Source organism: Solanum dulcamara, chromosome 7 (assembly GCF_947179165.1).
Source record: "Solanum dulcamara chromosome 7, daSolDulc1.2, whole genome shotgun sequence".
NCBI lineage: Eukaryota > Viridiplantae > Streptophyta > Magnoliopsida > Solanales > Solanaceae > Solanum > Solanum dulcamara.
The window spans coordinates 20,328,252-20,400,340 of NC_077243.1; the positions used below are offsets into that span (position 1 = coordinate 20,328,252).

The window sequence follows — 72,089 nt, forward strand, 5'->3', positions numbered from 1 at the left end:
AAGATTTGAGTTCTCCATTGAAGACCCAACATTAAGGTTTTCTTCAAGTCTTCACTAAGGTATGTAAGTCTATCCAAAACATGGGTTGAGTCCACCCATGTGCCCTACTCTTGTCTTGAGGTTAGATGTTCATGAAAATAGAGTTTCTTAGTATGGTTTATGTTTGTATGAACTATGTCTCCTATTTATTTGATGCTATATGTGTTGATGTTGTTGAGTTAAGAAGTCCCTAAAATCCTTCATGTTAGTATTAGTTGATGGAGATGACTTGTTGTTACGTCTTGTTGACCTTTTTAGCCATGTGATTATGTTGCTTAAGTCAATTTCCTTAAATGTGCTATTCTACTTGTATTGTTGAGCGGAAGTCATAGAGTTGTGCTGAAGCTTGAGGAGATGTCAAAAATATTTAGCTAAATGAGGCTTGATTGAGTTGATTTGAGGGTGGAATTGACGAGTGGACAAGGTCCTAAATGAGACTTGCCATTATGACTTAATTGAGTTGAAATGAGAACCGAGTTGATGAGGTGGCAATGTACCATATGAAACTAGCCGTGAGGGCTTTCTTGAGATAATTAGAGGTGTTTTATGAGCAGGGAGTCATGGGAGGAGTATCGAGCACCGAGGCGGGTGAGAGTACAGTCCATACTCGAACCCCAGAAACTACGCCGCCAACGTAGGTAGGGATAGAACCGTTAAAGTCAGATGCTTCCCTTGGGATCAAACCGTTAAAGTCGGATGTTTCCTATTTTTATTGTCCTAAAATAATAGGACTTGACTAATTGATGGTATCCATGATTAGGGAGGCGTTCATGCCCTGGCAAGGTATGGACGAATGTGGCAACAACGTCTGATTGTTGTACTATCACCGGCTCATAGGTGATGGTTATCGATTAAGAGAAACTCCCATTTAGGTCTTGATAGTGCTCTGAGTCGGTTGAGTTGAGTGGTTTATGAGTTAGTCCCGTCTAAACTATTCTTGTTAGACTTAGGACATTTGAGTGAGTTGTTATATACTTATATATATATGTATGAGATGAGGTGCTGAGTTGATGTTGATGTCTTCTTGATGTTTATTTCATCCGGCCATTTTACATACTCATACATTCCATGTACTGACATCATTTGGCTTGCATCATTTCATGATGTAGAGACAGATACTAAAGATCATCAACTGACGCTCCGTTGAAGATCCACATACACTTCTAGCTAATTGGTAAGTCCTCCTAGTTCCCGGAGGATATTGAGCCTTCTTGTACAGTTTTGTTGTCATTTCTTTTATTTTGAGTGTTGGTAGCCATGGACTTATCATCGGCACCTTCTAGACTTTGATAGAGGCTTCATAGACTAGAGTGTGGGAAGATTGGACTATTATTTTGAGGAGTCCTATTTTACTTGTTTTGTTGGAGTTGAATATGTTTGCCTTCGGCCCTGCAATGTGAATACTATACTATGATTGACCACTCCTTTGGGTGAGTGTGATTGAATAATGAGGTGACTGAATCAGGTGATTCGCTTGAAGGTCAGAAATGTCTTTCAAGTGCCGGTCACGTCTAGGGTACCCTCCCGGGGCATGACATTGGGAGTCGCATTTTATGACCAAGGTAGGTGAGTTGGTCAGATTTATACTTGAGGAGGCCCATTGCACTCAATATTTTATTCATCCGAGGATAGAAAAGATGTACAATGACTTACGTCAACACTATTGATGGTGTGGTATGAAAAAGGACATCGATGAGTTTATGTCTAAGTTTTTGACATGCCAGCAGTTAAGTATGAGCACCAGAGTCCTGGGGGTGAATTTCAAAGATACCCATTCCTACCTCGAAATAGGAGAGGATCACTATGGATTTTGTAGTAGGATTACCTACTACCGTAGGAGGATATGATTCCATTTGGGTTATCTCAACCAATTGACCAAGGCTGATTATTTCATTCCGGTTAAGATTAATTTCACGGCGGAAAAGTTGGCTCAGCTCTATATCAGTCAGATTGTTAGACTCTATGGAGTTCTTATTTCCATCATATTAGATTAGGGCTCATTGTTCACATCTAACTTCTGGGAGGCCGTGCAGCTTGGGTTAGGTACCATATTGGATCTGAGTATTGCATTCCACCCTCAGATGGATGAACAGTCTGAGGGGACTATTCAGGTACTTGAGGATATACTACAAGCATGTGAGATTGATTTTAGCACTCGGTGGGATCAGCACTTGCCCCCTACGGAGTTCTCTTACAATGACAGTTACCATTCTAACACCCATATAATTTATTTTGAGGCCTTGTATGGCCAGAAATATAGGTCACCCATTGGATAGTTTGATTCTGTGGGAGTGGATAGCCTAAACACTGATTTGCTTTGAGATGCCATGAAGTGGGTTCGATTGATTCAAGGTAGGTTATTGACAGTTCAGAGTCTCCAAAAGAGCTATTCTAATAGACGAGTTTGACCTTTGGTATTCATGGTTGGTGAACAGGTATGGATGAGGGTCTCACCCTTGAAGGATATCATGAGGTTCAGGAAGAAGGGCAAACTCAACACTGGGTTCATTGGTCCTTTTGAGATCCTAGATCGAGTGGGGGGAAGTGGCCTATATACTTGTCATGCCACCTAGTCTATCCTCTGTACATCCTATATTTTATGTCTCGATGCTACGACTCTACATTCTAGATGAGTCTCATATGATTTCCCATGATTTGGTTGGAGTTAAGTCCAGATTTGTCATATGGGGAGGAGCCGATGGCTATTTTAGACAAGTAGATCACGAAATTGAGGACTTAGGATACAACTTTAGTGAAGGTCCAGTGACGGCATCGGGCCTTGGAGAAGGCAACATGGGAGTTGGAGTCAGACATGCAGGCCGTTACCCCATTTTTTTTTAGACTTCGGGTATGTCTCTTCCTTTATGTTCGAGGACGAACATGATTTTTAGTAGTGGAAGATGTAATGACGTTGTTAGTCATTTTCAATAGTTTTAATAAAATTACTATTTTACCCCTTCTATTAGCTTCTCCAAGTCACTTTTGGGTAGGTTAGCTTTTTCGAGTCACTTTTGGTTGGGTCTAAAAGTTAGTTTTTTGAATTCTTGTGGAAAGTTGAGGTTTAGCTTGAGAAATGAGTTTTAAAGGCCTGGTTATCAAATTTTGTGTTTCTGAGTAATTTGGAGTTGTAAATCTCAAAATGGAATTTTGTTTGATTTCATCAATTCTGAAATGTGGAAATTTTTCTAGGAGAGTCGTCGGAATCAGATTTAGAGTTAAAACATGGAATTTAAGTATGAAGTTAGAAATTGAGTTAAAATTTGATCAGAGATTTACTTTGATCAATATTTGGGGTTTGAGTGCTCAAATTAGATTTGTGAAGTTTCCAATGGTTTTGAGAGATGATTCTAACACTACAAAAAGCTTTGTTATAATTTTTAAAGATCCCGAGGGTATTTTGGGTATTTTAAGTGTCAAAACTAGCTTAGTTGCGACTTATCAAATTTCAAGTCAAGGAGACTTCGAATTCAAATTTCAACTATTCCATTGAGTCCACAACGTTGAATTTAGTAGGGCTGCATATCTAATTTGTGTTCATGGAGTTCCGATCAAATCCCGATGGTTCATTCGAAGACTTATCCTTCTGAAATTGTTGTTGTCTACTGGTGCCTACAGTTGTCCTTCGCATTCGCAGAGGATCCCTGCCGCAATCGCAATGCACCTTTCTTTTGACCTCCGGGATCGCGAGGTCTTGGCCGTGATCGCGATGAAGCGAGGGCATGACCTTTGCCTTCGCGACATAAGTGAGTCGCGATCGCGAAGGGCTAAGCTGACTTGAATAGTGTCTTTCCCAAAAGATGGGAATAGGGTCAATTTCCTCTATTTTTAACATTCTAACCTCGGTATAGGCAATTTTTAAAGAGAATTTTTGTGGAAAACTATTGGGCAATTCATTTTCAACTTATATCTTTGATTCCCATTGAATAATTCTTGATTTTAACTTCAAAAATTAGATTTCAAATAGGAGACTTTTGAGGGTTTTGCCTAATCCAAAATTCTATCAAAAGTTGGGTTTGTGAACCCATTTTAACCCCATTTTTAAAATAGTTTTCATTGTTAGATTTCTGATTTTTTGAAGAATATTTTCATCTAAAACTAATCAGATTCCGAATTCGATTTCTGATATGAAATTTTTGACCATTTTACCATTTTCACCTGAATTGCTTGATTATAGTATCAATAGATTCAAAATGTAATTGTGAGTCTATATTTGATTAGATTATGATGACTTAAGTATCATCGGAGAGGAAAAGCGATGACTTCAAATTATTCGTGACTTTTGGCTAAGGCAAATAGAATTCTAACATTTGTTAAATATGTTGGACCTTGTATTTTCCTATGAGGGTATTAGGATTTGAGCCCGGCACCTCCTGCTCTTAGTACTTCTACTGATTAGGCCGAGCTTCTGGATGCGTAAGAGATAACAACTTGTCTTCTTCGGCAGACTCTCGCCGCCTATTTATTTTATGCTTTGTTCTGCTTAAGGACCGACACATATAGACTTGTATCTTTTTTATTTCTGTTGAAATAGTGGCTTGTACATATGACACCAAGACTTGCCTTGGTGGGTTAGGCAAGTGTCATCATACCTGATTTCAGGTCGTGACATGGCAGAAAAAGGTGATGGGATAGTGTAGGGTGGTGTAGTGGCAGCCATTTTAGTGGTGAGAAGAGAAGAGGAAGGAGATAAAGGAGGCCAGGTTTAGAGTTTTTTTGAGAAATTGGAATTAATGAAAAAAGTTATCTGATTCATTTTGGGTCATCCTTTTGTTTGATCAGATGGTTAACAGTATATATATATATACACACACATACATATAGGAAATAAAATTGCCGAATGGAATGAGAAAGTTTATACAAAAAATATTTTCATATTTTTATAAAAGCTTTATTATTATTATTATTATTATTATTATTATTATTATTATTATTATTTACGGAAGTTTAATTAATTAAATATGGAGATTCAAAATTGGGTGTCCACAATATGTATTTCAGCTTTTGTAGTTAGCAGCTCCTATATAGGTGATACCAGATTCGAGGATTGGTCTAATGTCAGTTCGTTATTTTTAATCAGTTTCAGGCCTTGTGTATATTTTGTATCGTATTTACGCATCTATATCATGGATTGATCTTTTTTGTTATATATTCCTATTTCCGCCTTCATATGTTATAACTTAATTAATTAATTAAATGTTTGGCTTCTACAAATTTTGGGTTTGGTCTGGCTTGCCTACTCGGGGGTTATAGTAAGCGTCATCATGGCCAGGGTTCGGGTAATGACAATCACAATATTCCAGAAATAATACAAATAAGTATGTCCACACAAATAATGAGAATATAATAGTGTTCATAACCAAAACTCAATTCATATTAAGATCATTCACGTTACGACATCAATAGTACATCAACACTAACATTTACATCATTCACGTCATTATAGTCATCAAAGTCTCCATTTCATTACTCCTTTATCATATAATTAGGATCAATTGGTAAGCAAGTATTTCAAGTGAATTTCCATAATCAACAATGAGTAAATGACAACTCCATCAAGTTCACAATCACGCTAAGGCTATCATAGCATTTCATCGAATTCACATAAAGTTTAAATAAGAAGTACACGTTTCTGATCACAATTATAGTACATATTATCTTTTTATTATTCCCGATCTTTATTAAGCATAATTCACATGATTAAAGGCCCAAAACAAATTTTCATTACTCCCCAACACGCAAATGGAAAAAAGTTCAAGGATTCTACAAAATTTATGGCATTTTATAACTTCACCTGCCTTTAATCGATACTTGATCAATCCAACTCTTGAGACTTCCCCTTCAGAATAGAGTCCAAATTACCATAATTTAACCAAATAATGATTCACAATTAAATTCCAAAATTAAATATACCAAAATCATAAAATTCAGAAAAAAGGTCAAAATAGATCAAAAATCTGATTCCAAAAATGAGACTCAAATTTGGAAATCTTTTTATGAAAATGTTTTTTAAGTATTTGGAACTCATTGGCAAAATCTGTTTTGAAAATGGAGTTGTATTCAACTCATAATCATAATTTTATCAAAACTCAAGTTCTTGAACAAAATCCCCAATTTCTTGAAATCAAAACACTAATTTGAGGTTAGAACTTAAGATATAATCGATGGGTAATGAAGATTATAACTTAAATTAGTTTACCCAATAATTTCCACGCAAAAAACTCTTTGAATTCGCCTTCCCTTGAGCACCCGAAGTCCAAAACTGATGAAAATGACCTATTTCCCATCTTTGGGAAATGTATGTTAAGGAGAAATTTACTCTATGAGAACATGGACAAGTCCCTCTGCGAATGCGGCACAAGCTCTGCGAACATGGAGAAGGGACAGTGGGCCTTTTGCGAATGTGCCTTGTCTCTACGAATGTGGAAAAGTAATTCCACTATCCTCCATTGTCACGGCCAAGGCTCGGTAAATGCGGAGAAAAAACCTCAGGCACCATATATCAACAACCATACATAAGTAATAAAGTCACAAAAGAGACCCTCGGAATTCATTCAAAATATCGTGCACACAAATCAAACATGCTACTCTACTATATTCGACGTTCCAAACTCAATGGAACCATCAAAATTTAAATTTGAGATCTTCTTGACCCAGTATTTATTTAGTCACAATCAAACTAGTTTAGAACTCAAAAAGATCAAAATTCCCTCGGAGCTTTCAAAAAAATATGCTGAAACTCATCGTAGGCCTAAAATCATTCCCTAAATGCAACGAAGTCATCAGAATTTTAATTCGAGCATCCGAACTCTAAATGTTGACCAAAGTCAACTCTAGAATTAAAAACTCAACAAATTCTAACTTAGGACCTCAAATACACGATACCACTCCAAATTTGATTTTGTCAACTTTTCTCGACCAAATTCATATTTCAGAGCTGATGGAATCTATGAAATTCTATTTCAAAACTCGAAACTTTAAATCACACCGAATACCACTATTTGACAACTTAAGCCTTCAAAACTTAAAACTTTTTAAAAATCTTAACTTTTCAAGGGATTTCAAAAAATCAACTTTGAATACTGATCAAACATAACTCAGGGCAACTACTAAGAGGGGTAAAACGGTTATTTTGTGAAAATTTCCAAAATTAACCTTTAGGGTCATTACAAGGCATGTCACGAGATCATAGGGCCCTGGTGCTTTCAGCTAAGGGTAGGAACTCTTATGATAGACCCTACCAAAGTTACTAGTAGCTTAGTCTAGCTGGCCTATTCAAGTAGTATTGCATCCTTCTGGGGGTAGCCAGCACCGCCCTAACACGGGTTAAAGTTCGAAGGGTTTATCTTCGAGTAGCCAACTGTGGTGGCCATCTTCTTATAGTCCATTTTTCTCAAGGCTGTTGTAATTATAGAGAGCTCGATCACTAGTCCAGGGAGTACCCCTAGTGGAAGTTGATCATTCAGTTATTGTTGACATCTATCACTTCCAAACTAGAGTTGTAGGGCTTTGCTATACCTGTGGAGAGCTTGGCTATCGATCCAGAAGGTGTCCCCGACATGGGACCAGTGCGCAGTTTGCTTAGTTAGGACAGTATCATGGGTTTACAATAACTCCAATTAGAGGTAGTGCTCAAGGTGTGGCTGGTGGTATTTCAAGTTTTTAGTCTAAGGTCGGTCGGGATCCGTTATATGCTCTTATAGGCTGGAAAGAGGTCGAGGGTCCAGGTATCAATTATATATGGGTGATTTTTTTGTTTTTTATTCATTACCTATATTATGTAGTCTTGGGGTTTTCATACCCATGTGTGCCTATTTGAATTGTTATTTGTCCCATGATTGTGAAAGTAGCCTTACTTGGACTTATGTGTACATGTTTTAGTGTTGTAGTTGATTTATTTTAATGATGGATCGACTAGGTCGAATTTCTATGTTGAGAAGTGATGGTTGATCAACTCTATGTGCCTTTACCTTGGTGGTTTGATATAGGTTACGGCCGGGCAATTAGATGTTCCCTTTTATCTCCCTTGTCAGTTGTTGTTGTTGTGTTGATCTTTGTTAGATAGGTGGCTAGATCAGCTTTGTTAGTGTTGGGAATTTTGGTGCTGGTAGATATAGTTGACTTAGAAAGTTTCCTTGGTTGTGTGTCTTCCCATTGGGATTAACGGTTGAATGGCTTTTCTTACCATTGTGCATAGGTAGCCTTGCTTGATTAGTATTTTTTTCTGCTATTTTGGTTTTCTTGCCTTAGATGGCTATCTTCGTTGTTTGGCATTATTTGGTTCGTAGTTGATAGGTTTGTTGTCGAGGCAGTTTGTGGATGGAGATGTAGCCTTTTAGAGTTAGATAGCTCCCACTAGTCGATTTTTCCTATGCCTTATCAATATTTTCAGCCCAAAGGTTGCGAAGTTGGGGTTTGCTCCTTTTCTTACCTACCTAGTTAGTTTTCTTGTGGTTGTTGGAATTGTGAGAAAGATGAAACAACAATATGTAGTATTGTCGTAAATCCTAGTTGCCTGTCTCTTCCCGTTTGCCTTAGTCTTGTTCTCAGATACAACATTGTGGTCTGTTTGTACGATCTTTTAGAAGATGTATCTTTTGAGGGGCGCTTAGCTTTGGTTAGTTGGGAATTTGGGAAATGTGCTCTCTCATTGTGCCTTGTTACCATTGTAGTGGGTTCTCTGCGGTTGTGCTGGTAGCTCTCGAAGTTTTGTTGTCATTTAGATTGGAGAAATGGTGTTAATTGTTGCCTTCGGATATAGCCTAACATGGAGGATGGGAAGTTGGTTAGAAATTTCATCTATAGTATAGAGATAAAGTAATTCACGATACCTGTAATTTTAAATTTGTGTAGGATACGAGGTTCGCTTTTGGCATATTCGATAGCTTGCAGTGTTGTGAGTGGAAGTTGGTTCCCTTGGACAATTATCGATCGGTTGTCCATGTTTGTGCGTCTCCTACTGATTTGGTTTCCTCAGGGACTAGGATGGTTGGCTCAGATTTAAGGTGCCATAGTGGTTTGTGGGCACATAGTGCTAGTTTTTCGAAAGTTCCTATAGTAAGAGTTAGTCACTAGAGCTGGAGCTGGACCCAATACGACCTCATAATTCATGAGACAATTATCTTTTAGAGTGGAGTGTTCAATTTTAGAAGGTGAGTTCAGCTTGGATTATTGGTTTTTGAAGTTAGAGTTGGAATTTTGGGCCTTGATTCAAGCTACTTTCCTTGTTTTTTATCTTACCTAAAGGTTCAATTGAAGTATATGACTCTTTCGAGGTTTGTGTGGTGTGTTCCTTTAAACAAATTTCAGATGGTGTTAGAGGTATTCGGGATATCTAAGAATAGACAGAACGCCTTGGTGTCTAGAAGAAGATGGATTTGGAGAATCAGAAAAATATTTTGAATTATGGTTTAAGTTACATCTGCCATGGTCCTCTGTGTCTCTTTTTAGTGTTTTTGATATATTTTTGGTCTTCTTCAGATGAATTTGATGTTTTCAGTCAAGTTTGGGTTTTTTGAGCGAGAGTTGGAGCCCAAAAAGGAATTAGAGGAGGGTTTTGGTGCTTAAACTGAATTTGAGGATTTTCCTCTTAGCTTGTATTCTGTGAGGGAGTTGTTCTACCCGAGAGGGTATTCGAGGGTCTGACGGAGTATGCAGTCCTAATACCCTCATCTTTTTGTACTTTCAGGCTGTAACTATCCTTTTACTTTCGCGAATGAAAGTTCATTTAGTAATGGATATTGTAATGACCCTCCAGATCATTTCCTCTGTATTCCGATCTTTTCAGAATTTTGAGCTTTCCTATAGCGACCTAATTCATTAATAACTTGTTGGAACTAACAGTTTGGTTGGATAGTCGTTCGTTTGGGTTTTATGCCCGTTTTTCTATTTTGGAACTTATGAAGTTAGAAAAGTTGACTTCGGTCAAAACTCCAGGAAAATGACCTTTGATGGGAATTCTGATAGTTCCATTAGCTCCGAAATTGTCATTTTAGACTAGTAGCATGTTCGGTTTGAGTCCCGAGGCTTTCGTTATTTGAGCCATTAGGTGTTTTAGCCTATAAGCTTAAGCCTTTGATTTTGGTCAATATTTTTGGTAAACGTGCTTGGATTAAAATCCCGCCAGCATGGTTAGCTCCATAATGTTGAGTTTGGTCTAGAACAGCCTTATGTATGGTTTTTGATACTTTCGATCGAATTTTGAGATCCCTTATGGATTTTGACTTAAAATGGCACTTGGGTGTGGGACCTATTTGGGTCAAGATAACCTCGAATAGGAATTTTGACTGCGTCTTGAGTCTAAAACATCGAATTTGGTAGGGTATTATAATTCATTCGCGCACACGAGATTTTAAACGAATCTCGGGTACCCCATCGGAGCTTTTGAACTTGGCCAAAACAAGCTGATGGGCTGGTGCAGAACCAATTATCCTTTGCGAACCTGAGGTCTTGTCCGCGATCATGAGAGTCAAGTTAATTGCCCTTCGCATTTGCGGGGATACCTTCCCCGATCGCAAAGGTCTAAGCTTTAGTGGGCCGAGATTGCGAGCCTTAAACTTCGCGATCGCTATGGCTTATGGGGAGAGGTTGGGGAGAAGTATTTTAAATAATGACGAGTCATTCACCAGCCCAGCCCCATATCTTGTTTTTGTGATTTGTAAAGCTTTAGAGCTTCGTTTGAGGCAATTTCAAGTGCTATGTGTTCGTATTAATGGTGGCTATGTAGTGGAGTGCTCGAGGGACATTGGAGGCTTATTGTTGGAGGTAATTTTCATCCTAATAGGACTTTTGTCTCTCTTCTTAAAGCTTTAATGATTTTTCATGGGTTGTTTTCTTGGTTTCGAGCATCGAATTGTGTTGTATTTTGAAACCCAAGTTCATTAAGATCAAATAAACTTTTTCACTTAGTTGATTTTGGGATTTCCGGTGTGGGTGCCAATATCTTATTAGACCTAATTTTGGATCTGTCTCCAATAAATGTGATTTTGGTGTCAAAATATTAGTGTTGACGTCGTGATCACTATTTGTTAGCATGGCGGTAATTGGAGGTGATCCAAAAGTGGAAAGCTTTAATTTGGTAGATTTGGAGTGCGCGTGATCAACTTTGAGGTAGGTTACGTTCTCCCACTTTGACTGGAGTTTATTAGATATTGTTTAGTATTATTGCATGTGTTTTAGGTTGGTATTTGTGGAGATTAGAGTTCTCCTCCTCCTATTTTGTTTTCTTGGTTCTCGATTGAGACTTAGACTAGAATAGTCTTCTGAAATCCTTAGTTTAGGCTATGAGCCCCATTTGTGGTATTGACTTAGCAATATTATCCTTGTTAGGATTGATATTGATGGCCTTAGACTAGGTTTGAGCCTTAGGTGCTTTAGCAGGTGTTTGTTTGCCCTCATAGCTAGGCGTAGCTTTCGATAGGGCTTGTTTCGGATGATGTACCTTTATGTTAGTGCCTGATACCTCAGTGGCTCTTCGTAGCCATAGGTTTGGCTTAGTTGTGATCATTGGGAGCTGAAGTGGCATATTTTGGGGTAAGACATCGATCCTAGAGATATTTTCTCTCCCTATCTGGTTCTTAGCCATTTTTCGATTACTTCGCTTTATGTCTAGTGGTAGACTTATGATGCCTTTATGTCTATTATCTATTGTTGGGCCCGCAGCCATATTTGAGGAGTGATTGGATCTCAGGTTAGTTCTTTTGCCGTGATAGGATGGTATGACTCGATGTTACTATTTGGATTGTATGTGTCTTATTTGGATGCTGATGATGGCATGTTTGCTTTGTTTGAGCTTTTTCGCATGTTTTGTGGTACCATCCCGATTTATTTATGGAGTTTTAATACTATTTTTGAAAAGGCTTTCTCATGTTTTTACTATTTTAAAAATAAGTTTTTGACGGAAGTTGTACCACCTGGGTTATGGTAGGTGTCATCATAACCTGAGAAATCGGATCATGACAAAATCTTTCTCAAAATTTGTAAAAATCTTTTGAAATGGGTCTTGATTTTCATATTTATTTTTGAATATTTTTTTATGAAACTAATGTCGAAAATTGTAAGGATATTGAGTTTCTAAAATCTTAGTGATCACAAACCGTGTTTTAATATCTGTTATGATGAATTTTATTGAATCTGTAAATAATTTTTAACCAGGTAAAAATACTTTTTAATAGAGAAGATGGCACTACGGGGCGTTTGATTTGAATACAAGTTATGATGGGATAAGTTATGATGGGATTAATTATGAGGAGATAAATTGTAATGGACTATTTTTTATTGAGTGTTTGGTTTGTTGCATTTAAAATAATATGCATTATATAGATTTTAAGAATAAATTATTTATTTATAAAAATACTCTTTATGAATGTGAAAAATGATGTATAAAAAGGGTTTAAAGTGATGTTTTTGTTGTTTACCTACTTTAGTCCAGAATAACTTATACCGAAATTACTATACCACTCAAAGAAAATGATAACTTATTTCAATCATAATTATTAATCTAAAGATAAGTTATCCCACACTTTATAATCAAACAAATAATTAAAAGTTACCAAAAATTTATTCCAAAATTATTTTATTTTATCCATCAAATCAAATGACCGTGTTTTATTTATCTCCGCAAAGAATGTCTTCTCTCAAACTTGTCTACTAAGACAAAGTAAAATGGGGCCATGCTAAAATATGATATTTTAATATTCTGATAGGTTTTACATCTATTTGTACATGACTTTTTTAATTGTTTCTATATGAGATGTACTACTCAATATAAGAAAAGACAAAATAGTAATAATGGAGTTGGCCTATTTTTCTTTTTTGGTGATATTGTCAAGTAGATTAGATTAGTAGTATTGAAATGCTAATTGCGAATTCATGTGTTACTGTTTGTTATTTATTGTTTGAATTATTATTTTTTTGGTCGAATATACTTTTATTTGTGTACTATATTGGGAGATAATAATTTATTGCAAATATTTAAGTAATAAATTTTGAATAAATTTTGAGATTTAATGTTGAGTGATTTCATAATTTTATTTAATTGAGATTTAGCCACAACATTCTTGATTAAAAGAAAATATATTATGTTTAGGATCACATAAGAAAATTATAGACATTAAATAAGGAACAATGTCTTAATAATCTATAATATTATTTGATTAAGGATTAGCCACGACATCTTTAATTGAATAAAATTTTAAAGTAAAGGATCACATATAAAAAAAATTAGACATTAGAATTGTGATTAATTATGCATGATATGATAACTTAATTTCTTTAATAATATTGAGTTGCATAATTAATTAAGATGAAATATTAAATATTTTTCATAATCATCCACAGGAATTATGAATGAGAGTTTAATAATTTTATCATAAAAATAAAATATCATGCTAGCGAATTGATAATTTTATCATAAAGTGTAAATGTAATTGAATAAAAAATTTAGTCCACAAGCAATCAATTGATTCAATTTTATATTATTTGACTCAAATTTAAGTTAAGTATGAATGTATATTTTTGCAGTTATGCAATCTGCATATTTTTTTAATATTTGTGATATTCCTAAACTGAATGGTGAGAACTATAAGTTCTGAAAGGAGAGAATTCTCCTTCACTTAAGGTGGGTGACTATTGATTATGTTATTAGGAAATACAAGTCACCTATTAATGAAATCACCACGCAAGATGAGATTGCTCTTCATGAATAATTAGAATGCTCTAACCGTTTGAGTTTTATGTTCATTAGAACCAAAATCTCAGCTGGTATTCATGATTTTGTCGAACAGTTTAATAATGTGAAGACATTACTGAAGCCTATTGATGAATAGTTTATGACTTCAGATAAGGTGTTTTCCATCACCTTAATAATAAAATTCTCATCAATGAGGCTCAACAGTGTGAGAGATGTACGTGAGCACATCATGAAAATGCGAGACTTAGTGTCTCAACTAAAGATTCTTGAGGTCGAAATGTCTTAAACTTTTCTTTTGCACTATATTTTGAATACTCTACCTGCACAGTATGATCCATTTAAGATCTCTTATAACACACATAAACATAAATGATCTATTAATGAACTTAAGACCATGTGTATTTAAGAGGAGGCCCAAATGCTGATGAGAACAGGAGAAAGTGCATTCGTGACTACTCAAGAAAAGAAAACCAATAAAAAATATAAAAACTTGAAAGGAAAGGTACCACTTGAAACTGACATCAAGAAATAATTTAAGTGTCGCTTCTGCAGATAAAAGGGGCACATAAGGCAGGATTGTGTCAAACTTCAATAATGGCTTGTTAAGAAAGGTACTTCAATCTCTCTTGTTTGTTAATAATAACACGTGGTGGATTGATTCTGCTTGTACAATCCATATTACAAATTCCTTATAGGATCTAAGAAACCTACAGAAGTCAGTGGGAGTCGAGCGAAGCTTCTATTATGAAAACAAGATGCGACTAGCATGTGAAGCTATTGGGACACGCAATTTAGTTTTTAGTTGTGATTTTATTTTGGAGTTAGAAAAGACCTTTTATGTTCCTAACTTTTTTCAGGAATTCAATTTCATTATCAAGATTTTTACCTTTGGGATATTTCTTCTATTTAAAAGGTTATTCCAAACAATTTTAAAAATCTAAACTTGTTGGATATGATACATTTTCTGATGGTATTTTATCCCTTAACTCAAAATGATTTCACTCATAATATTATGCATGTCCAAGCTAACACTAAACTATGTTTTATGAAAGAAGATTCTTTTATCTTATAGCATAGGAGATTGGGACATATCTCCATAAATAGAATTAAGAGATTAGTAAATGTTGGAGTACTTAGTACTTTGAATTTTACTAATTTTGATACTTCTGTGGATTACATTAAAGGAGAGAAAACCAACAAATCAAAGAAAAGTGCCAAGAAGAGTTCAAACATATTAGAAATCATACATTCAAATATATGTTGTTCAGACACGGACGTATATGATTAAAAATACTTTATCACTTTTATAGATGATTACTCACGATATATGTATCTCTACATGCTTCATAATAAAAGTGAATCATTAGAAACCTTTAAATTCTTCAAGGTTAAAGTAAAGTAACAATGCGAAAAGCAAATTTAGATTGTGAGAAGTGATAGAGACGGTGAGTATTATGGTAGATATAGTGAAGATGGACAAGCACAAGATCCATTTGTGAAGTTTTTCCAACATAATAGGACTATTGCCCAATACACTATGCATGATTTTCCGGATCTGAATGGTGTAGCAGAAAGATGAAACCGAAAATTATTAGACATGGTGCGTCATAAGTTAAGTAGCTCTTAACTACCTAAGTCCTTGTGGATTGAATCTTTTAAGAAGGCAGTGTATATATTTAATTGATTTCAAACAAAGGTTGTCCTAAAGACACCTTTTGAGTTGTTCAAAGATTGGAAACCTAGTTTACACATTTACGTGTATGCAGATGCTCGTCTGAAGTTAGCATTTATAATCCACAAGAAAAGAAATTGGATTCTAGAACCATTAGTTCATATTTCATTAGATATGTTGAAAGGTCTAAAGGATATATATTCTTCTGTCCATCTAACAATATTAGAATTGTACAATCAAGAAATGAAAAATTTCTTGAGAATAACTTAATTAGTGGGAGTGATCAATTTCAAAATATAATTTCTGTAAGTCATCAACCTTCCACTTAGTAATCAATTTCAAAATATAATTTATGTAAGTCATTAACCTTCCACTTCAAGTCAAAGATTAATTGTCGTGCATACCCCTCAAGTACAATTGTTGTTGAGCAATCAATCAATCAATAAAATTTCACAAATCGTTGAAAACATTTCCATTGATCAATTTGAACAACATGATCCTCAAGAAAAGGTTAGTGCAACATTATTAAGATCTACTAGAGAAAGAAAATCAGCAATTTCTAGTGACTTTGTTGTATATTTGCAAGAATATGATGTTGAAGTCAAAAATGATCCTAAGTCTTTTTTTACAAGTCATGAATTGTAAAAAGTTTGAATGTGGTACAATGCCATGAAAGAAGCGATGAATTCTATGAAAAATAATGAAGTTTGGATCTTGTCGAGTTTTCTAATGGTGTTCAAGACATTGGATGTAAATGGGCCTTTAAAACTAAAAAAGACCCATCAAGCAACATAGAAAGATATAAAACAAGATTTGTTGCTAAAGAATTCACTCCAAAAGAATGAATTGATTACACTGAAACCTTTTCTCCAATTTCTAAAAAGGATTGCTTGCACATAATATTGATATTAGTAGCATATTTTGACTTAGAATTGCAACAGATGGATGTAAAAATTATATTTCTTAATGGTGATTTAGAGGAAGAGATCTATATGAAACAACCCAAAGGATTCTCCTCTAGTAACGGTGAGCACTTGGTATGCAAGTTAAATATATCTATCTATGGTCTAAAACAAGTTTTTCATTAATGGTAGTAAAAATTTCATAATGCTATCTCTTAGTTTAATTTTGTTAAGAAAATTATGGATCAATGTATATATCAAAAGGTCAGTGGGAGTAAAATATGTTTCTTTGTTCTATATGTGGATGATATTTACTTACATCCAATAATAACAGAATGATATGTGAGGTGAAATAATTTCTCTCTAAACATTTTGATATGAAAGACATGGGTGATGCATCTTATGTTATTGACATTAAAATTCATCGAGGTAGACGTCAAGGTACCTTAGGTCTATCTCAAGAATCCTATACCAATAAAATTTTAGAAAAGTTTCAAATGAAAGATTTTTCACCAAGTGTATCTCCTATTGTAAAAGGTGACAAGTTCAATTTGAATCAGTGCCCGAAAAACTATCTTGAAAGGGACAAATGAAAGACATTTCATACGCTTTCGATGTCGGAAGCTTATGTATGCTCATGTTTGTACAAGACGTAACATAGCATTTGTGGTTGGAATGTTAGGAAAATATAAGAGTAATCCTAGTCTTGACTACTGGAAAGCTGCAACGAAAGTCTTAAGATATATTCAAGGGGAAAAAAGACTACATCCTTATGTACAAACGATTGAAAGACTTGAAAGTCACTGACTACTTTGATTCATACTTTGTTGATTGTGTTGATTCACGAAAATCATCTTTAGGATACACTTTTATGTTAGTTGGTGGAGCTATATCATGGAGAAATGCCAAACAGACTCTGGTTACTAATTTCACTATGGAGGCTGAGTTTGTTTCTTGGCTTGAGGCTACCTCACATGGTGTATGGTTGAAGACTTTTGTTTCTGAGCTTAGAATTGTCGAATTTAAATCTAAGCCATTAAGGTTATATTGTGACAATTCAGTTGTTGCCTTTATGGCTAAAAATAAAAAAGTGGTAGTCAAAAAAAGCATATCGACATCAAATATCTAGCCATAAGAGAACATGTAAAAGATAAAAAAGTGGTCATTGAACACATTAGTACTGAAGTAATGTTAGTTGATCCTTTAACTAAACGCATGCCACCGCACAAATTTAAGGATCATGCAGTCACAATGGGAATTAGTTTCACTATGTAAAATTTTGTTGTAGAAGTGGAACTTTGAAGTAACTGTTAAAGTTGATGTCATGCGACTAGGAGGTCACAGGTTCAAGCCTTGAAAATAGCCTCTAACAGAAATGCAAGGTAAGGCTGCGTACAATAGACCCTTGTGGTCGGGCTCTTCCTCGGACCCTGCGCATAGCGGGAGCTTTAGTGCACCGGGCTGCCCTTTATGTAAAATTTTATTGTAATAATGAATGTTTATGAAACTCGATTTTATATCATATTTCTCATATCTATAACAGTGTGCACATTCAGTTTATTTTGAGAAATATCGCTAAAGTAAGGACATAGAATAAATATTGACTTTATTCATTAAATTATATGGGCTAAAGTTTAGAAGCATAATGCATTGTGATACATGAAAGATACTACTCGCTCCTAAAGGAACTATCGCTTTGATTCATGTATTATGGTTCTCTTTGAGTAATATGACAGTGAGCATTATGTATACGGACCAAGTGGGAGAATGTTACTTAAAAGTTCTTTTACCATGTTTCGTACACAAAAGAGGCCTCTTTTATCATGTTCCGTACAAAAAGGAGTCTCACTACTAGTAATTGTCCATAAACTTTAAAACTGTTTTATCTACTGTAACTGCTCAAACTATTCTTGATGGTAGAACTCTATATAAAAAGCATCACGGATTGGACAAAATTTCTTCTTAAAAATTAAGTCATCTTAGTGAGAGTTTTCGAGTGCTTAGAAGGCTCACAAAAAATTGGAGGTTGGAGGTATGTCGATCTATTATTCCGCTGCGCTATTGCTCCGTAATCTCTTACATGGTGGTGAGTTATGTTATTTTTAAAAAAATTATGCTTAATAATATAATACACACATATATATATGATATACACGTACAAAGCACATACACTTAACTAGTTAATTAAATTGTTGGTAAAATAAAAAATATCAAAGTTCTATGTAGTAACAATACATAAACTATTTATATAATTACACAGATAATAAACATTAATTAATAACTGGATGATAAAAATAAAAGCTAATTTTCCTTCAATAAAAACTAATATAATATTAAAATATTGTGCTATTGTAGTTCAAATACTAACTTAAATCCAATTGATTTAAACAAATATAGTAATTAGATTTGTTTTATAATATTACAAATGTGAGATTATTGGTCAATACTCAGCAGGGCTGTATAGTCCAGTAGTTCACTAGATGCAACATCAGCAAACAAAACACCCATATGTGTTCGACACGTGTAACTTACTTTTCTAAAATCAATCACTCGTCTCGTAAAATATCTTTTCTTTCTATCAAAAAAAAAAAATATCTACTTTCTTTTGATCAAAAAAAAAATATCTACTTTTCTAAAATCAATTCACTTGGGTCATAAAATATCAAGCCTGTCCACTTACTCGCTACTTCTTCCTATATATAGATATCCAATTTAGTACATTACCACAACAAGCAAAAACCCCTTAACTGTACCACTTCTTTATAAATGGACCAACTTATTGAATATTCATCACTGATGTTAGCTTCAAATAATCCGAAAAAGCCAGCTGGCAGGAAGAAGTTTTGCGAAACTCGACATCCAGTATACAGGGGAGTCAGGATGAGGAATTCCGGAAAATGGGTCTGCGAAGTCAGAGAACCAAATAAGAAATCAAGGATTTGGCTTGGTACTTTTCCAACCGTAGAAATGGCGGCTAGAGCTCATGATGTAGCGGCTATAGCATTAAGGGGTAGTACTGCTTGCTTAAATTTCGCTGACTCTGCTTGGAGGTTGCCAATCCCGGCTTCCTCAGACACCAAGGATATTCAAAGGGCAGCCGCTGAGGCTGCCCAAGCCTTCCGACCATCAGTAGAGTCGGAAGGAGTTTTAGGAGAATCTGCTAGCAGTACTACTTCTGAAATGCGAAAAAATGCGTTCTTCATGGACGAGGAAGAGCTCTTTTACATGCCGGGATTACTTACGAATATGGCGGAAGGACTAATGCTACCTCCACCACAATGTTTAGAAATCGGAAACCATTATGTGGAAGCTGATGATGCTTACATATCTTTATGGAATTATTCTTTATAAATAATTATTACTTCTTTGACTGTAAATATATATGCAATGGAAATGCTCCCTAAAAGAGAGCATGTTTAGGAGATATTCCTAACTTAATTTCTTTCTCAATAATTGGATGGTACGGATGTAGACAAGTAAATTAGTATTAAAATATACTTCATCTATCTATCGGGCCTAAAATAATCCTGACGTCAACCTTTGAGGTATGTTTTACCCTTATTTCTAACAGTCAAAAATATTCAAAACGAAAAAGGATCAAAATACCTCTGAACTATAGGAAAAGATTTAAAAATATTCTTCATTGGTTTAAACATAACCTTCTATTCATCTTTTAATCTAAAAATACATTTTCATTTATCATTTTGGTTCACTATAACCCTTGTAACTAACAACCCTCTCTTTAATTTTTATTTTTTGAAAATATTTATAATGTGTCATTTTTCTTATTGGAATAAATAAAAAATTCACCTTCACTAAAAAAAAATTATAATTTATCTAAGCCAAAAATACTATACCTCTTCAAGACCCCAAATTTATTTTTTTAAAATCTAATAGTTTTTTGTTGCTGTAACTTTTTCTTCTTATTTTTTTAAAGTTTGTTTTGGGATCATGAAGAAGGATATTGTTTTGATTTGGATAAATTATGGAGAAAGATATAAAAAAAATAACTTTTTTATTTGCTGTAGTTTTTTTCTTTTAATTTAATTTTTTATGATCATCAAGCATGTATATTGTTTTGGTCTGGATAGATTATGAGAAAAAAATTAAAAAACTTTTTTTAAAAAATCTTTTAGTTATACGTATTATTACAAGGTAATTTTATAATAACTATCAAAAAACTATGTTGTAAAAAATTTTAAAAAATTAATTATTTATTTTTAACCATCTTGTAATAACTAATCTAGTTTAAAATAATTTTTAACTAGCTTGTAATAACTAGAAAATAATTTAGTTATACGTATAACTAAAATCTTTTAGTTGTTTTATTTATACGTATTGTAAAAAATCAGTATTATTAAACAAAAAAGAAAAATCAAGCCAAGAACTAAATAGTCTTTTTTTTAATTAACCGGATAAAAAAATTCTAGTCTTTTTTATTAATGTAGCTTTTTAAAAAAAAAAATTAGAACGGCGGTGTGTGGGGGGGGGGGGGGTCTTGAAGAGGTATATTATTTTTGGCTTAGATAAATTATAATTTTTTTTTAGTGGAGGTGAAATTTTTATTTCATCTAATAAGAAAATGAGACATTACAAATATTTTTAAAAAATAAAAAATAAAAAGAGAGTTGTTAGTTTCAAAAGTTATAGTAATTCAAAAAGGTGAATCAAAATATATTTTTAGATTAAAAGATGAATAGAAGGGTATTTTTAGATCAAAAGGTGGATGAAAGGGTATTTTAAAACTTTTTCCTATAGTTCAGGAGTATTTTTGGCTCTTTTTCGTTTTTAATATTTTTGACCGTTAGAAATAAGGATAAAACAGACCTCAAAGGTTGACTTCGTGGACATCTTAGACCCAATAGGTAGACGAAGAGTATTTTTATATCAATTTACATAATTAAGAATATTTTAAGCCTTTTTCGTTAATAATATTTAGAAATTCCAATTTCTTAATATTTGAATATTGTATCTAAAGTTTAATATTTGAATATTTGGATCCGATGTAAGCATGGTGAAGTGAAAAGTATTGCACGACGTACAGGAGCCATGCACTATTACCAACTAGCTAGTTTATTAAAGTACATTATGGCTGTTGGTTTTACAACCACATAATATTTTGCTAATGGGGTCCATAGTAACTTTGAAATCATAATATGGGCAGATGACAGTATTCTACCTGGGACTTTCATATATTCGTACAAAAAAAAAAGGCATATGATTTGGATTTACGAACAAGGAAAATGACATATATGTCCTTACAATATAAGTTGGTGCCTTTAATGATAGTCAGATTTGTTGGGACTATCCAATATGATTTGTGATATTTATCCCATGATATATACGGGAAGTTATATTGATTAGTTGTAACTTGCTTTATTTTTTATTTTTTATTTGTAGCTTTGTAATCATGACAATCGTGTATAATTTGTGAATAATTCAAATTTCAATATAAGATAATTAGGTTAAATATAACGTAAAGGGTAAGATTAAAATAATATTCGATACAAGATTTGTATATCTTTAATTGTTATTGCAGAATGAAATTTACTTGCCGAAGGATTGCTCCAAATTTCTTATTTGAATCACTAAAAAACAAAGGTTATATTCACAAATTAAATGCTCTTTTATTTTGTTGATGTTATTAAGAAATATAGAAATTTTGTTTTCTTTCTTCCTCTGTTTTTCTTTTCTTCTTTTGATATGAGATTCTCACCCTTTTGTAAAGAGAGGTTAGGTAGTTACGTAATTGTTCCCTCTTCTTTTCAAAATAGAGATAAGGGATAATCTCAATCTGATATTTTCTCTGAAAAATCATTGGGTCAGATCGGGTCAGGTCATTCCACATGTACGACCTACGATCCAAAACATACAACTCCCACTTCGCACATGGTGGACAAGTCCTAAGTCAATGTAAGATCAACTAGATAGACAATTCATACGACAAATAATCTGTGCGACCTGTGAGCATCAAGAGCTTACCTTCAAGATTTTACAAGTCCTACATAGGAATCCAATCATGTACGAAAGAAATTCACTACTTATATGAGAATATTATTACTCGCAATGCCCAAGACTTCATTCAGTACTTTAGTAGCTACTTATCTGATCCATCATCCACTTAAAGAGGTGAACTCAAATTTATATTAAACTTTATATATACACAATTACACTCGACACCTAACCGACTTGTGCATGCAAGTTATATTATTTACTTTAGTCGTCTTCCCTTTATACTTGAATCTATTTATTCCAATTCAATTACTTTCCTAGACATGCATTGTACTGTTGAATCATTCATGGCTATTAGTGACATGCTAAAGTAGAAACATTGATGAAGCCTCACGAAACAGTAAAAGGTCAAAGGGTATTCTAATGAAAAGCTAATTCAACTTTTTAGGGTCTCACACAATGAAGAAACAGGGAACCACTCTTTCATTAACCAATTGATTGCTTAGCACACGTGGTATGAAACACGTGCTACGATGTTTTCATCTTATATTGATGCAAGTGTCTAATTCTTTTGATTATCCAATATCATACATACATGTTCTAAACACCTTTAAAAATTTAATTAACTTGAGTTTCTCTCTATAATGATCCTCAAAATTATCTTCTCAAAAAGACTTTTGTCTGATTTCTAAAACAAGTCATAACATGATTGTGAAAATTAGAATTAATAACCTCTAATAATTAATATATTCTGGTCCTTACAATGTTAATATTATTTCACCATTTTCATATTGAAAAGTCACAACTAAGTGACTAATAATATGAACAAGATTATTAAACAAAATTTGAGGATAAAAATATAATCTTTTGTGTTTTTCCTTTTATCTCTCTACATAAGATAATGTCTTCGTTTGTGTAATTATGAATGCCTTCTCTTTTAGATTAAGAAATTAGCATCGTTAATTATAAACTACATGTCACGATTTAAATTGAGTCATGAGTGAAATCCACACTATCATACGGTGAGAGAATCAATACTACAACCCAACTAAGCAATACTAATAAAAAAAAGACATTTAAAGATGTGGAAGCAGGTTTTATATTAGTTTTAAATTGAATTCCGATAAAACTCTGAAAAATAAACAGACAATCGTAGCATAAATATGCGGAAGTCAATCCTTAGAACCTGAAAGTAATTGTACGAAAAATCTACTAAAGGTCTAGAGTAAGGAAATGCAACCACGAAAACAATAATATAAAACAGAGTCCGAAGGAATTGAACTAAGATCCTAGATGAATCCACAGCAGCGTGAAAGAACTGATTGACCCTTGAATTCGATCGGTCAATGATCTCCTAGATGAGATCTTTCAGTAGCCACCTGAAAATATCATGTACTCAATAAAGAAAGATCAAGTGCAGTATCAGTACAGACAACAACAGTGTATTGGTAGGATCAGGCGACAGTCCAGTAAGTGAAATATATACAAGCAACCACAACATAGTAAAACAAGCATATATAGAAATATATTACCAATTATCATTTCATGAACAATATATAGTTTCACAGTGTCAATCTTAAATGCAACAGTCAACAATGGTCCTCTTATGGATCTCATACCCAAACTGTTAGTATGCCAGCATGACACCCATTTCAATAGTTAGTGTGTCGGCATGGCACCCAATTCAATATGTACCAGCGTGGTACCCAATTCAATTATGTCCCGGCGTGACACCCAATCCAATATGTATTGGCGTGGTACCCAATCCAGTTATATACCGGCGTGGTATCCGATCCAACAACCACAATCACAATCAATAATGAATAGTTAACACACTTACACAATCAAGTATCAGATTTATTACATGCAATTGATCACGAATAGTTATTTCATTGGGTTCATTCAATCTTTCTAGATTCACAACATGCATGCAATATTAATGAGGTAGTTAACATGCATACATAACACATACAGAAAAGTAAACCACCACCTACCTCGATACCAAGCATGAATGCCCTTAAAGAACCTGAGTTTCCCCTTTCGGGGTTTCTTGGCTTATTTTTTTGGTCTAAAACAATCAAAGAACACAAGCAATCAATGAACAATAGCCTAAACTACCCGGATTATATCAAATTACTAACCCTTGGCCAAGTTCATGATCCTATCACCCAACTAGGGCTTTTTCCACCATTAATATTCATGCCAAAACCTTCCTCGAAGTTAATTCCTATAGATTTTACTGACTAAGAATTGAATTACACATTAGAGGAATGGATTACTTATTTATATCGAAGAGCTGAAAAAGAATGGCCCTATGTTGTCCTTTGCTCTCCTAAATACGAAACTGCAAAAATAATCTCATTTTTAGAATTTTTACCTGTTTATTTCATGACTGGCCCGTCATAGTGGGATTAGTCCTACTGTGGCGGGTTGCACAGATACAGAAACTCCCAAATTGAGTCCCAAGCTCTCATTTTACAACACACCTGCATTATTGCTTGACGTTTCAAAACAACTCCTTCACTCCAAGATCAATTACGGGAGTTTTACTCTCCCGAATTCGATTTCGTAAAGCCGTACAGACTCTTTACTCTCTTGGCTATCAACTCAAATGATCAAATTCATAATTTAATCCCCCATCCATTACCGAATTATCCCAAATCTCACCTGACTCAGATTTCGCCCAAGTCTCGCCTAAGCTCGAAATTTTCAAGTTACTACTCAAAAGTTTTCAGCCCCAAATTCCTTCTCTATTGGCTTATCCATAACGACGGAAACCAATCATTACACTGCGTCAATATTTTATTACTAATTCTAAGCTAGTTCTACTACATACTTTGTCTGTAACTATATTCTAGCTTTCAAAATTGTTGTTCAATTTTATTAGAGAAAATCGAGTTGGTGTCTTTGGTATATGCAGTCACGGAGTCATATTATTTTCACTGAGCTCATGCAGAACATAAAGAAGTAAATATACGAAGTCACTTAGGGTGTCTTCGGTCCAAAGAAAATGTTCTTTTTTGTAAAAATGTTTCTTAGGAAAATTATTGAGTTTGTTTTTATTTATTTACTTGTGTCATTACGTAAACTAAAGATATTATCATAAAAGTATTTGTATATAATATGAAAAGGTATTTTGAAACATACGGTTGGAGGTAATGGGAATGGTGGAGTGAAAATAAGATGTGTTGAAAGGTGAAGAATACAGTCAATATAAAATGTTATTTGTGGAACTTAATTTTCCAACTTTCAATTATTAAATCATTTTTCTTATTTTAAAAACTTATGTTCATACATAAAATATTGTTTAAAAATTTTGACGAAAAATCGAACCCACCCTTGTTCCAGGATTTAATTGGAAACGGACACGTCTCACTTTCTAGGTTCCTATTACCTAGTACAATTGTAATACTAATCCAAGATTCCTTTTTCCTGTGTTCCACTAATTTCTAGAGCAAGTGAATTTTCTAAACGTGTTGGTGCAAGTGAATGAGTGAAAGTGTAGTTCAATAAGACAATATTGATGGCTTCTCATATTATTTGAAAGGTCAATTTTCTAATTCATCATTCAACATGATTGATTACATTCGAAAGTCTCCTAGGATACAATTGATTTGTCATTTAGTGCCTATTTGCTTAGCTTATCTTATTTCAATTTATTTTTTTAGCTTATAAGTTGCTTTCAACTTATAAGTTGTTTTAGATAATCTAAGTCAAACATGTTAAATTTATTTTTTTGAATTTATTTTAAACACAAAATAATTTTAAGTTGATTAATTAAACACTCAAAAAAATTGAATAAGTTATTTTCAATAAATTATAAGTCAATCAAACGGGCTCTTAGTCCAAATTAACACTACAACTCCAAAAGGAAAATCAATCCACTTTGTCCCTTTAAAAACATATTGAACCCATTTTAATATGGAGCTTGTCTCCTTACCAGACAACCTATTGGTTTTAAAAAGAAGAATGTGCAGAAAACGAATAAAAATATTAAAAGAATGAAAAACAAGAAAGAAAACTTATAAACTAAAATTGAAAGACTGATATATTTTTATTGCAATTTAAGAATATAATTTATAATAAAACTATTAAATTCTAAACCTAAAAATAAGTAAAAAGATGTGCTGAAAATACCAAATCTATAAAATACTATTTATTCAAAATTGAAAAAGAATTCAACTTCTAATCAAAAGAGCTAACTAATTGACTAGATAGATCTTATTAAAATTACTAAAAACTTAAACAATTCTAGAGCAAGTATTCAAACACAACCAACTCACATCCGTGTTGTTTTTGCGTCATCTCACTCTTTACTCACTCTTCATAATCATACCCTCTCCTTAATTAAATCCTATATATAGAAATCCAACTTTAGTACATTACCACAAAAAGCAACTGAACAAACATATATTTAACACTACTACTTTATGGACCAACTTAATGAATATTCATCACTGGTTTTAGTTTCAAATAATCCGAAAAAGCCAAAAAAAAAAAACTTCCTTTTTCTCTCTTCGTACATTCTACGTACTCCTAAGAATATAATGGTAACCACAACGGTAACATCTACTCCATGTCTCCGCCACGAGACGCCTTATGGCGCCATTGGACGGAGAACCCAACCTCTTTCAAAACCTAGAACAATTCCCCCCGATCAACTCTAGAAATCCCAATAACCCAAATCCACCATCTTATGCTAACACATTGCGGCCTCATCGGAAACAGAGCATTGGAGTTCGACAAATTAAAGAAACAGTTACAGCAAAACAATCGACCCATAATGGGATGCCGGCCGTTATCTTCAAGGCGACAGCCGAGCGACTACTATGGAGTCATGGCAGCGGAATGCCGGCTCACAATTATCGAAAAATTCCTTAAACCACGATCCCAAATTGAGAAGATAAGGTCCAGATTCAAAGAACTTTTTCCGGTAAAGGGTTCAGCAAAAATAGGAGTCTATGACAACAACAATATATTTCTCGATTTCACCAATGAAGATGACTTCAAAACAGTTTGGTTCAAGAGAGTGATAGAAATTGAAGGAATTCATAATGTTCCGAATAACTTCTTGAGCAGTTCTTCTTTCTTTTTCTTTCTTTTTGTACAAGTTGTTTAAGTTGTGTTGATATTTCTTTTTTTTTTCTTTATTTATGATTTTGTATCGCCTATAATTTGCGGATGCTTGAATGAACAGACTTTGTTTTTAATTTTCCTGATCATTCCTTTCATTAGAATATACGCACAACTTGAATTATATTAGTTGAATCTAATACTAGGAATTTGAAATTAAATATTTTTTGTTTGGCTTTTATCATCTTTAGTTTCTTACGCCTTTTTATTTTTATAGGAGTCCTCCTTTCTTTCAATTTCGTTGCGAAAGTGAGGATGCTAGTCATCATAGTCTGACCTTGAAATTTCTTTCGATCGATGTTCTTTTTTAGAAAATTTTCAATGTAAATTAATAATTTTTCTATAGACATTCTTTCCTTTAGCTTCTCTATGAATGAATTTGCAGTTTATTTATAAATCAAACATATATAATCAAGCGCGTATTGTATCCATTATGATGAATATTTTTATGTTGTTGTACGAGGGCTAATTGAAATAGATTTTGAAATAAATATTGACCTTATGATACTGATTTGGTGACGAAACTATAATGTTGCTAGCCTTTTGATAAATGACTTTAATTTTCTTCTATCGCAACTTTTAGGTTGTCCGTAACTTATTAGTATAGTGTTATGCTTACGGCCATAATCAAATTCAAGTTATCTATGTTGAAAGTATAAAAATTGTATAATCAACAATTTTATATGTTAATAGATAGTCAGCATTGTCATAACTTAGTGCCCAATCTAGCTATTTTTCTAGGGGGAGAGAGAGGGGAGAAATTGACAGAAGGATTTCTTTTGCTTTTTACCATTTGTTTCTTCTGGAAGAAAGTCTTTGGGTGGGAGTTGGAAAAAGGAAAAAAATCCCATTATTTTTTTAAAAAAAATTGTGTTTAATAATATAATATCCAGAGTAATTTATTCTCTCTCTATTAATATATATATATATTAATTAATGTGATACAAACGTGCAAAGCCCTTATACTTAACTAGTTAATTAAATTGTTGATAATATAAAAAATATCAAAGTTCTATGCAGTAACAATACATAAAATATTTATATAATTACATAGATAATGAACATTAATTATTAATTGGATGATAAAAATAAAAGCTACCTGCTATTGTAGTTCAAATACTTACTTAAATCCAAATGATTTAAACAAATATAGTAATTAGATTTGTTTTATAATATTACAAATGTTAAAAGATTATTGGTCAATACTCAGCAGATCTTTATGTGTGTAGTCCAGTAGTTGACTAGTTGCCACATCAGAAAAACAGACACCCATAGGAGTTAGACACTTGTAACTTACTATTCTAAAAATCAATCCACTTGTCTCATAAAATATCCAGCCTGTCTCCTTACTCCGTGTTCTTTTCATAATCTTACTCGCTACTTCTTCCTATATATAGTGATCCAAATAACCACAAAAGCAAAAACCTCTTAACTGCAACACTATTTTACTTATGGACCAACACCAACTTACTGAATATTCATCACTGATGTTAGCTTCAAATAACCCGAAAAAGCCAGCTGGCAGGAAGAAGTTTCGCGAAACTCGACATCCAGTATACAGGGGAATCAGGATGCGGAATTCCGGAAAATGGGTCTGCGAAGTCAGAGAACCAAATAAGAAATCAAGGATTTGGCTTGGTACTTTCCCAACCATAGAAATGGCGGCTAGAGCTCATGATGTTGCGGCTATAGCATTAAGGGGTCGTACTGCTTGTTTGAATTTCGCTGATTCTGCTTGGAGGTTGCCTATCCCGGCTTCCTCAGACACCAAGGATATTCAAAAGGCAGCCGCTGAGGCTGCCCAAGTCTTCCAACCATTAGTAGAGTCGGAAGGAGTTTTAGGAGAATCTGGTAGCAATACTACTCCTGAAACGCGAGAAAATGCGTTCTTCATTTCTGGAGAATCTGCTAGCAGTACTACTCCTGAAACGCGAGAAAATGCGTTCTTCGTTTCTGGAGAATCTGCTAGCAGTACTACACCTGAAAAGCGAGAAAATGTGCTCTTCATTTCAGGAGAATCTGCTAGCAGTACTACTCCTGAAACGCGAGAAAATGCATTCTTCGTGGATGAAGAAGCGCTGTTCTACATGCCGGGATTACTTACGAGTATGGCGGAAGGACTAATGCTACCTCCACCTCAATGTTTAGAAATCGGAGATCATTATGTGGAAGCTGATGATGCTTACATGTCTTTATGGAATTATTCTTTATAAATAACTATTACTTCTTTGACAGTTTATATTTTCGTACTCAATATTTGTATGGTACGGATGTAAACAAGTATTGTAATTTAGTCATGACAATTAATAATATTTAGAAATTACAACTTCTTTTGTATCTAAATTTTAATGTTTGGATCCGATGTAAGCATGGTGAAGTGAAAACTATTGCACCACGTACAGGAGCCATGCATTAATCATTATTACCAACTAGCTCGTTTATTAAAGTACATTATGCCTGTTGGTTTAACCACCACATAATACTCTGCTGATGAGGCCCATAGTGACGTTGAAATCATAGCATTCTACCTGGGCCTTTCATATATTTATAGAGAATAAAGGCATGTGATTTGGATTTACGGACAAGGAAAATGACATATATGTCCTTACAATATAATTAGTTGGTGCCTTTAATGACTAGTCAGATTTGTTGGGACTATCCAATATGATTTGTGATATTTATCCCATGATATATACGGGAAGTTATATTGATTAGTTGTAACTTGCTTTATTTTTTATTTGTAGCTTTTTAATCATGACAATCGTGTATAATTTGTGAGTAATTGAAATTTCAATATAAGATAATTACGTTAAATATAACGTAAAGTCATATAAGTTTGTCATAATCTGCATACAAATTTAAAATGTATATTTTTTTTTATAGATAGTATTTCACTCAGAGTTTCTTAATATAATTCTTCAAGATTTTAATTCATGATACTAGAGAAAGCAATTCTTTAAATAATTCTATTCTATTTATGATGTCTGAGAAATTCGTTTCACTCGTGCAAAATATAATTCTATTTTATTTTGTTATATCTGAGAAAATTATTTTTAAAATATTTCAATATTGGTGATACTTGAAAAAATGTTTTCTCCTCCTTTATGTGTAGCTTTGAAATCCTGGTGATCTCATATGATTTGTAAGTAATATAAATTATATTAAATATAGCATGAAATCATATCTATCATATTTGGCATGACTTGATGTCACATGCTTCTTTATTTATATAGCTACAAAATTATAACAATCTAATATTACTTGTGACTAATCCAAACCAAAAAGTCAATTAGTTTAAATATAGCATGAAATCATATCAATTTATGACTTGCATGTCACATACTTCTAAGGAAAATAACAAGGCCAATCGGGTAAGATTTTGGGCCAGAAAACTTCGGATAATAACTTCGGAAAAATTTATCCTAGGCCAGACTTGGATGAATTCTCACAAGTGTGTTAGCTTGGGCTGTAAAAATGATTCTCCCACTGGAGGGTTAGTGTGAGTGTTAGTCACGGCGGGTCGGGATCGTGACAAAATTGGTATCAGAGCCTAGGTTTGTTGATCTCGTCGTACCAAAATGAGTCTAGTAGAGTCTTGCAGAATCGTACAGAGATGTCTGTACTTTTCTTCGAGAGGCTACAACATTTTAGGAAAAGTTTCGTTATCTTCTTTCCTTCGTGCTATAACTTGATTCCAATTGGTATCTGCTGATCCAAATTAGTATCCAACCTCTTTTACGCTCTTGTCTTCGGATGGTTAACACACTTATAATGGTGTATGGCACATAGCTCTAGTGGGGCTATAGAAAAAGCCCGTTGTTCGAGGGAGAGGCTGAGGTAGAGGCAGGAGAGGGAGACGTAGCAGAGGCAGAGGGAGAGCAGCACCTGTCAGAGTGGAGGTTCCGATTGAGGAGGTGCCAGTATCCTGCTCCCCAAAATGAGTTAGAGATAGATGTAGAGGTTAGAGAAAAAAAAAGGAAAATGCTGAACAGGAGGAAGACACCCAGACTGGGGCTGCTGGTATTCCCCTTTTGGACCTCATACTAGCTCAGCAGATCATGGCCTTCTTGAGTGGGTTGGCTGGCACTGGAGTCATTTCCATCATGCCCGCAACACCGGCTCCTGTTCCTACTGTAGCTCAGCTAGCAGATGAGATGGTAGGCACTGATGCCTTCTTTAGATCACTTATGGGTCCTGTGATGACCAGTACTGAGCATGACATGCTAACCAAGGCCTTTAAGCTCAAACCTTCGGTCTTTCATGATATTGAGAATGAGGACTCGTATGAGTTTATCCTTGATTTCTACGAGAGGTTGTACAAGCTAGGTATAATGCACCAGCATAGAGTGGAGTTTGTGACATTTCAGCTGTAGGGTGAGGTCAAGCAGTGGTGGCGAGCTTATGTAGAGTGTTGTTCGCCAGTGTTTCCCCTACTTACCTAGGTTCAACTTCATGCCCTGTTCCTAGAAAAATATGTGTCTCATACTTTGAGGAACCAAAAGAAGAATGAGTTCATGGCAATGGAGCAGAGAGGGTTATCAGTGGCTGCTTATGAGGCCAAGTTTCATGTGTTGTCTAGGTATGCTATTCAGCTGGTCACTATAGAGGAGGAGAGGATCAGGTTGTTTGTGAAAGGGTTAAGCCCTGAGTTACAGGTTTTATCAGTTCATATGACTTCGTCAAGCAAGAGTTTCAACAAAGTCACTAACTTTGTAAAGAAGGTGAAAGGTGTGAGGAGAGATGGGCAAGCCAAAGCTTTGACTGAGAAGCACAAGAGCATAAGTAATTTTTAGGGATCCTATTCTAGAGGATCAGGCACCCTGGTAATTATAGGACGGCTAATTCAGTCAGTCCTGCCCACTTCTACTAACAATTTTTCAGATACTCCACAAAAGCATCCGACCTATGAGGATCAGGGAGCATCATTCCTAAGTAGCAGGTCGTCATTTGATCGCGGCTGTTTTAATTGTAGAGAGCCGGGGCATATATAGAGGGAATGTTCTTACCTCCGCGAGCCAGTTTCAGCATCTTAGTAGGCCAGAGCAGTAGTATCCACGGTTGGAGGAGGCAATGGTATAGAACATCCGCAAGGTGGGCGAGGAGAAAATTAGAGAGGCTATGGGGACCGAGGTAATGGTAATGCAGGCCGAGGAGTAGCCCAACCAAGTAGGAAGGTGGCCCTTCAGGATGATTCGGGCTCAGTTTTATGGATTTTCAAGCAAGATCGAGGCAGAGGCATCTGACATAGTGATTACATGTACTCTTCTTGTCTGTCACCAGATAGCTACTATTTTGTTTGATCTGGGTTCTACTTATTCTTATGTGTCTGTGAAATATGCCTTGAGTTTTAATGTACTATTTAATATACTAGATGCTCATATTCATATTTCTACTTCTGTTGGAGAGTCAGTCATAGTCAACCATATTTATCGTGCTTGTTCTGTGGTGTTTATAGGATATCAAAATTGGGTTGACTTAGTGATTTTAGACATGACCAATTTTGATGTGATCTTAAGCATGACCTACTCGTCCCCTTATTTTGTTGTGCTTAGTTGTAATGCAAAAATTATGGCTCTAGAGATCCTGGGGGAGGGAAAGGTTGGAGTGAGAAGGGTGTACAAGCCTAAACTAGCTATGATCTGGATATATATAATATTCTTCTATTGAGTCTATTCCAGTAGTGTGTGAATTTCTGGAAATATTCCCTTCAGACTTGTCTGGTATGTCTCTTGATCGAGATATAGATTTCTACATTGACTTAGAGCTGGGCACTTATCCAATTTCTATTTCTTCATACCATATGGCTCCAGCAGAGTTGATATAGCTTAAGGCTCAAATCCAAGAGCTTTTTGATAAGGGATTTATTCATTTCGGTGCTTCTCCATGGGGTGCTCCAGTGTTGTTTGTTAATAAAACTGATGATAGTATGAGAATGTACATTGACTATCGATAGCTGAATAAGGTTACCATTAAAAATAAATATCTTTTGCCCCGTATTGATGACATTTTTGATCATTTTCAAGGTGCATTAGTCTTCTCAATGATTGATCTCGGGTCTGGGTTCAGCTGAAAATTAGACCTAGTATGGGCACTATGAGTTTTTGTTGATGTATTTTGGGCTGACCAATGCACCTGCAATATTTATGAGTTTGATGAATGGGGTGTATAAGTCGTTCCTAGATTCGTTTGTGATCGTGTTTATAGATAATATTTTGGTATATTCAAAAAGTGAACAGAAACATACAGACCATCTCTGAATTGTCTTAGGTGTTTTGAGAAGACAAAAGTTGTATGCAAAATTATCTAAGTGTGAATTTTGGGTTCCTTTAGATGCCTTTTTAGTCTATGTTATTTCAAAGAAAGAGGTAATGGTAGACCCACAAAAGATTGACGCCGTTAAGAACTGGGCTTGGCTTTCGTGACCGAGGTTAAAACTTTTGTGAGACTGGCTAGTTATTACTGTTGGTTCGTGAAAAACTTTGCTTCTATCGCTACTCACTTGACCAGACAAGATAAAAAGGAGGTGTCATTTGAGTGGACTGATAAGTGCGATGAGAGCTTCCAAAAGCTTAAGACCCTTCTGACCACAACACTAATTTGAACATGTCGGTTGAAGGTAAAGAATTCATTGTTTATTGTGATGCTTCATATTCAGGTTAGGATGTTGTGTTGATGCAGGATAAGAACATTATAAATTATGCTTTACGGCAGTTGAAGGTACAAGAGAGGAACTACTCAACTCATGACTTGGAGTTGGCAGCGATAATATTTTACTGAAAATATGGAGGCATTATCTGTAAGGCGTCAAATGTGAGGTGTTTACCGATCACCACAGCTTACAACATGTGTTCGCCTAGAAGAACTTGAATTTGAGACAACAAAGGTGGATGGAGTTGCTTAAAGACTATGATATCACCATCTAGTATCATCCAGGTAAGGCTAATGTGGTAGCAGATGAATTAAGCCGAAAATCGATTAGCATGAGTAGTCTAGCCTATTTGGGAGCCTTGAAGCGGCCTGTGGCTAGAGAAATTCGGGCCTTGGAGGCCTAGTTCATGAGTCTAGGCATCTCAGAGAAAGGTAGGGTAATAGCCGGTGTTGATCTAAGGCCCACTTTTATAAAAAAGATCAAGGCCAAGTAGTTCGAGGATGTTAACTTAAATGAAACTAGAGAATAGGTGTTGATGGGCAAGGCACAATATTCAATACTTTATGCAGGTAGGGTGATCCACTTTAGGGGAAGGATTTGTGTTCCTCGAATAGATGGCTTAATTCAGAAAATTCTGTCTGAATCTCATGGTTTACGGTACTCTATTCACCCATAGTAACTAAGATATATCAAGACTTGAAACGTCTATATTGGTGATCAGGTATGAAGAAAGACATAGCTGAATATGTAGCCAACTGTCAGAATTGCCAATAGGTGAAATATGAGCACCAAAGACCTGCAGGTTTACAACAATAAATGCCCATTCTTGAATGGAAATGGAAGAGAATAGATATGGACTTTATGGTGGGACTTCGCAAAATCTTGGAAAAGTATGACTCCATTTGGGTGGTGGTTGAATGGTTGACAAAGTCAGCACACTTCATTTCAGTTAGAGTGGACTATAATTGTTACGCCCCGGGAGGGTACCCTAGACGTAACCGGCACCCGAAGGCCATTTTTGACCTCCGAGCGAACCACCTGGTCCAGTCACACATTCATTCAATCACATTTTCTTAGCGGAAACTCAATTAATGAAATACTATTCGCAATATGAGGGCCGAAGGCCAAGCATTCATTAACTCAACAACAAAAATAATAAGACTCCTCGAATTAACCGTGCAACCTCCCCACACTCTAGTCTATGAAGCCTCTATCCAAGTCTAAAAGGTGTCAATGACAAGTCCATGGCTACCAACAATCAAAATAAAAGAACTGACAATAAAACTGTACAAGAAGGCTCAATATCCTTCGGGAACTAGGAGGACTCACCAACTAGCTGGAAGTGTATGTGGATTTTCAACGGAGCACCGGTTGATGATCTCTAGTACTTATCTCTGCATCATGAAACGATGCAGGCCAAATGGCATCAGTACATGAAAGGTACGAGTATGTAAAATGGTCGAATACAACGAACATCAAGGAAGAATTTATCAACTCGGAAGCTCAACTCAAGAGGAATAACAACTCAATCAAATGTCCTAAGTCTAAACAAGAATATGATTTAGACGGGACAAATCACATACAATTCAACTCAATCTGACTCAGAGTACTATCAAGACCTATTTGGGAGTTTCTCTTACCCGACAACCATCACTTATGAGCTAGTGAAAGTACAACAAACCGACGTTGTTGCCGCGTCCGTTCATACCTTGCCAGGGTATGAACGAATCAACCAATCATGGATTCAATCCAACCAAGTCCTATAATGTCAGGATAAATATTTTGGGGAAACATCCGACTTTAACGGTTCAATCCCCTCCTACATTTGGCGACGTAGTTATTGGGTTCGAGTATGGACTTTACTCTTGCCCAATTTGGTGCTCGATACTCCTCTCAAGACTCAATGCTCATAAAACTCCATCCAATCAAATCATATCGACAAGTCTCATTACAACCTTGTCAACTCATCAACTCTATCATGATCAAATCTTTTCCAATCATACTATTCGGTCAATCTCAGTCATATCTTTCAAAAGAAATTTGAATGCACATTTATAGCAACATATAAGCACAACCAATCATTTCCTCTATCCATTTACTCAATCTTTGAAACTCATCACAACTTCAAGGCTTTAAGTCAACAATTTAAGATAAGCAACATTTTTAAGAAAATAGCATCCTTCATCATAATCCACATAATTAAGAAGATCAATAAAACATATTTAACCACTCATCTTCATCGACTCATACTAACATGAAGGATTTTAGGGACTTCTTAGCTCGACAACATCAACACATATAGCATCAAATAAATAGGAGACAAAGTTCATACAAACATAAACCATACCAAGAAACTCTATTTTCATGAACATCTAACCTCAAGGCAAGAGTAGGTCACATGGGTGGACTCAACCCATGTTTTTAATAGCCTTACATACCTTAGTGAATACTTGAAGAAAACCTTGTGGTTGGGTCTTCAATGAAAAACTCAAACCTTGAAGCTCTTGGAACTCTTCTTGTTGGAGAAGGATTTGGAGAGGAAGAAGAAGAAGAGAGAGAGAGAGAGAAGAGGTTTCTAGGGCTTTTAGAGAGAGAGTGGGGGCTGAAGAAATGATCCCAAAATAGTCTAGGGTGATACATATATAATTTGGGGCAATTCCCAAATTGCCCCTCCTCAAAAGTTCTGAAAAAATAGGCAAAAATGCACCTGGCGCGATAATGGCGCGTCGCGCCATTGCAACGTCAGGCTGAAATACGCCTAAAACCTGCACACCTCGTAGTGGCACACCGCACCAGAGACCTAACTACTGAGGCATGTTTCTGGCACGATAGTGGTGCGTCGCGCCCTTACAGCACCAATGCCATTATTCTGAGTTCTGGGATTTTGGCTTGAAAAACGCTGCACAACTTTTAGTGGCGCATCGCGCCAGGGGCCAAACTACTGAGGCATGTTCCTGGCGTGATAGTGGCGCGTCACACCCTTACAGCGCCAAGGCCATTTCCCCAGCAGTTGCAACCCAGGCCAAAAATGAAATTCCTGCCGTGCTAGTTCATCTTAGGATCGTCATATCTTTTGACTCTGAACTCCAAAATTTATGTTCTTGGTGGCGTTGGAAAGAAGACTCGACGACCTTTAATTTGATAGGTTGTGGGCCACCCAGATTGACGTTCTTCAAAAGATAGGGTCGTTAAAAGTTGACCCTTATACGAACTTGTCCTAAACTTAGTCACGACGGATCTTTTGCACTTAGTTCGGTCTTAGGGGTCCTTGGTGACCCCACATCACCTCTAACACTGCTCAGTCCCTCAGAGACTCATCTTAACTCACGAATATACTTCAAGATACTCGTGTTTGACCCCTCCCGAATACAAGAAGGGCCCGAATCTTTGGAAAATTTTTGAGGGGTGTTACATTATCTCCCCCTTGGGATCATTCATCCTCGAATGACGAGAAATCAAGAACAGACTTAGGGTACAAATCACAATCAAAACTCAGTCATTCAATCAGTCAAATTCTCAATCATTTACCAATCAAGACTCAAGAAGGCACAAATGAATTCAAGTCAAGGAAATGGTCATTACCTTCAACATTCTCCTCGGTAGGCATGAATAGATGGGGATATTTAGATTTCATGGCTTCCTCCGCTTCCCATGTGGCTTCCTCAACAAATTGGTTCCTCCACAGGACTTTGACTGAGGCGACTTCTTTGTTCCTCAGTTTGCAAACTTGGCGATCAAGAATTTGGACCGGAACCTCTTCATAAGACAAGCTATCCTTAATTCCAATGCTATCAATAGGGACTACCAACGAGGGATCGCCCAAGCACTTTTTCAACATCGAAACGTGGAACACCAGATGAATAGAAGCTAACTCCGAGGGTAACTCCAACTCATAAGCAACAATCCCAATTTACCTCAAAATATGGTAAGGACCAGTATATCGAGGACTGAGCTTCCCTTTCTTTCCAAACCTCATGACACCCTTCATGGGTGATACTTTCAAGTACACCCAATCACCCACCTCAAACTCCAAGTCTCTCCTCCTCACATCGGTGTAAGATTTTTGGCAGCTTTGGGCTGTCTTTATCCTATCTTGAATAAATCTCACCTTCTCCATGGCTTGGTGAACAAGGTCAGGCCCAATCAGCTCGGCTTCACCAACTTCAAACCACCCAATGGGCGATCTATACCTCCTCCCATACAAAGCTTCATAAGGAGCCATTTGAATGCTTTCATGATAGCTATTGTTGTATGCAAACTCTATGAGAGGTAAGTGATCATCCCAATTTCCCTTGAAGTCGAGCACACATGTCCTCAACATATCTTCCAATGTCTAGATGGTGCGCTCTGCTTGGCCATCTGTCTGGGGATGGAAGGCTGTACTCAAGTTCACCCTCGAACCTAATCCCTTCTAAAAGGATTTCCAAAATTGGGAAGTGAATTGAGCTCCTCTGTCTGAAATGATAGACAAAGGGACCCCATGCAATCTGACGATCTCCTGTATATACAACTTTGTATAATCTTCTGCGGTGTCAGTAGTCTTAACCGCCAAGAAGTGAGATGATTTCGTCATTCTATCCACAATCACCCAAATAGAATCATGTTGCTTTTGGGACTTCGGCAAGCCTGTAATAAAGTCCATGTTGATCATCTCCCACTTCCATTCTGGAATTCTTATGTTTTGGGCTAAACCATATGGCCTTTGATGCTCAACCTTCACTTGTTGACAATTCGGGCATTTGGAAATGAATTTCGCAATATCTCTCTTCATCCCACTCCACCAATAGATTTTCCTCTAGTCATGGTACATTTTTGTAGAACCCGGATGAATAGAGTATCTAAAACTATGCGCTTCGGCCATAATCCTCTCTCGAACATCATTGACATCCGGCACACACAATCTATTTTGGTACCGCAATACACCATCTCCCCCTTTGGTGAAAACCATCACCCTTTGTTTGTGAAAAACTTCCTTTAGCCGGAGGAGGATGGGATCCTGATCTTTTTTCTCCTTTACCTCTGCTACAAGTGAGGACGTGGCCCCATCTCGAACGTTTACTCCACCTTCATTGTTCTCTTCGAGTTGGACTCCCAATCGGGCTAATCGATGTACCTTCTTCGCCAATTCCCTCCTTCCCTTTTCCACATGGGCAGTGTTACCCATGGACAACCTGCTAAGAGCATCAGCAACAACATTAGCTTTATCTGGATGGTAGAGGATGCTCATGTCGTAGTCCTTGAGTAGCTCAAGCCATCTTCTTTGCCTCAGGTTGAGTTCCTTCTGGCTGAAGACATATTGCAGGCTCTTATGATCGGTGAATACATCAACATGCACTTCATACAATTAGTGGCGCCAAATTTTTAGCGCAAACACCACAGCTGCTAGCTCAAGGTCATGAGTTGGGTAATTCCTCTCATGAACCTTAAGTTATCTCGAAGCATAGGCTATAACCTTCCCCCTTTGTATCAACACACAACCCAACCTAATTCTAGATGCATCACAGTAGACCACAAAGCCCTCTGTCCCATCGGGCAGAGTCAAGACAAGAGTTGTGGTTAGCTTGGCCTTCAATTTCTGGAAACTCTCCTCACACACATCGGACCATTGGAACTTAGCCTTATTTTGGGTCAGCTTAGTCAATGGTGATGATATGGATGAGAATCCCTCTACAAACCTTTGATAATACCCGGCCAAACTCAGGAAGCTCCTTATCTCTGTCGGGGATATGGGTTTAGGCCAATTCTTCACAACTTCAATTTTTTGAGCATCAACCTGAATACCATCTCCAGATACAATGTGGCCTAGCAAGGCCACTGATGCAAGACAAAATTCATATTTGGAGAACTTTGCATATAGTACCTGGTCTCTCAAAGTTTATAAAACAACTCTAAGATGATAGGCGTGCTCCTCTTCATTCTTGGAGTAGACTAGAATATCATCTATGAATACAATCACAAACATATCGAGATATGGTTTAAACACTCAATTCATGAGATCCATAAAATCCGCAGGGGCATTAGTCAACCCGAAGGACATGACCAAAAATTCAAAGTGGCCATAACGAGTCCGAAAAGCAGTCTTCGAAATATCACATTCTCTCACCTTCAACTGGTGGTAACCGGACCTCAAGTCTATCTTTGAGAAACACATGGCACCCTGAAGCTGATCAAATAAATAATCTATTCTAGGGAGAGGGTATTTGTTCTTTATGGTGATCTTATTCAGCTGCCTGTAGTCGATACACATTCTAAGGGACCCATCCTTCTTCCGCATAAATAGGACCGGATCACCCCATGGTGAGACACTCGGCCTAATGAATCCCTTATCTAACAAGTCTTTCAGCTGCTCCTTCAACTCCTTTAACTCAGCCGGAGCTATTCTATAGGGAGGGATCGAGATAGGTTGGGTATCAGGAAGAATATCAATCCCGAATTCGATCTCCCTATCAAGAGGGACTCTAGGCAGATCTTCAGGAAAGACATCCAGAAACTCGTTGACAATCGGAACCGACTCCAGGGATGGAGACTCGATATTGTCATCCTTCACTCGGACAAGGTAATAAATGCACCCTCTTGAGATTAGCTTCCTGGCCCTAAGGTAAGAAATAAACTTATCCTTAGGCATAACAGGACTGCTCCTCCACTCTATGATAGCTTCGTTCGGGAATTTGAACTCGACAACCTGAGTTCTGCAATCAATAGAGGCATAGCAGACATAAAGTCAGTCCATGCCAAGGATCACATCAAAATCAACCATATCCAACTCAACTAAGTCGGCCAAGGTATCCTTGTGATAAATGGACACAGTGCAATCTCTATAGACTCTCTCAGCTAAGACAGAATCACCGATAGGAGTAGCCACACTAAAAGGCTCAAAAAGACGTTCAGGGATTTTATTGAATTTACTAGCCACATAAGGAGTCACAAAAGATAGGGTGGCACCTGGATCCATTAATACATAACAGTCAAAAGAAGAGACTCGAATCATACCCGTCACGACGTTTAGAGAGTTCTCCTAATCTTGGCGACTGCCCATGGCATATAGGCGGTTTGTACCTCCACTCGTACCTGAAGTAGCGCCCCTTTGATTACCCCTAGCTGGTGGTGCGGTGGTAGAGAACTGGGCTCTGTTCCCCCATGCTGGACACTCTTTCTGAAAATGGTCTATTTGGCCGCATTTATAACAACCCATCCTTCCCGCTCTGCACTCTTCCAAGTGAAGCTTACCACACTTAACACATGGTGGCTTCCCTTGTGCACCTTGACCCATGCTAGCTTGGGATTGAGAACCCTGGGGTCTGAAATTCTGGCGACCTTATCCCTGTCGATCATACCTGTTCTGCGGCATCGGTGCACTGGCGGTAGATGAGGCATAATTGGAAGGCCTCTTCTGGAAGAAGGACATGTTGCCCTTGCTTTGCCTCTGCTCATTCTCATGCCCAGCTGATCTTGCCTTTTTGCTCAGATGTTCCTCTCTGTCTTTCCTCTTCTCCTCTTCCACCTGTTGGGCGTACACCGTTAGCCTTGAAATATCCATATCGAAGATTAACAACGCCGCTTTGCATTCCTTTTTCACATATCTCCCCAAACCGGAGACAAACTTCCTCATCTTTGACCTCATATTGGGGATTATTTTGGGAGCATACTTGGACAGCTGGATGAACTTCAGGCCGTACTCCTTAACAGTCATACCCTCCTACTTCAGATTCACAAATTCCTGCACTTTCGCTTCCCTCAATTCTCGAGGAAAGAAGTGGTCAAGAAAGACTCCCTCAAATTCATCCCACCTAACAAGTTCGGCATCCTCGCCCCTACCTTATTCCCATTTGCTATACCAAATGTTTGCCACATCTTTGAGTTGATAAGATACCAACTCAACCCCTCAATTTCCGTAGCATGCATAACTTTTAGAATTTTCCACATCTCATCAATAATGTTTTGGGGATCTTCATCCACCTTAGAACCCGTGAATGCCGGCGGATTCATCCTCAGAAAGTCTCTAATTCTAGTGGCAGCAGATGGCTCTTGGGAGCTAGAGCTAAGAGTCGACGAACTCTGATTACCACTTCGGGCAGCCATTAGTTGCGTGAGCATTGCAATTGCCCCTCGAAATTCTGCCTCTGATGTGGGTGCAAGTGGAGTAGATGGCACTTGGGGTGCCTCCGAGTATCTCGCAGGTCGACCTCTAGCCCTTGTCGGGCATGCCTCGGACTGGGGCATCTCGGCGTTATCGACATTCCTCTGGCTAGCAGTACGTTTTGGAGGCATTATCTGTAACATACAAATGCACGAATTAGAAAGGAGTCTTATAAAGTTTTAACTCTATCGCACGAAATCAGAGTATGAAAGAAGTGAAACAATTCCTAATATCCTATAGCCTCTTGATTATAAGTGTGGTGCACAACACACCCATAAGCAAGACTCTACTAGACACGGCTTCATAGACTCCCTAGGACACTTGAACTCTGTGCTCTAATACCATATTTGTCACGCCTCGGGAGGGTACCCTAGACGTAACCGGCACCCGAAGGCCATTTCTGACCTCCGAGCGAACCACCTGGTCCAGTCACACATTCATTCAATCACATTTTCTTAGCGGAAACTCAATTAATAAAATACTATTCGCAATATGTGGGCCGAAGGCCAAGCATTCATTAACTCAACAACAAAAATAATAAGACTCCTCGAATTAACTGTGTAACCTCCCCACACTCCAGTCTATGAAGTCTCTATCCAAGTCTAAAAGGTGTCAATGACAAGTCCATGGCTACCAACAATCAAAATAAAAGAAATGACAACAAAACTGTACAAGAAGGCTCAATATCCTCCGGGAACTAGGAGGACTCACCAACTAGCTGGAAGTGTATGTGGATCTTCAATGGAGCGCCGGTTGATGATCTCTAGTACCTGTCTCTGCATCATAAAACGATACAGGCCAAATGGCGTCAGTACATGGAAGGTACGAGTATGTAAAATGGCCGAATACAACGAACATCAAGGAAGAATTTATCAACTCAGAAGCTCAACTCAAGAGGAATAACAACTCAATCAAATGTCCTAAGTCTAAACAAGAATATGATTTAGACAGGACAAATCACATACAATTCAACTCAATCTGACTCAGAATATTATCAAGACCTATTTGGGAGTTTCTCTTACCCGACAACCATCACTTATGAGCCAGTGAAAGTACAACAAACCGACGTTGTTGCCGCGTCCGTTCATACCTTGCCAGGGTATGAACAAATCAACCAATCATGGATCCAATCCAACCAAGTCCTATAATGTCAGGACAAATATTTTGGGGAAACATCCAACTTTAACTGTTCAATCCCCTCCTATATTTGGTGACATAGTTATTGGGTTCGAGTATGGACTTTACTCTTGCCCAATTCGGTGCTCGATACTCCTCTTAAGACTCAATGCTCATAAAACTCCATCCAATCAAATCATATCGACAAGTCTCATTACAACCTTGTCAACTCATCAACTCTATCATGATCAAATCTTTTCCAATCATACTATTCAGTCAATCTCAGGCATATCTTTCAAAAGAAATTTGAATGCACATTTATAGCAACATATAAGCACAATCAATCATTTCCTCTATCCATTTACTCAATCTTTGAAACTCATCACAACTCTAAGGCTATAAAGTCAACAATTTAAGATAAGCAACATTTTTAAGAAAATAGCATCCTTCATCATAATCCACATAATTAAGAAGATCAATAAAACATATTTAACCACTCATCTTCATCGACTCATACTAACATGAAGGATTTTAGGGACTTCTTAGCTCGACAACATCAGTACATATAGCATTAAATAAATAGGATACAAAGTTCATACAAACATAAACCATACCAAGAAACTCTATTTTCATGAACATCTAACCTCAAGGCAAGAGTAGGGCACATGGGTGGACTCAACCCATGTTTTTTATAGCCTTACATACTTTAGTGAATACTTGAAGAAAACCTTGTGGTTGGGTCTTCAATGGAAAACTCAAACCTTGAAGCTCTTGGAATTCTTTTTGTTGGAGAAGGATTTGGAGAAGAAGAAGAAGAGAGAAAGAGAGAGAGAAGAGGTTTCTAGGGCTTTTAGAAAGAGAGTGGGGGCTGAAGAAATGATCCCAAAATAGTCTAGGGTGATACATATATAATTTAGGGCAATTCCCAAATTGTCCCTCCTCAAAAGTTCTGAAAAAATAGGCAAAAATGCACCTGGCGCGATAGTGGCGCACCACGCCAGAGACCTAACTACTGAGGCATGTTTCTGGCGCGATAGTGGCGTGTCGCGCCCTTACAGCACCAAGGCCATTATTCTGAGTTCTGAGATTTTAGCCTGAAAAATGCTGCACAACTTTTAGTGGCGCATCGCGCCAGGGGCCAAACTACTGAGGCATGTTCCTGGCGCGATAGTGGCGCGTCGCACCCTTACAGCGCCAAGGCCATTTCCCCAGCAGTTGCAACCCAGTCCAAAAATGAAATTTCTGTCGTGTTAGTTTATCTTAGGATCATCATATCTTTTGACTCCGAACTCTAAAATTTACGTTCTTGGTGGCATTGGAAACAAGACTCGACGACCTTTAATTTGATAGGTCGTGGGCCACCCAGATTGACGTCCTTCAAAAGATAGGGTCATTAAAAGTCGACCCTTATACGAACTCGTCCTAAACTTAGTCACGACGGATCTTTTGGACTTAGTTCGGTCTTAGGGGTCCTTGGTGACCCCATATCACCTCTAACACTGCTCAGTCCCTTAGAGACTCATCTTAACTCACGAATATACTTCAAGATACTCGGGTTCGACCCCTCTCGAATACAAGAAGGGCCCGAATCTTTGGAAAATTTTTGATGGGTGTTACAATAATGCATAACAGTTGGCCAGAATCTATCTAAAAGACATGGTAAGGCTGCATGGGGTACCCCTCTCTATCATTTCAGAGTGGGGCACACAGTTCACTTCTAAATTTTGGGAGAAGCTGCATGAAGAGTTGGGCACTCAACTCACTTTGAGCATAGCTTTCTATCCATAGACAGATGGGCAGTCAGAAAGAACTGCCCAAGTGCTGGAAAATATGTTGAAGGCATGTGTGATTGACTTTGGGAAACATTAGAACAAGCTCTTGCCTTTGTGTGAGTTCTCCTACAATAATAGCTATCAATCCACTATTGAGATGGGACCATTTGAAGCCCTTTATGGGAGGGGATGCAGGTCTCCCATAGGGTGGTTTGAAGCTAAAGAAGTGGAGTCATTGGGGGTAAACTTAGTGAGGGATGCTCAAGATAAGGTAAGAAGCATCCAAGCTAAGCTTCTAGCGACTCAAAATTATCAAAAAGTGTATGTTAACCGTAAGGTAAGGAATATGACATTCGAGGTTGGTGAGCAAGTACTTCTAAAAGTGTCACCCATTAAAGGGGTAATGAGGTTTGATAAGAAGGGCAAACTCAGTCCTCGTTATATTAGCCCTTTTGAAATTATTGACTGTGTAGGGCCAGTAGCGTATAAATTGGCCTTACCACCTAGCTTGTCTGGAATACACCCGGTGATCCATGTATTAATGCTGAAGAATACCATGGATATGGGGACTACATTATTAAATAGGACTTGGTGTTATTAGACAAGGAACTTCAGTATGAGGAAGAGCCAGTTGCAATCCTTGACCGTAATAGCTAGAAGTTGAGGACTAAAGAGATAAATATGGTTAAAGTGAAATGGAAATATCATTCGATGAAGAAAGCTACTTGGGAGACTGAAAAGGACATGTGAGACAAGTATTCTCAACTGTTTGTCGAAACAGGTACTACTTTATCTCTACTTTAGCTCATATTCAAGTTAGTAACTTAGGGATAAGTGATGGATAAATTGGTATCTATTGTAATGACATGTCACCGTCGTTATGGATAAGCTAATAGTAAAGGATTTTAGGCTAGAAAACTTTGGGTAGTAACTTCAGAAAATTTAGCCTAGGCCAGACTTGGACAAATTCTGAGTCAAGTGAGGTATAGGGTGACCTTATGAATAGTGAGTGATCAAATTTCTAATTGAGTGGGTAAGCTGATAGCCAAGTCGATATGGAGCATTTAGGACATCGCAAAATCGCATTCAAGCGAGTAATACTCCCAAAATTAGACTGGCGTGAAATGTATAATTTAATAATTTAATACGTCTTGAAAAAGAGGTATGTTGTAAAATAGAGGCTTGGAGCTCAAACTCTAGCCCTTCTATTTTTGTGCAACCCGCCAGAGCAGGATTTATCCCACCAGAGCAGGACCGCCAGAGTAGTATGGGTCCCGCCAGAGTGGGACAGTCGCGACTTAAGTCGGAAAAAAACCCAAAAATGGTCTATTTCTAAAAAACAGTTCCTAAAATAATAGCAGGTGGCCTAGGGCAATTTTCATCAATTTTTTATGAATTTCTATGCTTAAGGTAAGGATTTTACTCCATAAGCTCATCCTTCGATTCTTAATACTCATAAACTAGGATGGATGACCATTGTGGAGAGGTTTCGACCTGTGGGTGAGGCTGGAAAGTAGCCCTAAGGTGAGACTAGGATTATGGGTTTAATCTAGGTTGGGAATTGCATTATTTTTCATGATAGTTAGGCTATTTTGTTGATCATTTATGTGTCTTTACTGTTTTTAGATCAAGAACAAGCGGAACGAATTCAAAAGGGAAAGCTCCTGCACTTTAAGGTTGATGAAGCTCGAATTTGAGTTAGGTGATGGTATTCTTTACTGTATGTGTTTCATTTACTTGTTAAACTGCTTCATGATAAACATATATGTATATGAATAGGGAAACGTGCTAGGCTTTAGGTCGAATGATCCCTTGCTAGCATATTTTGTGATGAACCTATTCTTGGTGAAATAATGTTGACTATGGCTGTGAAATTATGATTTCTTTTATGTTTAAATCGAGTGTTACATTTTAACACATAATTGGATCGGGTGTCACGTTCCGATATACATTTGGATCGGGTGTCGCATTCTGACATAAATCTGAGATCGAGTGTCAAGTTTTGACACAAGTTAATTATTTGTAAATCCCATGAGAGGATCCTTATGTGAAGTTGTATGATATGATTTGAGGCGGTTGAACTGTGATCTTGTTGAGTACTAAATTTGGTGAAAATGATTAACTTATTTTGAACATATTTATTTATTGTGTTGAGTTTACTTATTCATGATCTACTTACTAGCTAACTGCGTGATCCTACTAGTACACTATTGACTTTGTGTACTGATACTACACTTGATATGTCTTTTGTTGAGTATTAGGCACATTCAGTCGGCTGCAGAGAGACCTTGCCTAGAGGAGTAGTGATCTTATTCGATTCCAAGAATGAGTTATTCTGTCATACTGCCGTGGACTCTCTCATTTATCTTAATCCTTTATCTGGGACTTAGATGTTGAGACATTGGTTAACTCTTATTGATTTATTTTGGGGATTACATTCCCTTTCTAGACTTGTTTAGTTTTAGAGTTTTGGTACGGTTACTTTTAATTCCTAGGATGTTTTTCGCAATTTTTAGTTTGTTGTCTAGATGGTTTTCTGAGTTTTGAGAACTCAGCATTACTTTTTGATTTAATCATGATTCCGCAAATTTTTAATTATTATATCTCACAAGTGTGTTAGCTTGGGTTGTAAAAATAATTCTCCCACTGGAAGGTTAGTGTGGGTGTCAGTCACGGCGGGTCGGGATCATGACAATTTATGACTTGCTGGCACTAACAGTTCGGTCGCCTGGTCGTTTGCTTGGTGTTTATCAAGTTTTCGTATTTTGGAGCTTTTAAAACTTAAATAGTTTACTTCAGTCAAAACTTCAGATAAACAGACTCAAAATGGAATTATAACAGTTTTGTTGTCTTCGAAACATCGAGCTTGGTATAGAAGGGCCTTTCATGTGGCTCCCAAGACTCCTCGGCTAATTCATAGCTCCCTTTTAGAAATTGACTAAAATAGAATTTGGTATGGGACTCACTTTTAATCGAGACGACCTCGAGTAAGAAATTTGACAACTTCATTAATTCTAGAATGTCAAATTTAGTGGGGTAGCATATCTCATTTGCACGCACGGAGTTCTGAATGAATTTTGAATACTCCGTCGAAGATTTTGAATTTGTCCACAATCAATTAATAAGCATCAGTCGGTGTAGGCCCATTTTGCCCTTCGCAAGAGCATTAGACCGTGTTTGCAAAGGCCAGTGGGAAAGGTCTCTTCATTCATGGAGACCCTGGTGGATTGGCTACTGCATTCGTGGGTGCTAAGCTGCGTTTGCGAAGGTCAGTGAACTGACCCACCGCATATGCATTCTAGGCACCGCATTCGCAGAGCTCTAGGGGTTGACCTTTCACGTTCGCTGAGAGTAATTTTGCCTAGTATTTTAATTAAAAGACCAGACTACTATTAGCCCTCTTTTAAAATTACATTCTTTAATTTTTTGAGCTCTGAAAGTCTGAATTGGGTGATTTCAAGTCTGGTGTTTTTTGTGCAGTTCATGGGAACGCGTTGGAGTGTTTAGGGAGTGTAAGAGATTCGTTATTTGAGGTATGTTCTGGCTTATAGGGGTTTTCCTCTCTCTTTTCTTTACTTTTATGGAGGAATTATTGCATGTTGTTGATTCTGCCCTCGTGGAGCTCCAAATTGTGTTCTATTTTGAGATATAATTTTTGGGAGCTGAAATAAAAATTTTGATGGAGACTATTTTAGAATTTCAGGCGCAGGTCACACAATTTCATTTGACCCAATTTTTCATTTATCTTAGATTAATGTGATTTTAGTGTTTAAACATTCGTCATGACATTGTGATCCTATTTTTTAATAGTGTGGCAGCATTTGGAGGCCGCTCGAAAAGGAAAAACTCTAAAATTGTGAATTTGGAGTGCGCGCGATTTGCTTTAAGGAAGACTATAACTTTTCTTTCTTTAGATAGAGCTTGAGAACGTAAATGTAAATTTGATTAATTGGAATTTTTGGTGGATAGATAGTTGATCATGCTTACTTACTTAGAAATTATTTTTTAGGTTTATTTTGGGTATTTTCACGACTAGTTGTCATGTTATTCCTTTTTTTTAAAATCATCCTTACCTTGTGGCAAAAATTATTCATGTTTTTTTGTTGATGTTGAGAGCATATTTGGCCTTAATCTAGGTGTAGACTAGTGCTTTCCTTAGACTTGCATATTTTAGAGCTGATAGGCCTTAGAATATCTCTAACATCACTTCAAACAGCTAAGCGGTAACTTAGCTTTGATGACTTTTTATTCATAATTCCTCTTTTCTACGGTCTTAGTGATTCATGCTTGATAGATCAGGCTTTGTTAGACGTTTTGGAATTGGATTCGGTTCAAGCTTAGAGTATGACATTGATTACCTTGGTATAGACATCATTCCACGGTGGCTATATGATGATGAGTTGTCATGTCATTCTCAGCAGCTTTATGTCGCAGATTCAAGGCTGGTCACTAACCTACAGTGGCAGTCCGTGATTTGGGCTCTTTTATCCTCTATAAAGTTGATACATATCGCCTAGATCCTGTTGATTGTTTTGGGGACTTCCGCAGATCGAGGTTTCGGCTACGCACTATTTGGCTACTAGATAACTCTATTGGTTACTTTGGGAGCTATCTGTTGTTCGACGTTCGAGCTATGCACTCTCCGACTCTGGACTCACTGGTTCATTCTTAGTAGTTATAGTTATTCTATGTAATCATCGAGATTATAGGGGATCCGTTTGGATTTTTTACTTAAACTTGCGCATGAGTGTACCTTTTGTGCTTATGGGGGGTCCATTTAGGTTTTAGTTAGCTATTACTTACCTCATTTAGCTTCATTGCTACACTCGTGTGCCTTTCTATTAGACTTTTATTCTATTTAATTCCTGCTTTTCATATTGATTTTACTTTTCAAGCTCGGCCTATAATGCCTACTAGTTACTTGTTGTTTTGGTACTCATAATACACTGTTCATTTATTTTTTTATGTAGGTCAGAGCACCAGTTATAAGTTTTAAGTTTGAGCCAGCAGATGTCATATTCAGAGGCTAGAGTGAGCACTTGGCGTCCTGAATCATACATGTCTCTATTTGTATTTAGTTGACTAGTCATTTATTTTTTTAGACAAGTATTTATCTTGTGGTCCACTTTTGGGATTGTACTCTTTTGATAGTAGCTCTGTACTTGTGATTTTCGGTTTCTAGGAGGAATCTTTGTTTTGATGTACATGTATGTTGCTTCTGCCTTGATTTTTCTGTAAATTACTTATTCTAGCATAGTTTCTACCCTCAGACTTGTTACTTGTAGTTTTGGGTTACGGATTGACTTACCTATTGAAGGGTTATAGTAGGTGTCATCATTACTCAAGAAATCGGATTGTGACAACTCTTCAATATAGGCTACTAGCAATTCTATTTGTATCTACTTATACTATGTTTATATATATTAAAAATTCATTTTATATTGAGAATTACATAAATCAAGGACACTTATCAGATGAAAAATGTTGAAACCGGATTTTGACTCTCTTTTTTTCAAATTACACTTACTACTATTGTTTTTATTAATAATGTTGATGGTGATGGTGGTGGTGTTAGGCTTATGATCGTCACGTTTTGTTTTAAAATTAGTAATAAAACTATCTTTTAATTTTTCTATTGTCATCATCTTATTTCAAGTTTTCTTATTTATTAAATTAGTTATAAGTCAATATTTGTTAAATCAATAGCGAAAAATTATAATATTAACAATTTATTTTCTACATACCAATTATATGTTAAGTCCGTTATTAAATTAGAAGCTCGAAAGAATTAATTTGATGAAAGAAAAGATCCATATCATTTGGCCAATAGGGCTATCAAATCTATCCAAAAAAACTTTAATTTGAGGCCCAAAATGCGGCAGCACAAAACCCAAACCTATCAGCCATCTTAAGTACCCAAAATACCCCTCAATGCTTTTAACTCAGTAGGGTTTCAAGACCCTCAACAGCCGCAGGAGTCTCTTTTTATCTCTTCCATTTTTAGCAAAACTCCATTGTTCTTTGGCTATGGACAGAGGTTGCCTCACTATTTTTTGTGCTATGTAGATTTCAATCACGTGAAGGAGCAAGTCCAATCAAAATCACAACGTTCAAGTTTGAATGAGCAAATTTGACTTGATTTCAAATTCAATATCTCGCCCAATTTCGAACCCTAGTTATTTCTCTCTACAAATACTCGATTCAAAGAACCTTGAAAGGTCAGGTTTTACCTTGAGATTCGCCACATCTTATTAAATAACTAAAGGGCAAAGGGCAGGCCGGTGCAAGTCCCTTTCATCTTATTAAATAACTACTATTAATTATTTTTTTCAATATTGTTCTTTCTTCCGAAACACTAAGTCCATCTCGATCACTTTTATTTCTGTCGTGATTTTGAATCCGAGTGTGCTTAAAGCTCAAAATTTTCCAAAAGGCTTCAGTTCACTACTCTCCAAAAGGTCAGTGCATTTCTTGTGCAACTAAAGGTGAATTTGATTAAGTATGATTGTGTGTTTTTATTTCATCGATGTGTTAATTCGAATGTTCACAAGTAGTAAGCTAAATTGAATCATGGAAAATATGGATGTTAAGAACAGATTATGTTTGTTGATGTTTTCCTCTGTTCATAGTAAATTTGTCCTCGTTTTTTTTATATAAAAAAAACTTCTTAGACACAAGAAGTAGATATCCGATATACTTCACTTAGGTATACAAGTATAAATCCATTTATTTTACTTTAACAAGTTTAAGCAAGACTTTTATGGTTATATACATGTTTTAGCTCTTTTAGTTTTCATAGGTTAAATGTTAGTAATATGTTCATGTACTCACTTGATGGATATGTATTCCATTGCTATGCGTAAGAATGGGCTAGCTGACGGATGATTGTTAATATTGTTAAGATTTCATGAGATGTGTTAGCAACTCACTACGTGTTTTGTATTAGCTGATGTTCAAGACTTTAGGGACTACCATGTCATCACAAACACTTACTGCATTATTTTATTTGAGCTCTCTGGCTTGAGTTTTTCTTATCAGTTAAAGTAAGTATTTGTCCCTCTTTGAATTTCAATAGCCCACATTGCAATAAACTTCTTTGTATTTGATCTTAATTTGAGTATATCTAGTCTCTAGTCCCGATAACTGATTATTATTTTTATCTTATTCTTGCACATGTACACCTCGGGAGTAAATGGAGTCTTTGTAAATGACTCACACTGCCAAGCAGTCCGCTTTGAGACTTGATGTTGCTACCAGATTCCAAATGTGTATCTCCATTCACTTCTTTCGCTCTCTCTACAGTTATCCAAACAGAAAACAAAGAGAGTATCTAGAGTCTTACACCCGCTTCTTCATTCGCTCTTCTCCCTCTCTTCAAGATGACCAAACAGGAATTAAAAAAAGGAGAAGAGATGAGAATGTCTTCTGTGTATTACTTGTCATATGCTTGATATTTATCTTCCTAATGTGCAACTGTTTATATGATTTGTTTTTAGATTGCCGCCTTAGAATATTTAAACTTTTAGATGGGGTGATTGGGATATTATTTTGACAAGTCCAAAAGAGTTTTTAGAATCGCTAAATATTTGTTACTTGAATAAGTTTTTAAATTTTCTTTTGAAATCAATTGGCTCTCTCATGTACGAAGCAAATAATTTATCTAATTAGGAAGAAAAACCTTTTAAATCTTTTATTAAGCAACTTGCTTTGAAAAGTGTTCAATTTTTTTTTTAGCCTTAACAATATGTTTATGATTTAACAAGGATTTGAGCATATTTCTTGCAAAGAAAAATGTTTTTTCTTAAATCGAAATGGTCTGGACTAATCTTTGCCCTTTTGGTCTCAAATTAGAGTTATTCTTTTAAATATTGATTTTTGAAAACTCAATTTGTTAAAGTTGAAGCTCATGTAATTTGAAGATATGTTTATAGAAGTAAAAAAAATATTGTTTTAACGATCTTATATAGATAGTGCATAATCATCCCTGAAATTTAGCAATGCAATTTAGCTCCTCTTTTATTCCAATATATAATGAAGTATTTTCAATACTATATTTTCTTATCAAAGCCTTAATTTTATTAACCTAAGTTTGGTTGGTAATCGTTTTTTAACGAATCTTAAAGAGGTTTAACTCCTTCCCTTTAAAATAATTAGAACCCTTACCTAGAATCATATAAATTAGTAGACTTTTATTTGGAGTTAATTTAGTTTTACTTTAGTTAATAATTTAAATATCCTAATTTACCTTAAAAAATAATTAGATGACGACTTGTTAAGATAAATAATTTAGAAATCATCAATATATTGTACACTATTTTATGCAAGTTAAAATGGGGTAGAACAATAAACGATTAAGAAGAGTTCAAAGTCCTCATCGGGGTCTAGTTGCCTATCAACTTCTTTATTTGCAACTTTAAAATAATGAGGATTTAGTATGTTTTGTGATTACTTAATATGTCAACTAGATTGAATATATAATATGAAGTCATATTGATCTATCATGAATTCCATACCTCAATTTTTAAATATATTTTTTCTTTTTTGATTGTAGCTTTGAGATCATTACAATTTAGTATGATTGACTAATCCAACAAGTCAACTAGATTGAATATAACACGAAGTCATATCAATTTGTCATGATCATCTCTATAGCTAGCATGTTACACTTTTGAGATTTTTTTTCCCTCTTCTTTTGATTAAAGCATTGCATTCACAGTAATCCAGTATGATTTGTAAGTAATTCAATCAGACAACTACGTTTAATCATTACTAACAAATTAGAAATTAGCGACAAACAAATTTTATGAATCATCGTGAATATAGCCTCATAATTACTACTTATAGTAGTAGAATATGTTTTATCATCTATAACATAACCATTTTAACAATATGCCTCCCTCTCCCACTCTCCCCCCCCCCCTCTCTTTTGTCCATCTCTCTCTCTCCTTCTTCTCTTTTTTTCGTCTTTCTCTCTCTATATATAATTTTTTAAAAATATTTCAATTATCCTAATTTAAGACTGAATTTTGGATTGGGTATTATTGCAAACAATTGAGAATATCATTGGAACTTATATTATATCTTAATGTTTAAGAATGTTTGGTGGAGAGTAACATTTTTTTTGAAGATATGAAGATCGATTTTTTTGACTTCATTAATAAAAGAAATAAATCTAAATGACAATTGTAATACATTTTGAATTCAATATATTATACATATTATAATCATGTTTCAATGCATATGGTGGATATATAACTCATATATTTTTAATACAATAATATATTTTAATATCGTTAATAAGAGAAAAAATAAAAATAATTATAACACATTTTGAATTCAATATATTGTACATACTATAGGTATGTTTCAATGCACGTGTGAATATATAACTAAAATATTTTTAATATAAATATATGATAAATATTATGTGAATTTCAAATATTCTAGTACTATTTAAATTAATTTACGTTATTAGAAATGTATTATATTTTTCGGAATTATAACGATCGAATTTATAACAATGTATAATATTGAATTCAAATTGTATTATAGCTATCATTTATATTTAGTATAGTTTTAAATAGTTGTAAATACAATTGTAATACATAACTAATTTGAATATAATTTGAATATTTTAAATTTAGGTATAATGCACTTTGAACACCATTAATAAGAGAAAAAAATAAAAATAATTGTAAAATATTTTGAATTCAATATATACATACTATAGGTATATTTTAAAACATATGGTGAATATATAACTAAAATGTTTTTAATACAAATATAATATTAGTATTATATGTGCATTTAAAATATTTTGGTACTATTTAAATTAGTATATATTGTTAGAAATATATTATATTTATTCTGAAATAACAACTATCGAATTAATAATAATATATAATATTAAATTCGAATTGTATTACAATAACTGTCTATATTTAATATTTTAACGACTTTTTTCTGTCATTATGGATAAGACAATGGGGAAGGAAATTGGGTCAGAAAATTTTTGAGTAGTAACTTGAAAAATTTGAACCTAGGCTACACTTGGACTTAATCTGAGTTAAGTGGGGTCTGGAGTAATCTGTTAATGGATGGGTGATGTATTTATCAGTTTGATAGTTGGAATTGATAGTCAAGACACTAAGGAGCATGTCTAGCTTTACGAAATCAAATTCGGGTGAATAGAGCTCTCATATTGATCTTGGCGTGAAGGGTTAATTTTAGAACATTATGGCTTGAGGACATGTTGCAAAATGAGAGCTCGGGACACAAATACCGAGTTTCTATTTTGTGCAACCCATCGCGGTGGGATTATTCTCGCTATGGCGAAGCCTTCATGGTGGGGTAAGTGGTGCCATTGCGGGACAAGCGTGGTTTTAAACGGAAAAAATCTCAAAAACGTTATTTTCTACACTCTCTCATTTTTGGAGAGCAAAGGCACGAAGTAGGGATATTCTTTTCAACTTTCCACCCATTTTTTGTTTAAATTTAGACCAAAAACAAGTCGATAGACTTCAAAAAGGGAATGTTCCAGCTGTTTAGAGTTTTCAAGGCTTGATTTCGAGGTAGGTAGTGATTTTACATTTCTGTCTGTGTTACATGTGCTTGTTACTGTAATTGATAGTACTGCATGCATGTGTGAGATTAGGAAAGATGTAATAAGCTTAATGAAATGACTAATATGATCAATTACATGCAATGAACCTGTTACTTGATTATGCAAGTGTGTGAACTATTCATTGTGGATTGTGATTATGATTGTCATATATTGGATCGGGTGTCATTTTTGATACATACATACATATATATATATATATATATATATATATATATATATTAGATCGGATGTCACGTTGTGACACAAACTATTGGTTTGAGTATGGGTCCCATGAGAGGACTATTATTGGTTGTTGTTTGAGATTGACATTGTGACCTGAATAATGCTTATGAATTGCTAAGTGGTAATGTATTTCATGGAGGCTTGTCTTTACTATATTATAGTTGCTTGCATATGTTTTACTGACTTGATTGGCTGCATGATCCTACCAGTACATCGTTGTTTATGTGTACTGATACTGCACTTGCTCCTTCTTTGTTGAGTACAGGGCATCTTCAGGCGGCTACGAACAGACCTCAGTTAGGAGACCACTGACTTTTCGGGATTCAAGGGTGAGCCAGCTCTTTTAAGCTGCCATGAATTCTTCTAGAATCTCAGTCCAACCTTTCAGACTTAAATTTTATCTTCAGACTTATTTTATATTGTTATTTTAGGGTTGCATCCCCTTACTCTCAGACTTGTTCTTTAGTAGAGTTTTTGGTACAATGGCCTTTAGATTCTTGGGGGGATTCACTTTCGTATGATTTGATTTTATTATGACTGTGCTTGAACTTATTTCTTGAGTTTATGAAAACTCAGCGTAAAATAAATATATAAACTATTTTCACATCTTTTTATGATTTCTATTGTGTTAGGATTCTAGTTGGGATGTATCTTTGGTTCTCCCACCGGAGGGATTGTATGGGTTCCACTCAAGGTAATCCTGACAAAGTTGGTATCAAAGTCCTAAGTTTGTTGATCTCGTTATACCAAAATAATTCTAGTAGATTCTTGTAGAACAGTATGGAGACGTATGTACTTTTCCTCGAGAAGCTATAGGAATTTAGAAAATCTCCTTATCTTCTTCTTCCTTCGTGTTATAATTTGACTCCAATTTGTGTCTGGTGATCCAAATTGGTATCTAACCTTTTTCACTCTCTTGTCCACAGATGGTTAATACACGATATAATTATGTCCAAACCATAGCTCTAATTGAGCCAGAGGAGGAGCCAACTATTAAAGGGCATAGCCGAGACAGGGGTAGGAGAAGAGGATGCGGCAGAGGCCGAGGAAGGATAGCACCCTCCAGGGGTGAGGCTAAAGATGAGAATGTTTTGTAGGAAGTGACCTCTCCCGTACACCAAAAAAAGTAGAAGAGAATGTGGAAGTAGGGGTTGAGAAGGATGTTGAGCAGGAGGTGAATGCTGAGGCTGAGACCGGAGGACTTCCCCCTCTGGACCTAGCTATAGCTCTGCAGATCATGAATTTATTAAGTGAGTTGGTCGGCACTGGATCCATTCCCACAGTTCTTGTAGCTCAAGCTCCAATTGCTCATCCTGTTGCTATTGTAGTCCCTCAGATGGATGGAGCATTAGGCATTGATGCCTTCTTCTGTCCACTTCTGGGCCCAGTGATGATTGGCACTGCGCATGAGATTCTAAGTAAGTTCTTGAAGTTGAAGCCTCCATTATTTTAAGGTTCTGAGAGTGAGGATGCTTATGAGTTCATTTTAGACTACTATGAGAGACTTCACAAGTTGGACATAGTCCACTGGCATGGAGTTGAGTTCATTACCTTCCAACTTCAAAGTGAAGCGAAGCAGTGGTGGGGAGCTTTTGTGGAATGCCCATCGCCAGTTTTGCCTCCACTCACTTATTTTCAGTTCCATGTCCTATTTTTAAAAAAGAATATGCCCAAAACACTGAGGGTTCTTACGAAAAATGAGTTCATGGCTCTTGAGAAGGAAGGCATGACTATCGCTACTTATAAGGCAAAGTTTTATGCCTTGTCTAGATATGCTACACAACTGGTGACTACAGAGGAGGAGAGAATTCATTTTTTCGTCAAGAGGTTGAATCCCAGTTACAAATATTGTCCGTTCACATGACCTCTACAGGTAGAAGCTTCAAAAAAGTGACAAACTTCGTAAAAGAAATGAAATGAGTCTAACGGGATGGGCAGGCCAAGACTTTTTTTAAGAAACCCAAAAGCACAAGTAATTTCAATGGGTCTTACTCTAGGGGTTCATGTAGGCGGCATTTGCATCCCGGCCAATTCAGTCAGCCATGTCCACTTCTATGGGTGGTTAATCAGAGACTCTACAACAGAATCCTACTCAGGATGGTCAAGGAGATTCTTTTGCATCAAGCCATCCCTTGACTGCAGTTGTTATAATTATGGGGAACCAGAACACATGATGAGAACTTATCCCCACCAGTGATCCCTTGCAGCAGTAAACCAGAGTAGTGGTACCGACAGACGGAGGAAATAATGATAAAGGACATCCACAAGGTGTGCGAGAAGGAAATCAGAGAGGTCATAGAGATCGTGAAAATGGTAATACAGGTAGAGAAGCAGTGCAGCCAGATAGGGACCGTATGGATGACAGGGCACAGTTTTATATTTTTTTGGGCAGGACAGAGACAGAGACGTCTGATGCAGCAATCACAGATACTATTCTTATTTGTGACCATATGGCTACTGTCTTGTTTGATCCGAGTTCAATTACTCCTATGTGTTAGTATAGTTTTCCTTGGTCTTGATATAATTTGTGATATGCCTGATGTCCCTATCCATGTTTCTACCTCAGTTGGAGAGTCTATTTTAGTCACTCATGCCTATCGTGTTTTCTATGTTATGTTTATGGGTTTTCAGACTTAGGTGGATTTAGTAATTCTAGACATGATTGATTTTGATATGAACTTAGGAATGACTTACTTGTCCCCTTTTTTTGTCGTGCTTAAATGTAATACTAAGACTCTGGCTCTAGAGAACCTGAGTAGGAAAAGGTTAGAGTGGGAAGGGGTGTACAAGCATAAGTCAGCTAAGATCGTCTCTTTCATCCAAGCTAGAAAACTGGAGGAGCAGGGTTGTTTGGTATACTTGAATCATATTCGGGATGTTGAAGTCGGATACCCCTCTATTGAGTCTATTCTTGTAGTGTCTGAGTTTAAGGAAATGTTTCTACTAATTTTCTAGCATGCCTTCGGATAGAAACATAGATTTCTGCATTGACTTGAAGTCGGGTACTCACCCAATCTCTATTCCTCCCTATTGCATGGCTCTGGCAGAATTGAGAGAGCTTAAGGCTCAAATCCAAGGACTCCTTGATAAGAGTTTTATTCATTCTAGTGCTTCTTTGTGGGGTACTCCGGTCTTGTTTGTTAGGAAAAAAAATGGTAGTATGAGAACGTACATAGACTATCGGCAGTTGAATAGTTTCACCATTCAAAATAAGTATCCATTGTCTGGTATAGATGATCTCTTTGACCATTTACAAGGTGTATTAGTTTTCTCAAAAATTGATCTAAGGTCTAGTTACCATCAGCTGAAGATTAGATCTAAGGATGCACCAAAAATGGCATTTAGAACTCAGTATGGGCACTTAACATGGAATTTAACCGACATCTTAAGACCATGCGATCTATAACATAGAATTCGATATAACTCCCACATCGAGAAGAGAGAGGCTACTTGCCAAGATATACTTTGTGAGAAACAAATTTAACTCATTAGCTATATGTGAATCCACTAGCTAAGACATGAGGGCAATCCTAGGCGAGCAACGTAGTTTGGGAATTTAGGTTGCTATTAGGATTCCCTTGGATAACTAACTGTGTTACCTGACCAAACCCCACCTAGAAGTCCTCCCTGTGCTTAGTCAAAATACCAACGGAATTAATTAAAACATGATCATATACATTATGGGAAAAGATAGTAACTACCTACCAATCCATCTTTATAAAACATATTAATAGTAGCTCATTACCTTTAGTGATTCATAGGAATCCATAACTTTGGTAAGAATTATCCTTATAACCATCTTAAACATGATTGTTTATGTGTACTGATACTGCATTTTCTCCTTCCTTGTTGAGTACAAGAATTCTTCAGGCGGCTGCTGACAAACCTTAGTTAGGAGACCACTGACTTTTTAGGATTTAAGGGTGAGCCAATTTTTTCAGGTTGCCATGGATTCTTTTAGGATCTTAGTCCAACCTTTCGGACTTGGATTTTATCTTCAAATTTATTTTATATTATTGTTTTTGGGTTGCATCCCCTTAATCTTAGACTTGTTCCTTAATAGAGTTTTAGTATAATGACTTTCAGATTCTAAGGGATTAACTTACGCATGATTTGATTTTATTATGACTGTGCTTGAACTTATTTTCTGAGTTTATGGGAATTCAGCGTAAAACAAATATAAAAATTATTTCCACATCTTTTTATGATTTCTGTTGTGTTAGGATGCTAGTTAGGGTGTAGCTTTGGTTCTCCCACCGGAGGAATTGTGTGGGTGTCACTCACGACCCGTTCTGGATCATGACAAATACTCTTTTAATACAATTGTAATACAATTCTTCAAAGTTGCATCTCTTCTTCTCCAGTGATTCACCACCACCAAACTATCAGTAGCTCAAACTAATACCAAAATAAATCACTACGCAATTCACCGGTAATCACCAAATTCTTTTTCCCCATTTGATTCCAATCTAAACACCACCACCAGATTTGAACGTCAGATAGTGTTTTCCGGTCAAATCTAAACGTTGATTTTCATGAAAATCATTAGAGGAATGAATACCATCAGGGTTCTGTTCAGATCTAACAACACTGTCGATTTTATGTTCTACACTTTTACTTAAGCAACGAACATAGAAACTACAATCTTCTTTGGTTCTAATTGTTACAAATTAAAAAATAAAATAAAATCAACATAAAAGAGAAAGGAGAAAAGACACCGAACATCATCGATTTTCATGAAGCTCCTAATTTTTGGTTGAAATTTGATGATTTTACGAATTATTGTGTTGTCTATTGTTATTGGGTCTATTTGGTGGTGGTATGAAGATGAGAACGGAAAATGGGAGTTGGGGTATCGTTGTTGTTTGTTGTTTTGTTTCCCAGAGAAGCCATTTCCGGTAAGGTCAGACGGAGAAGGAGAGAGATGAGGGATTGGAGAAGAAAGAGAGATGAGGGAAGCAGTGGGTGATTTCAACTATTAAAGGTAAACTAAGTCATAGACAGTAATAAAAAAAAACTACCCAAAAAAGGGTAATAATTGATTTAAAAAATTAATTTATGTAAAAAAAAATTAAATTATCTTGAGTCCAATTCATAAAATTCTAAAGCGAATATTATCTTGAGCGAATTACCTATATTTAAACTTATTTTGACCGCCTAATTAAAACCATACAATATTTAAACTGACTTGCATGTATAATTTGAGATTTAGACTCGCTAAAAGATCCCCAATAAAATTTAATAACACACTTAAAACAAAACACTTGGCAAATTCAATTTTTTAAGCTTGTTGCTCAAGCTTCAACCATGGTATCAATGGAGTATTTCAGATGTTCTTTCGACCTAGGAGGAGGAGAAAAACTAGCGTGGGAATGAATTGGAGGGAAATAGATTTTTATATTTTCTTTTTTTTATAAGGTAAAAAATACATGTTTATACTTTTTATTTTATTTTATTTTATTTTATTATTTATTACTTTGGACCAGTTCGAATTTCTCTTAACTTTGGGGCTGGTTCCATATGTCATATAAAGAATCTTAGATTAATTAACGCTAATCCTAAAAAAAAGGTCTATATATTAAAGAAATAAAATTGAAAAAAAAATACCTAATTAGGCAAACATCCTTACTATATCTATTAAATCTCTCTATACTTAAAAATAATTACATATTGTATCAGTATTCAATAATTTCATAGCAAATTTCAACCGAGATACACCATTCCTTCAAAATATCATATTTCAAGCTAGATACATAACTCTAAATATTTGACACCGGGTACATAGGGAGAGAGACGAGTGAGAGAGTTAGTATATCCCGGATACAGGTGAATCACGATTTGATCAGTGTATTTACAACAAATTACACCTAATTTGACTCACATGTAACTGAAATACATGTTTCTGAGTGTAGCAGATATAGAGAAATAGTGATACAAACGGTAATTTGCTAAGCTAATGTGAGCACACATAATTAGGACCTAAACTAGTGAAATTTGTGTTGTTTGCGCAACAAAATTTGGGGTATAAATCCTCAATTGCCTCTTGGTCAAAAGCCTTTTAGTTAGAGACCCAGCATAGCTTACATGCATATGACTTGCAGCTCCAAACTTACTTAGAACCCAGGTTTTAGGAATTTACATTGTAAATATTACAGAACCTGCTTTAGGGATTTGAAATATATGAATATCACCACTAAATCGTAATAGCATGGATCTGGAATATTGACACCTTACGGGGACCTGACCTGAAATCATTGACAATTTTGTATAGCAAAGAATAGTACTAGTATTTCAAAATAATGTATAACTACCAAAGAGTAGTATTTCGGGGGGGAAAAAAAGCGACCTCACGCTACAATAATGTCCAGTGAGAATACTAAACGTGATTCATAGAATACCATGAAAAATATGGAAAACACATCTTATACGTAAATTCAAATCAAGGAACTTTAAATGAATTTATCTTGCCACCCAGCTCAAGTCAAGTTCAGGACACAAAAAGCAATGACAGAGAATATCAAATGTAGATGAGTGTGACATCATACAACGAGTCTAACCTAAACCTACTGAAGCTGGAAATAGAGAAACTCGCATGGCTAGACATCTCCTACAAATGCACATTGCGAGAAAAAAGGACAGCCTAGTGACATTTCCAAAGACCTAAACAAGCAATGATTTCATACACAAATTAGCAATTAGAATCTCACGATTCTTCAATCTACTTTGCTTTCTTGATGAGAGTTGTTGTCCTGAATTCACTGTCATCCCGTACAAAGCTCCACCACAAGTAGGTTAGAGGAATGGTGGTGGCATGCCACAGAGCATGGGCATCCACAAATCCCCTATAGGGAGGAAAGTCATATATCTCAAGGAGTGCAGCAAGAGCTCCACCAATCACCACCACCCATAATTTCCAGCGTGATGGATGGCGAGTAGCCCCTGCCCAGACAGCCCATAAGATGAGCTGCAGAATTCCCATACCCAAACAGACTTTCATGTTTAACCCTGCAATGCGATCGAGCAACATCATCTTTCCTACTCCACAACACTTGGACACATTCATGAAATCCAAAGAGACACAATAATCATACAGGATTGTTACTTCAAGAAAGTGACACAATGCAAGTATCAACAATTAAAATTGGAAGTCAGAAGAAATTCAGCCGTCTGTAACATATTTTCTTTCTTCAGTTCATACACAAATTGCTCCAATAGTCTGCATTTTCTTATCATTATTTTATTTTTGACATATGACTTATTTTTCCATCACACTTACTATTGTCAAAAAAACAATTCACGAGCACCTTAAATTATAAGCACCTACAGTTTCTTGATTCTAAAGGTACAATAATAAACTCATTACTAGACCTCATAATGTCACTAATACTGTTAACAGATATAGGCCACAGAATGTAACAAGTTTATGGTAATTAGTTCAGTAATTTATTCTATTGTTACATATGGAGTAACTAATATTTTTGTTATTAGGATATTAATATTGCTTGGATCCCATATTTATAAGAACAGAAAATAGAACCAAAATCTTTCAAATATATGATGCTACTGATCATTGAGAAATAAACAAAGTTAAAAATTTAAATGAGAAAGATAAAGGAGGTAAAATAGAACATGTTTAGGAAACTAATGGTGTTGATTGTTGTTACAAACTAATTTTGTATATATTGTAAACTTCTTGGATGTGTTACTTTTCAATTAGCAGGAGATTGTACAAGGCACAATTTATCATGAGCATGCAATATCCTATATCAAGTAATTGTGAAGTGGGCATACCATAGTCAAGCTGGTAACAGTTCAGATACAAGATGTGGGTTGTCACAAATGCAACAAGCGGAGCGGAAACCATTACTCTTGCTGCCTCATCTGTCACATTAAAGACTCGCAACACAGCCAGGATGAGAGAAAAACCCAACAATGCAACGGCAGACGAATAGTCTAGCTTCTCAGTCAAGTCTACGTCTCTAAAAAATTGCAAAACATCAGAACATGGAAATTCAAAAAATGAGAAACCATAAGCTATTTGAGAAAATAAGAGAACAGATGATGTGTTGATGACTTGATAATTTGATGAATACAAGGTACACCTATTCCTAAGTGCCCTCAAAGGCTTTGGTCTAGTGGTAAGAGGGCATAATCCACACATCATGGGTTCAAACTCCGCTGCAAGACAAAGCCTGGTATTTAAGGGGAAAAGTGAGAGTTGTGGACCCATTATCTGCTGCATGCGCCACTGGCCTTTGGGGATTTCTCGGTTATCAAAAAAAAGTACACTTATTTAGAAGTGCCAAATAACATATGGGCAGTATCGAATTAGGAACTTAAAAGTTCTTATATCTCAACTGAACCCTCAAATTTAATTGGAAAACCAATCTACTTAATTTGACAACACATAAGAGCAAACAACCTTTGGAATTGTAAGAAGTCACTTGAATAGAATCAGAATCATTGGGAAAAAAATCATTTAGATGGTGCCACGGAGAACCTGTGTGAAAATCATTGGAAAAGCCTAGCCACTGGGATCTTATAGGAAAGTTCAGGTAGCCGAGATGTTGCTGGAAAGTGCCAGAACAATGCTTGGAATCATCACTGGACGAGTTGCTAGAACAATAGCCAAAAAGAAGGGTTGCAATTAAAATGCTCATTAGAAATAGGTGTGATGCTGCCATGACAGTCACCAGACAATATTGTGTTAATCGATGAAACTAGTGAGGATTCAATCAAAGCTTGAACTATAGAGAAGCACTTTAGCAAGTAACGTAGGATAGGTAGGAATAAGATAGAATACATCCACTGCAAGTTTAACCAGCAATATAGGAGTGAAGTTGAAGTGAGATTAGATGGGATTGAGGTACCTAAATGTAGACAATTAAGAAATCTGGACTTAATTGCAACACCCCGAAAATTCTTAAAATAAGACCCGAACCATTCTTCGTATGCGTATAGGCTCGAACCAGGTGATTCCTATTTGTGCATAGGTGTCAAGGTCAATTCTTTAGTGTGAGAAGAGTTTTGGAGATGAATTAAGGTCATAAGAACCCTCTAGCACAAGTTGAGTTGAAAGCTTCTTTACCGATTGAGTTTCGGTATAAGTTTTTACTTTGGTCAACTTCAAATGAGCATCTCTTAAAATATGAAGAGTTAAGTCCCATTACCAGCCAAATTAAAGGTGTTCGAGTCTTCTTTCCAATGCCACCGACCATTCCCAAATCCGAGATCGGAGTCAAAAGTAATAATCATTTTAGTTTTGACAGGCATTCTGAAAAAGAGAAGCGACCGCAGGTGTCCACTTGTTGGCCGCAAATGGATCACAAATGGTGGTAAAAGTGAAGGCGTTCTGTAAAAGAGATGCGACCCAGTTTCGGGCTGCAAATGGGTCGCACCTGGCTGACGGAAACCCTTTTAAGGCAGTTTTAATCCCCTTTTTTCCACTTTCTAGCCATTCTTTCGAAACCTAGAACTGGTTTTCTCTCCTCTTCTTATCCTCCTTCATCAAGGTAATTCCTTCTCTAAGGATTCAAGCTTTCCAAATTGAATTCCACTATCTAATCATGAATTGTTAATACAAATTTTAATCCTTGGCCATAGGGTTTTCAAGAAGCGAATTAAAGAATCTCAAGAAAAGATTTCTCGATCGTTCTTTATCAAGTTAGGGTTCTTTATCAAGATTTGTGGAGCATTTAAGGCATGTAAGGCTATCATACTAAGGAGCTCAGTTCGTCCTCACGCCCTAAATCTATAGTTTCAGTTAGTACGATCAATACTAGGATTTTCACCCAAAAATCGGATTTCAAATTCCCTCTAATTCGAACTTCCCATTGTTGAATTCTATTATTGAAACTATTGTATCTCATATGCATAAATGATTCTTGAGTAATGGTTCATGCTTATCATACCACATGGACCTTTTCTAACTAGAGTTATTTGAAAACATTGTTGTAGTATTCATATGCATTGTTTTCATGAGTAAAGTATATTTTCATGGAATTTCTCTATACCTATTTCGCAAATTATGCTTTAAAGAAAGTCCAGTCACTTGAAAGATTCCTCACGAAAGTTTACAAATTTTGCTTACAGACATAGGTATGATTTTCAAAGAAAATTTTCTATAATCATGAAAACTCAGAACATCAGTATGTTTCAGATAGTTGTGAGTATAGGCTCACCAGTAGTACAGTTCTATATATTTTGAGCAAAGATACGGTATGATTTTAGTTACAGTTTTCATGATATATTATAAGCATATATAGATTATTTTGGAGAATTATTTAGCACCGAGAGGACGCGAATTTAGAAAATCCAAGTACCATAACTATGTGCTATCGTAGGGATTTGAGTATACCGCTAGTCAGTCAACTAGTTATGCCCAAGTCCCACGAGGCTCAGTAGTGGATCCACATAAGATAGACAGGTTTTATACCCTGGCAAGGCATAGGACAACCCTCCCAACTGGGTTAGCTGTTGAACATCATGAGCTCACATGATGTATGTTGGCTGTAAGAAACTCCCCACTTAAAGATTGTATATATGTTGCAGCTTAAGTTGATATGATTGCAATCATAGACATGATGACTTCTCATATTTACAATTTTAGACACATTTTCAACTCAAGTCATAGAAATACTTTTTATATCATCAGATGATGGACGTGTTTTAAAAATAATTGCATACTATTTTATGTATTTCTTTTCTCAATATCAAATATTCACCTACCATGCTTCAGTTAATCAATTTTAGCACATGTCCAAGCTTTTCAGCTGAAAATCTTATTTTTTATACTATTCAGTTGACTTTATTTCAGTCTATCTTCAATCTTCTCATTCAGCTCAGCATGTTCAGTTTTAGCCAGTTAATTCATTTAGCTACTTTACATACCGTACATTCCATATACTGACGCCATTCAGCGTTGCATCGTTTTATAGTGCGGATTCAGGTATTCAGGATCGACAGCAGATGCATCATCAGGATCACTTTCATCCAACTTTGGTGAGGCCTCCTTGCTTTCGGAGGGCTCCAGTTTATCTAGAGTATTACTACTTATTAGATGTTGTTATTAGAGTATTCCAGTAGCTTGGGGTCTTGTCCCGATAATCTATCTTCAGTACATGAGAAGCTTCACAAACGAGTCAATTATGTTAAAGCTTTCACCATGGTTTTACAAGCCTGTGCATATTATAAGGATTTTGGATTTTTATCTATAAAGTTATTGAGTTCATTTTCTAAGTTATTGCATTGCATGTTTATGTTTTAAAAGCTTCTGCATTAGTCTGTATTCAACTTATAGCATGCTCGGCCAAGGATTCGCTCGGGCCAAAAATGGTTTCGAGTGTTGGTCTCGTTCAAGGTGTAGCTCGGGTTGTGAGATTAATGTTCCAGGAGAATGGAATGATAGATAAAAATGTTGTGCATAAAATTAAGGTAGGATGGTTGAAATTGAAAAGTGTCATAGGACCGCTATATGATAGAAGATGCCTACCAAAGTGAAAGGTAAATTCTACAAAATGATTGTAAGGTCAGGAATATTGTATAGGAGTGAATAGAGGGCCTCTAAAGCCCAATTTATCTACAAGATGAGCACCACAGAGATGTGAATGTTAAGATGATATGCATTGGGCGGTAATACAACATTGGATAAGAATAGAAATAATCACATGTGTTAGAAGGTGCAAGTAACATAGAGAATAGAATGAGAGAATGTCGCTTGATATGGTCTGGCTACGTGTTACATAGGCTTCCAAGTGCATCGGTTCCTCAATGCGAAAACATGATTATTAGAAGTGTTAAAAAGGAAGAGGTGGACCTAAAATCACATGAAGAGAAGTTAATTGCAAAGAAATTAGAATATCTTAGAATCCAAGCAGATCTAGCAAAAGATGGGGAAAAAATGGAAGTTGAAAATCTCCATAGGTGATACCAACTAGACGACTAATGCTTATTAAAAGACTCCTAGTATATTAGAGATATAACCATTTTGTTATTCATGTATTAATTTATACCATGTTTGGTTTGCAAATAGGATACAAGTTATTCATGTATTAATTTTATACAATGTTTGGTTGGTAGGTTTCCAAATGTTATATAAAAGTTATTCATGTATTAATTTTATACAATGTTTGGTTGGTAGGTTTCTAGATGTTGTAAAAAAGTTATTCATGTATTAATTTTATACTATATTTGGTTGCGTTTGTTTATAATCCTACATCATTAATACTTACATAACGTATGAGGGAATCTATGTATAATTTATGTGGAATAGAAGGTGGAATAAGTTATGTGGTATTAGTTGTACATATATTAAAATAGTAAATTACACATTTACCCCTATCAATTTTCTTTTAAATGCACATTAATTTACAACAAATCAAATAAATAATACATGTAAAAAAGCACTATCAGTTTTTTTGTCTTGTTAATTGCTTGATTATTTTTAGTTTCTTTGTTTAATTTCTTGTTAATTATTTCTTTGGTGGTAAGGCAGTGGTTGTTAATTGTTTTCTCGTTAATTTAATTAATTTCTTTGCTTAGTTTCTCTGCAACGCACTGCCAATGCAAGTATTAATTTATTTTTAGTTATTTGTTATTTACTTTAATTTAAATTGCTTAATCCTATTCAATACAAATTACTTTATTGCTAATTATTTGTTATTTACTTTATTGTTTTTAGCTATTGATATTTATTTAATTTTAATGTGTTGTTTAGATAGTTGTTTATTTTAATGGGTTTACTAATATTATTAGCTCACTAAACATTTTTAGAATTAAGAAATAAGAATTAGCTCACTAATGTATTATAATCTCTACATAACTAAACCCTGCATAACTACTACCTACATAACTAACCCTGCATAACTACTACCTACATAACTAATCCTGCATAACAAATACATGCATAACTAAATCTTGCATAACTAATATCTGCATAACTAATATCTGCATAACTAAACCCTGCATAACTAATACCTGCATAACTAAACCCTGCATAACAAATATTTGCATAACTAAATTCTACATAACTAATGCCTGTATAAATCTATCCAGCTACCAAATGACCCCTTAGAGTATACCAGAGAACCTTTAGTGTTAGATAATCCTTCCGTACGAAGTATTGAAATATTATGGACCCAAACAAAGCATTTACGATGATGAGGATTCATACACCCGACCCCAACTACTTGGAATTGTGGTGTAATTGTTGTTGTTGTAATTTAACAAGATAGAACATTATCACAACCAAACAAATATTGCCCCAGAAGAAATGGTGAGGCCATTACTTTTTTAGTAATTGTGCTGAAAAGTTAGAGTAGCTTCTTATTACAGTACACCATGCAATAATTCGGGATTGTTTTTCTGCGATAAAAAAGCTAGTCTAACTTTTCATCACAATTACTAAAGAAGCAATGGGCTCAAACACCACCCAGAATTAAACAGTGAGAACTGAGCGCAAGCAACTACTTCTATGTACACCAAACAATGCTGCCCACTGTGCCGCCTAACAATTCCACTCATAAGGAGAAGCTGGAGAACATAAATTGTTCTCACTTCTCAGACTGTCGTACACCAAAATAATAATTCGCATTTACGTGGTGCTCATATGATCTTTGTGGCACAAACACCTAGAAAGTTGGGAAATTGGCATCTGAAAATTCTGATAAACATATGCATTCAAGAATGTATCTGACAAATTCAAAATGCTTTCACAATTATCCATGACCATGCCAGACAAAGCTTGTTATCCGTGAAAAAACCACATACTTTAGCCAGTAATAATATATTGATGAGAAACCAATAACCAAGAAGGTGAAACTATATATCTTCAGAAGACAGTTTCAAGCTACTTGATTTATGCATAAATGCTGTACACGAAATGCAACAATTTTAATCGGAGATCTCTTGCAAATAAAGAGAGAGCTATAAGAAAAGAGAAATAAACAATATCTCACCTACTATGGAAAACAACGCTCCAGAACCAGGAGTTCATTGCAAAAATAGCGTAGATATGCCACAAGCCGGTGTATTCATAAAATGGCTTTCTGTTTGGCCTAAAGGGCAGCTTGTAATTGACAAAAATGAAAAAAGATACCCATCCATGGAATTGCACGGCAAGGTTAAGAGCAGAAAGAGCTACAGAAACAGGCTCCTGGCCATGAAAGACTTAGTTTAGGATACTAACAACAATACAGCCTAGAACTAGCATGCTTAACAAGGAGAAAATGCTAACTAACTAGTGCGAAGAACCTGGATTCCATTAACACGCTGAAAAGGCCATTTTCCATGATATTTGACAGGCTTAAGACCAACTTTCTTCCGTTCTTCCTCTCTGGAAAGCATGCAGTGGTAACGACAATCACTAAGGCAGTCCCATTGTTTCCATCTCAGATAAAGTGGTTCCTGTAGATACCATGGACCATCAATGGAAATCCCCCCAGAAGTAAAATTACAATGTTGAGAGCATTCATCCCCCACGCATCCAGTCTTTTCACACTGATCAACACAAGCTCTGTAAAACCAGCAATTTCAAAGTCGAGGGCATGAAGTGAACATAACAGCAAAAGGAAGTGTTGTAGATTAACAACAAAAAATTGGATTGATTTTGGGATTCAGCCCATATAACATGCAAATTAGTAAAAGCCAGGTGCTGCCCAACTGCCCAAGACACCAAAAGGTAGACTGGGACATAGATCAAAGCAAGCTAGAGGATTACACTAAAAGAGTATAGACATGCATTACTTTCATGTATTTCCTTTCTCCCATTAGAAAGAAAACTTACAGAACAATATGATTCAGAAATAAGAGAAAATATGGTTACACATATATATGGCTCGAGAGTATGCAATCCTTAATAGCTCTTTATTGTGTTCCATGTCCAAAGAGAGCCTACCAGATCCAACCTCGCTTGTCTGTCAAAGCAAATATGGAATTTCATTTCTTCGCTAGCTTTGGCACCACACATGAGCTTTGAGCATATGGGCATCTGGGGCTTCCTTTACTTTAATTTGGCCCCACTTAACAGCATAACATACAGTAGCCTGGTTCGTTGGGATTTTGACAGCGTGTCATAATTGTTAAACTTATATGAACCAAAGAAGAACTTAGAAATACAGAGCAATGATTTGCATCAAGTTATGTCTAGACACAGAAGCAAGAAGCCATAGTTAACAGGATTATATAGGTCTCTGAAAGTTGAATGTTATAATTTTGTAGTTGTATTCAATCCAACAAAAAAAAAAAGTTTTGAGGAGCAATATGTACTTCGAGTTCACCCTAAACTTTTGGATCATTCCGGATGCCAGATAATACAGTTTTTTTTTTCATGTGGTACTGGAGGAGGGGAAGAGAAGGTGCATTAGACAGGTATCCTCAATGGAACTGTCATTAAGAGTGAAGATCACCAACCATAGTTCCTGAGGATGCCGCCAGTAATTAACAAAAACAGACAGACTAAAGAAACTCATGGACATCAATTCTCTCTACTAATTTCTCCTCTTTTTTGCAATTTCAATATATAAATACGTCATCCACCAAATAAGAACTTTGGTAAAACACAATTATAGGACTCTCAATTTTTGATCCAATTAAACAGATGAGAAAAAAAAATCCAGACCTCACAAAAGTTGAACTTATAAACAAAATGAGGAGAAACTTTTGTGCAAGTTCTTAGCTGTTTCGTTTTCCGATTTACTTCATAAAAAATAAAGTCAGCAAAGGTAAAGTGAACACTGAGAGTGAGCCTGTATAAGTTCGATTATACCAAACTAGCTAGGTAACATACTAAGAGAAAACTTAAAGGCCAAGATGCATTAGTTTTCAATAAACTCATGCATCCATATTCTAAAGGGAATATCATCTAGTGGTCCATCTACAGATAGTTCAGCATTGAGAAACGCTTTATAATCTAAGGAATGCAAAGAACACTGAAAAGACATATCCAATAGTAAAATTAGGATTCTAACACCTACCGGTATGATATAGCATTCAGAAGTTAAATCGAAATGTCAAATATAGCAGATTTAACTTCTAAGGTTTTCAAAAAAGCCCAAAATGATTGAAAAGTTACCTCCAATTGTTGTTCATTACAGATCAACACCTCTTTTTAATAGTAACAGGCTGTTTGATAACAATGTTCCAATCCAGAATTAAGTATCCCCATAAACCAATTGAGGAGTATAATA

General features: G+C 35.9%; 3 protein-coding genes across 3 annotated transcripts in view; 2 read left to right on the plus strand and 1 right to left on the minus strand.

Moving 5' to 3' along the window:
* The first annotated feature begins 18,998 nt into the window (after positions 1-18,998).
* LOC129895486 (dehydration-responsive element-binding protein 1A-like) lies at positions 18,999-19,830 on the plus strand. The gene has a single exon (XM_055971209.1). It carries the CDS (start codon positions 19,067-19,069, stop codon positions 19,649-19,651), a length of 585 nt encoding a protein of 194 aa, XP_055827184.1. The 5' UTR covers positions 18,999-19,066; the 3' UTR covers positions 19,652-19,830.
* Positions 19,831-28,820: 8,990 nt separating this feature from the next.
* On the plus strand, positions 28,821-29,675 carry LOC129895565 (dehydration-responsive element-binding protein 1A-like). Its single transcript, XM_055971291.1, has one exon. It carries the CDS (start codon positions 28,837-28,839, stop codon positions 29,596-29,598), a length of 762 nt encoding a protein of 253 aa, XP_055827266.1. The 5' UTR covers positions 28,821-28,836; the 3' UTR covers positions 29,599-29,675.
* Positions 29,676-62,312: 32,637 nt separating this feature from the next.
* LOC129894055 (uncharacterized) overlaps positions 62,313-72,089 on the minus strand; it is a 10,844-nt gene continuing 1,067 nt past the window's right edge. Inside the window, exons 2-5 of the mRNA XM_055969553.1 lie at positions 70,156-70,417; positions 69,861-70,057; positions 63,697-63,884; positions 62,313-62,910 (exon numbers count right to left, since the gene is read on the minus strand). Of these exons, the coding sequence (XP_055825528.1) occupies positions 62,624-62,910; positions 63,697-63,884; positions 69,861-70,057; positions 70,156-70,417 (934 nt within the window). The 3' untranslated portion in view covers positions 62,313-62,623. The remainder of the gene's footprint in view (positions 62,911-63,696; positions 63,885-69,860; positions 70,058-70,155; positions 70,418-72,089) is intronic.

Bases quoted from the DNA above. Each gene is read 5' to 3' on its own strand.
- LOC129895486 (XM_055971209.1), top strand. From the start codon at position 19,067: ATGGACCAACTTATTGAATATTCATCACTGATGTTAGCTTCAAATAAT.
- LOC129895565 (XM_055971291.1), top strand. From the start codon at position 28,837: ATGGACCAACACCAACTTACTGAATATTCATCACTGATGTTAGCTTCA.